Raw genomic sequence first — 72,089 nt, 5'->3', positions numbered from 1 at the left:
AACACCAAAGGTTACGGAGTGGGATTGAGGAGGGGAAAGAGGATTGGCCATGATTGAATGGCAGAGCAGACAGGATAGGTCAAATAGCCTAGTTCTGCTCCTATTTCTTATGGTCTTATCGTCTATGGCTAATGACAATAAACTTGACCTATTGCCAAAATGGCAATAAGTAGAAAATCAGGGGAAAAAATTGAAAAAAAAGTATAGAAATGCAAGGAATAAAGAAATGATGAAACATGGCCATGTATTCTTAGAACAGGGTGAAGGACTTGGGTGGAGATCATGGTGGGGCAAGAGATGGCAAGGAACAGATGAACCTGCAGACAGAATATATCTTGTAATCTGTGCTGTTAAAGTGACAGGTGACAAGTGACGTGTGTGTGTGTGTGTGTGTGTGTGTGTGTGTGTGTGTATGTGTAATGCACACAGATGCACAGACACCTTGGAGCCCTGTGGTTGTCTGGCAAGGCAGTGGTAAAATGGTAACAAATGACGAAACAATGGTTTTTTTCCCACCCAAGGCATTGTGCCTTTAGAGCAGGAATTCCAAGCTATTCTTAATGCAATGTACTCCTACCATTAACCGAGGGATCTGTGGGCCCCTGGTTGGGAACCCCAGCAGAGGTTGGAAATGGTAAAAAGACTAGAAGATGTGTTTGAGGGCTGAATGATAATTAGCTGAAAATGCTAAAAGATAATCTGCTGAACATGGATTAGTAAAATGGGAAATAATAGAAACAAATCCTTTCATAATTATGATAAATGGCTGGGTTTAATATAAAAATGTTGCTTTTGGGGCACTCTGATTGCTGTACCTTTACTCTATTAACACTAATGAAAAAAGCAATTTAAAAAACACCCAGGTTATACTCGTAATACTGGTTTAGTGCTCAAAAGCTACCAGATTTCATGGACCCCTTTAAGTAGCTCAGTCATTTCTGATGGATCCTCTTCATTTCTCTTCCTTTTGCACTCCTAGCTGCAAGTCCTTTGGTTTTGTAATTTCTTGGCTGCACTCCCAATGATTATTTTTTGTATAAATTCACAAGAAACACATCTTCCTGTCTCTTCCCTTTCTAAACTCTGGAGGGCATGCTTCCTTACTGGCCCTTCACATCTTATTACCTCTGGTGGGGGAACATGTCGCGTCCTTTTCAAGGCGGTTAGTCCACCTTTGGTCCCCACCTGGCATTCAGCTCTCACCTCTGGCTCCCCATAGCTGTTTGCATGCGACAGCGGCCACACCCTGCTGGCTAAACCAGATGAGGGTAGCCAATGGGTCTCAAACCCTCGGTGAGATAGGGAGTTGTCTATCCCAGCATGTGAAGACAGACTCCGGCAGATTGAGTGGACAAGACCAATGGAAGGTCCGACAGTCAAGAAGGCGGTCTCTGCAAGCGTTATGGAACGTGTAGAGCACGACAAGACACAGAAGACGTCCTGGTCATCCACTGCGCCTAGTCTCATCTCCAGTTGTCTCGACTCTTGTCTTGCCACTGGATCCAGATGGGAATTGGGAAGAGAGAGTGAGGCTGACACTGAGCAACTCTCCCTCACTTAAATCCAAATCAAGTGCTAGTCTCGACACCATCATGGTGTCGAGGTCTTCATCGACGACGATGATGGGCGAACAACAACATTACCACAATACATAGACCCCTGCTTTTTGTTTTTTTTTACTGTGCTTTAACCAATTGTCACAACAAGCTTTCAAATTAACTACATAAATACCCATGGATGCCACAATAAGAGCAGGAGACAAAGTATCCAATAAAATTATTCAAATGATTGTGCCATTATAGTTCAGTTCTAAGATATCATTATTCCGTAAGTTAAACCTATGTTTACTCAACATGGCTCGTAAAGTGGTAGTAGAGAAGTGCTTCTCTGAGTGGAGGCCTGTGACTAGTGGTGTGCCACAGGGATCAGTGCTGGGTCTATTGTTATTTGTCATCTATATCAATGACCTGGATGATAATGTGGTAAATTAGATCAGCAAATTTGCTGATGATACAAAGATTGGAGGTGTAGTAGACAGTGAGGAAGGTTTTCAGAGCCTGCAGAGGGACTTGGACCAGCTGGAAAAATGGGCTGAAAAATGGCAGATGGAGTTTAATACAGATAAGTGTGAGGTATTGCACGTTGGAAGGACAAATCAAGGTAGAACATACAGGGTTAATGGTAAGGCACTGAGGAGTGCAGTGGAACAGAGGGATCTGGGAATACAGATACAAAATTCCCTAAAAGTGGCGTCACAGGTAGATAGGGTCGTAAAGAGAGCTTTTGGTACATTGGCCTTTATTAATCAAAGTATTGAGTATAAGAGCTGGAATGTTATGATGAGGTTGTATAAGGCATTGGTGAGGCCGAATCTGGAGTATTGTGTTCAGTTTTGGTCACCAAATTACAGGAAGGATATAAATAAGGTTGAAAGAGTGCAGGGAAGGTTTACAAGGATGTTGCCGGGACTTGAGAAACTCAGTTACAGAGAAAGGTTAAATAGGTTAAGACTTTATTCCCTGGAGCGTAGAAGAATGAGGGGAGATTTGATAGAAGTATATAAAATTATGATGGGTATAGATAGAGTGAATGCAAGCAGGCTTTTTCCACTGAGGCAAGGGGAGAAAGAAACCAGAGGACATGGGTTAAGGGTGAGGGGGGAAAAGTTTAAACGGAACATTAGTGGGGGGCTTCTTCACACAGAGAGTGGTGGGAGTATGGAATGAGCTGCCACACGAGGTGGTAAATGCAGGTTCTTTTTTAACATTTAAGAATAAATTGGACAGATACATGGATGGGAGGTGTATGGAGGGATATGGTCCATGTGCAGGTCAGTGGAACTAGGCAGAAAATGGTTCAGCACAGCCAAGAAGGGCCAAAAGGCCTGTTTCTGTGCTGCAGTTTCTATGGTAAGTCTAGTAAGTCAGTTTCTTTGTTTTGATTAATTATGCCAGTTTACATGTCAAACAAGGGATGGAAAATCTTAATACAATTTGGTCAAAATTGTCACAATTTAAATCCTATTTCTTAGATGGCAAGGAGGACAGAGATATCTAAGATGTGTGCTTGCAGTGTCTGTCCATACGGAATAGATATTGAAAATGTTTTGATCTGGGAGCAGAATCAATAAAGCTGATGAGATATAGAAGGAACAGAGTTCTTCTAGGAAGCTCTGTCAGAAGTACCATTGAGTTAGCTGTGAAAATCAATGTGCTTGAAATTATATAGTTGCAAGCTCAACTCTGAAAATAGGAAAAGGGAATATTCAAAGATGGAAATTTAACCTATAATGAGAGAACTTTTTCTTAAGATAAATGTACTGATTTAACCTATAGACATTGAGTTCTTAACCAAAGATTAAAATAATTCAGAAACACAAGAGACTGCAGATGCTGAAAACCTGGAGCAATTTTGTGTGAGGTTAAAATAATTTATCCATTTTAATGCTTTTTTTCCTGAGGTTTATTTCATTTAAGAAAATAAACATCACAAGGTCCATATACCAATTTGTGAACTGTTGAAATGAAAACTAATATCTATCAGATAGAAAATATTTTCCATTCTTCCCAGAACAAGGTGTTCTTGGAGGGAATAGTTCACTTTGACAACCAACGTGAATTAGACCTGTAGTGTACATTTAGTTCTATCTCTCTTCAATTTAATTGCCTCCATTAGTTTGCAAGAACGTCACTGTGAGTTGGAAATGAAAAGATTAATGTCCTTCAATTAATGTCAATGGATTTCATTTGTAAAGCATTTCTTCTTTAAAGTTCAGTGAAAACAAAATCTGTAAAGACAAAACTAAGCATTAGTTAGCTTAACTCTTTGTTAATTCCCAAAAAATGGACTGCTCAATTTTAGGTAGAGCATAGTACTGCTGTACTGCAGTGTATTAGTACCGGGATATAATAATTATTCCTCTGCACTTCCTGTCAGATTTGTAACAGGATTGCCATAAACATCTGGATTTACATTTTTAAAGTAATATTGTTAACATACAGGTCTGTGTCTAGTTAGCATTTAGGTATATGAATGAAAATCATTTCCTGAATCCCTAAATATACCATGAAAATAGTATCTGGCTAGTGAAGCTGGGGTCTTGGACAGTGAGCTACCAGGAAGTTTTCGCTCAGATCCGTAAAAAGCTGGATTCCGCCAGAGGACTGCTGAGCATAGTTCCAGCAGACCTTTCGGCATCTTGAATCATCTCACTAAAATACATCTAAACATTCATTTAAATATTACGATGTGTTGAAATGAACATAATACAATTTTGTATTCCTGTGGGCTTCTGATTCCCCCTTTCTTCATCTGGTCTGAATGATGCTTGCACAACACTTACAAACTATCCTTCTTTCTTTTACAAAGTCAGAGTTGTATGGTGTCTTTAGTTTGGGATTCTAATATTAACTCCTGCATACAATTTTAAGAGAAAAGATTTGTTTTTCTCCTGAATACAATGCATTATTTATGCAAAGCCTAAAATGGCCTAACTTTCTTTAATTCCCCAGAAACCTGGCTGCCTCTTACTGGGTGTGAAAGACATTGTCATAATAAGATCATTGACATAACAGTTTGATGGGAAGTGCAAACTTTATTTTCAAGTTTGGTTAATGTCATTTCCAGTACACAAATGCAAAGGACAGCAAAATAATTGTTACTCCGGATCCGATGCAGCACAGAGGGAGGGAACATCGACTCAGACCATGAAGGCCTGCGTTGGGCTTTTTCATGCCTTACAAGGCGCAGATTGGAAGTCTATGTGGGGCGCCAGAACTCACACAGACTAGCGCAATGTGTGATTAAATGCCTTGCTCAAGGGCACAAAAATGCTGCCACAGCTGAGGCTCGAACTAGCAACCTTGAGATAACTAGACGAACGCCTTAACCACTTGGCCACGTGCCCAACACGTGCCCACATGCAGCACAGAGAAAAAACAATAATATAAAGAACACAATAATTAAAAAACACAATGAATATAAATACATAAGATAACTTGTTTACATTGATTGTATGTCCATAAAGTGATGCTAAGTGCTGAACTGACACTGAATGACACTCTCACCTGTGTTTCCCTCCTCCTTCTATGTTGTAAGACTCAGATAAAGAAATTTATGGAAAATGATTAGTTCAGAAGATGGTACCAGAAATTCTAGAAGGTAAAATTATTTATATGTGTTGAGTTCTGTTTCACTCTATAGTCTTAAATATTTTAATTCATGCATTTTTCAGTGGAGTACAGAAGTTGTTATTGACTCAGGGATGGTGGGGCCAGGGATAATAAGTGGCTACTGTTTTAAAAGTCTCATTTATTTATCATTAATAGCTTTGCCAAGAAATCTACTCATCTTAACATCAAACTTTCCATCAACTACAAAACAATGAGTTTTTAACCGAATGTATTTCTTAGTGCAAATGAGCACTTCAACCATTTATGAACATAAGACTCTTAACAGTGAGCCACTAACAGGTTTTGCTGCCAATTTACCAGCTACATGACTTTTTAAATGCAACTCCCTCACCGAGCTCGCATGCAAACTAGGGTCATTAGTTGGCTCTGCTAACAGCCACGGGACTCGGCGGAAAGAAGGCCACCTTTCTTAAACAACATATGTCTAAGGTCAGTATGATCTGGGTTCAACCAAACAGGAAAGTTGGGATGTTTCAATTAACAGAACCCTGATTTGAGTGAATGCTGTGTAAACACTGCTCGTATACAATTATCGGTTGGCAAGAAATAACAGATTGTACGCCACATACAATTACAAAGAAAGTGTACTTACTAATTTCAGCTTTATCAAACAGTGATTAAGAGGGAAAAAAGAAAGAAAATAAAAGGTCCTATTTCAAATAAACCGGTCTAAATGTGCACTTACGTTGCAGCTCATATCACCCATAAGATGGGCGTGACTGTTACTCTCATCACTGAATTCCCATTGCTGATGACTGGTAGAACTTCCCATCTTGGACTCCATCATTTTGCGGAGAACTCCTCGCAATCACGTCTTCCTTTTGGATCGAATCCTATGGCAGTCTCTCCCGATCTTCTCTTCTCCGCATCTCCCCCCAAAGACCATGAACACCACCAGTGTCTATCACAAATCTCTCTCCGCCCAGCTCTATCTAGAACCTTCTCCTAATTCCACCATCCTGATTGGCTGACACAACATTCCTAAGTTGAACATTATCAGCCCCCATCTTTAGCTGAAACCAAAACATTTTACTAGCAGGATATACTGCTTTTACAGAAAGCTGCAAAATGAAGTACCCTACAGCATTAGCAGTGAAAATCTTAACCAGAGCATTACATTCTCCCTCCATTTAGAGGACTCATGACTTTGAAATTTATCAAGCCATTATTAATAACATATTATTCAAATGAATGTTGTGATTTCTGGAATCCCAATTCATTTGTAAATGGCAGTAATATAATCTCACTATGGGAATAGACACAGCACTCTGCTTCCCCAATGTGTCATTTGCCAGCCTTTCTGGGGGCCTCCTGACTCTATGAGACCTCCTTATCTCATCTTCAGCTTCTTCAGCATCAGGCACTCCTTGAGACCTTTCCTGTCTACGTGGGGGTGCCAGCCCCTGTCCATTGCTCATGCCTTCAGGCATCTTGGGTCCCCCTGTCACCTGACTGAGCTCAGCTTCATCCCCAGTTACATTGGAGCCCAGCCTGTCTTCACTGTCCAGCATCATGTCTGCCCATCCACTCCCCGCTACTTCTGAGTCAAGGCTGGGAGGTTCAGGAATCTTTTCATCAATTATTGGGGAGTCTGCATAAGGTAATGTATACCACATCCCCATTTCCTCATCCTTTCAGTCTATGCAGCATTCAGTGGTTGGGTCCTTTTTGGGTCTTTCCATTGATTGCCTTTCTGTTCTCTTCCTCCTATGCAGAGTAATCCAACTAGGTGTAGGTTCCGTGTCAGTCTCTGGGTCAACACGTACCTCCTGCCCTATGGGTAAAAGGTGGTTCTGATGAGGAATTTTGACAGGGCCATACCCATCTTCTGGGTTCACCTGGAAAACTGACACACTTGGCATCTGGCTCTCCACCACAAAAGGTGTAGACACTCAACAGTCAGCCAACATATGCTCCCCCTGGTAGCCCCAAATTTCTTTAATGGCTCCAGGCATCAGTTGAGAGGACCTAATCTTTTGATCATATCTCCTGTTTTCTTGATTTTGCTTGGTGCAGAGACCACTGCTAGCTCACAAGCCTCCTGCAATTCTTTCTTCATGACAGACACATACTTAAGATGCGTCTTCTGCAGCAAATCTTCACCGCTGGCTCTGAAACAGAGATCTACAGACAACCTTGCTTTGCGCCTGAACATCAGATAGAATGGCATGTATCTGGTAGCTTCATTCTGTGTGCAGTTGTAGCAGTGGACCAAATCCCAATATGCTGACTCAGTTTGTTCTTTCTGCTGATATCCAGGGTTCCAAGCATGTGCAGTTGAACCATTCAGGCTGGAGATCACCCTGAGGATGTTAGGACATGGTCCTCGACTTCTCGACTCTGAGCATGCTCAATAAATCATGTATGAGCCGACTCTCAAAACCCTTCCCTAATTATTGTATATTCTTCTTGGGAGGCTATAATGAACAAAATACTTCTCCCATAACACTTTGGCAACTGTGGATGCCATTGAACTTGGCATCATATGGATAGTCACTTACTTTGTCCATCACAGTCCATTTTAATGCCAGAAGCTCCAGTTTGTGCATAGAGTAGTTTCGTTCAGAGGATGACAGAGTCCAGCTGATGAAAGCAACAGGTCTCAAACCCTTACCCTGGTCCTGATATAGAATACCCCTTAAACCTTCACAGCTGGTGTTAGTATGTAGTACATATGGCAACTGGGGTTTGCAAAGGCCAACACAGGTGCTTTAGTCAGAAACTCTTTATGCAGCCGAAAGGCCTCTTGACATTTTGCATCACATCTTTCCCCAAAAGGCTCTGAAGAGCTAAGATAAATTTTACCTTCTCCTTATGTTCTCTTCCTTTTCCTCCCCAAGGGAGGGTAACCACACAGAAGCTGATTTAAAGGGTAGCTTACTTTGTAGTAGTCCTTCACGAATCTCTGGTAGTACACACAGAATCCTAGGAATGAGCATAAAGCACTCACATTCGTGGACCTTGCCCATGTGGTCACAGCCTCTATCTTGGACGGATCTGTAGCTACTCCATCTTGCAAGACTATCTGGTGACTGATGTCTTGTCCAGTGACAGCTTCAACCTTTCAGCTTTCAGGTGGTCTAGCACCTTCAGTACCCTTGTCTCGTACTCCTCCAGTGTAGACCTGAACATTATGAGATCATGCAAGTACACCAGTACCTCAAGCAAGTTCATGTCTCCAAAAGTCTTCTCAATGACACGTTGGAAAGTAGCCGATGCCCGTTATACCCTGGGGCATTCTTTCAATTTGAAAGAATTCAAGTGGACATATAAATGCTGCCTTCTCTATGCCAGCTTCACTCATGAGTATCTGATAATACCCACTCCTTAAGTGCAACACACTGAACCATTTTGCTCCACTCAGGCAGGCGAGAGCATTCTCCATCAGTGGAATAGTATATTGGTCAGGGACTGAACGTCTTGAACATCTTCCCAGCAGAAGTGCTGGTGCTAATGACCAAGACCTTTCTTTGAAAGAGGCGTTCTCTGTCACTCAGATAGTGTGGTGAGTATTCTTGGAGCAACCCACATCAATCTTGTTAGTAGAAAAGACATCTTCAAACTTCAGCTTCTTCTCCATTAGTCTCCTTTTCCACCCCTCAGGTACTGGGGAGTTAACAAAGTTGAATGTTTTTGCTGTTAACTTTCCTGGTCCAGGAGATTATCTCCCTTCTAGTTTTCTCACTGAGGAAACTAGATATTACGGTCACTGGGAAAAGATGTGCCATCGGCATTCCATGTCTGAGGGTGACCCCTCTCTTCATGGTGTTCCTGAAAATCATTGTCATCCTATTTACGTGTACAACTGAAGGTTTCTGCAGTTCAGGTCTCACCAGAACCCCAGCAGGTAAGCGTGGCTCTTCTTTGTGATCCTCTGGAGCATCCACTAGAAGGGCCTTGGCATCAGGCATTCCCAGGAATTTGGGATTTCCTGTCACTTTCCCAGGACGTAACACGATGGGTCCGGGCTGTACTACATAGTTCCTCATTTATGCTTGTCATCCTGCTGAGGAGGAACTTGCTCCTTCTCAAAAACAGCTTTGAACACTGGGCGAATGGACAAGTTTTTCAAAAAATTCTCTCCATTTATCTCCTTGCAGGTTCCCATGAGCCTTCTCACAATGGGAAGCTTCACCTTTTTCAACCCTGTCTGGACAAACCAACATCAATGTTTCAAGGGCCTCAGCTACTCCAGCGTCTGCTTCCGAAAACTCCAGCGTCAATGTCAAGTAACTGTCATATGGATAATTGTCAGTACTAAGGCCCCAAATTTCTAGGACACTGAGAGGTGTCAATGCTAAATGCATCAAATACCAGTTGTAAAAGGACCTGCAGAGTAGAGTAACCTGAGAACCTGTGTCAAGTATGGCTCTAGCATGAATATCATCAATCCATATGGATACACCTGAGCTTGGCCCCACTAAAGCTTCAGGAATAGAGTTTTGCACTTCAGTGTTTTCCTTGATATATTGATTGGAATGTGCTCCCCCCCCCCCAAGACGCCAGGTTGTTCCCTTACTGGGTGTCTCCGAAGTTTAACTTCCTTTTCTGTTTAAGTAACCATTGGGTTACTTTCCGAAGGTTTTTCTGTCCTTCACGCTCACATTTGAAACGTCCATTCTCACCACAATTGTAACAGAAAATACCGGTTGCTTCCCTTGTCAAGAGACCCCTGTCAGTAGCAGCCCTCTGCTTAGTACACCGTACTGGTGGGTCCGGTTTCCTATTGGGCTTGGCAGGCTTTGTTATAGCACTAGCTGATATCAACTGAGATACCTCGGCTTGCAGGTTTTTCCACTACATCCTACAAAATCCACAATTGTGTGGCATCAGGGGTCGCTTTCGCAACAGGGCCTACTACTGAGGACTTGGCCCTGCTGATGGAAGCATCCCACTCCTCCATTGTGTTTTCCTCCTCTCTTACTTCTCTGATCAGCCCATCAAATGAGGATGGGGGGGTTGCATTTTATGAGACATTTATATGCTTAAAGCAATCACGTCATGTGACTACACACCCTTCACAACTTGACCCATCCTTAACTGATTTATCTTAGCCAGTTGAATATCCTTTTATGGCACAAGCAAAAAAAAAGCAGCTGTCTCTTTAGCCTGACAATTTAGGCAGAAATTTCTCCCTTTCCTCCTGGAATGTGTGCCTGAACCTCATAAGCTCTGCTGGGCTGTCTGTCGGACCAAAAATGTTTTCTCACACTTGCATGTAGCCTGCAGATGTGGCCCACAGATTTTCTGCCTTCAACTCAGCAGATGGACCTTTTTAGATTCTTTACCAGTTGCTGCCTTTTCATATCATCTGAGCACGGCCACTCATCCAGTATCTGAGATGTCTCCCCTGCCCCAGCCTCATATTCCTCTTCCCCATCAGGGGTGGGCTTGACTCCCAAGGATGTTCTCAGCCTACAATAACTTTGACTCTCCACCGGACCCTTTGACATTTATCTACCGGTGATGTAATTGCTGAAACCAACTCAGAATTTTCACAACTCACTGAAGGACCAATTAGAACTTTCACATCAAATAACTCCATCCCCACACTTTGCAGAAAGGAGAACAACTTGTCCTCAACATCTTCACCCTCAGCTATGTAAAATTTGTCCTTAATATCTTCACCCTCAATCATGTATCCTGCTTCTCCAAAAATAAGGGCTCTCCAGGCGGGACCCCACCTCTCCAGGTGTCTCTACCGTATCAGAGAGCGCATCTTCAGTTACATCACTGCCAGTCTGGACTAACACGACAATCCTTGATTGATCAAACTGCAGTTCAATCAGTGTAACTTTCCCCAAAACTTCCACAGAATTTAGCACTCTAATTAGCAATTCATCAGGGTTGCGAGTATCCACCCCACTCAGAACACAAGGATTATTTGTGGGTAATCTCTTTGAATTGCACCAAAACTTAATCCCTGCGATGTCCGTAATAAAGTACTTTAATCACTTTCCCTGACACTAGTTTAAGCACACAAACTGCTTACTGAATTCCTAACAGCAATTACACAGCATGCAGCAAATCCTGGACAAGCCCCCACAATGGTAACCCCCTCACTGAGCTCATTTGCAAGCTTGGCTTGTTAGCTGGCTCTGCTACAGCTACAGGACTCAGTCGTGAGAAGGCCACCTTTCTTAAACAATATACGTCTAGGATCAGTATGATTTGGGTTCGACCAAACAGGAAGGTTGGGACGTTTCAATAAATGGACCTCCAATTTGAGCAAACACTTTTTAAAACTGCCCATACACAAATATCAGTTGGCAAGAAATAACAGATTGTACACCATGAACAATTATAAAGAAAGTGTATTTAGTAATTTTAGCCTTAATAAACAGTTATCAAGAGGGAAAAAGAGAAAAAGGCCCATTACAATTAAACCAGTCTAAATGCACACATCCATTGAAGCTCGTATCGCCCAGAAGCTGGGTATGACTGTTACTCACAGCACTGAATTCCCATCACTGATAGAACTCCTTGGACTCCTTCATCTTGCAAAGGACTCCTTGCGATTGTGTCTTCCCATCAGATCAGATCCTATGGCCATCTCTCCCAGTCTTCCCTTCTCCACATTTCTTGCCAAAAGACCATGAATCCCATGAGTGTCAGTTACAAATCTCTCTCCACCCAGCTCTCTCTAGAACCTTCTCCCAATTCCACCATCCTGATTGGCTGACACACATTCTTAAATTGAACTTAATAGCCCCTTATCTTTAGCCGAAACTGAAGGCAATGACATGAAGAAAAATCGCTATCATTCATTTAAATTAATAGTTTTCCAATTTTCTAATTCTGAGAGTTCTGAATGTGAGAACAAATATTAAGTTGATTCTGATTATATGCCGGATATTGTTTATAAAACAAAGCTAGAAGAGTATTTTTATTAATTCCAAATTGTGATTTATCATAATTACTTCTCAGTGAATGGAAATGATATTGTTGGTGGGCACCTATTTAGGGATTTATTCACTGCAAATCAGTTGAGGACACAATAGTCAGAAGGTTCAAATTCAATGGAATGATTATTGGCACTTGTTAGGGAGATGACAGCCATTCACCATTATCAAAGTTGCTGGTGAATGCAGCAGGCCAGGCAGCATCTCTAGGAAGAGGTACAGTCGACGTTTCAGGTCGAGACCCTTTGAAAAGTCTCGGCCTGAAACGTCGACTGTACCTCTTCCTAGAGATGCTGCCTGGCCTGCTGCTTTCACCAGCAACTTTGATGTGTGTTGCTTGAATTTCCAGCATCTGCAGTATTCCTGTTATTCACCATTATGTTTGTTTTACCTATTTACAGGAAGAATCCAAAACCTATCCCAGTAAATCACTTCATTGCTATTAACCTATTTTTTCTTAAAATGTTTAGAGAATTTTTCCTGAAAATTCTAATTGTTTCTAAATCAATGCTGTCAAAGTAAGGAATAATTAATATAACTTGTCAAAATTTGTCAGCATTATCATGACAAGCCCCTTGCTATTAAATGATTTTGTAGTAACTATCACAACTTTCCCAGTCAGCTAAGTACAGATGAATACATACTGGTCCTTAGTGGTCCTTAGTGGAAGCATGTTCTGTTTTACTTTTTACTTGCAGTATCTGTAGTATTTTCCTGTTGATATGCCTTTAAAAGTTTTTATATAATTGTTATTTCTAAATCAAATTGGCTGATATTCCTGTCGTTCACCCCTGCTGTCTGTCCATTTAGTGGATGGTGCCTGTTGAAAAATAAACAGCCACTCTCAGCATGAAGACGTGAGCCAAATCTAGCCTGTGACACTTAGTGTAACTGCATAATATTTCTGAGAGCATGAAAGAGTCGACATGACAGGCAGCTGTGCTGTGCCCTCTTGCCAAGATCAGGATGTCATGAAAAAATGATGGCAATACTGATTATTCAAACTGAGCTGCAGTCCTCTCCTTTATGCTTGTAGTCTAATTAGTTGACTCGGCTACCAGAGCACCTGTTCTTTGCCTACCTCTGAAATAATTGAACAGAATTATGCTGATTGCATTCATCTCCAAATCATTTAACTTATAATTTTATAATATTTTGTTTTTTATCCCCACTGGCTCTAGTATGGGAACAAGCCCTTTGGACACAATGTCTGTGCAGACAACGATGCCAAGCTAAGCTAATCCTACCAGCCTGCATAGTCTGTGTCCCCCTTTGACCTGTCTGTTCATGTGCCTGTCTAAACTATACCAATGTGTGAGCTTCCACTAACTCCCTTGGCAGCATGTTACGGGCACTTGCTACTCTCTGTGCATAAATATCAACTTGTGTAGTAAATCTCCTTTAAACTTTTCCATCTATCTGGAAAAACACTATCTATCCAGTCTATGCCTCTCATACTTTTTATATACTGCACTCAGGTTATTCATTGGCCTCTGATGCTCTGAAGAAAACAATCCAAGTCTGCCCAACCTTGCCCTATAGTTAATGTTCTCTATTCACAAACAACATCCTGACAAAACCTCTCCTACAGTCTCCAAAGCTTCCACATTCCTCCAGTAATGTGGAGCCTAGGACTGTTCACAATACTCCGAAATATGATCTAACCAAAGGTTTAGACAGCAGCAGCATGACTTGCCAACTTATGCTCAATGTTCCAATGAAGGCAAGGTTTACCATCTTTACCATCCTATCCACCTTATTACCAAGGAAAAATCTACATCTTTATCTCCACCATTCTACTGGGAAGTCTATTCTACATATAGATTACCCTATGAGCAAAAAATGCAGACCCTTTCTCCATTTTGAATGTGTGCCACTTCGTTGATATTGTTGGCTCGCTTTTGAAGTAATGTTCTGGATTAAGCTTCTGTCTGTTTTATTGCTTCAAGTGGCTCAGAAGTGACTTGGAGATATACACCATTTTAATGCAGTAGGATGTCCCAAGAGAGTTTTAAGAAATGTAATCATTTATACATAGCATTAGCCATTAAAGGATAAGCACATGACTATGTATTTGGTCAGAGAGCCAGACAGATGGATGATTTGGTAGGTTCACACCTTGCAAATACTACTTAAGTTCAAAAAAAATTTATTCATTTCATACTTTAAAAAGACGGGAAAGGATTTTCTCTAATCCAGCTTTAAGGCAAAGGTTTCTCCAGTCTTTCTGCTTTCACTTCGACTGCTTATTCATTTCCTGACCTGCTGAGTTCCACCAGCATTTTGTGAGTGTTGATTTGGAATACTGTGTTCAATTGCCATGGTGTTGGAAAGAGATTTACAAGAATGTTGCCAGGGCTCCAGGGTGAGTTAGGGAGAAAGGTTGAACAGGCTGGGACTTTTTTTAATTGGAGTATAGGTAAAGGAGGTAAACATCTTATAGAGATATGTAAAATTAAGTGGCATAGATAAGGTCAATGTGCAAAAGTACTTTTTTCCAGGATTTGGGGAATGAAGAGCAAGAGGGTCCAGGTTTAAGTAAAAGGGGAAAGATTTAATAGCAACCCTTTGGGAAACTTTTACACCCAGACGGCAAATACCAAATGGAATGAGCTGCCAGAGAAAGTGGATGAGGTATGTAGATTAACAGCATTTTAAAGGGCCAAATGTGGGGAAATGGGAACCTTGGCTGACATGTTTCGGTTGAGCTAAAGGGCCTTGGCTATGCTGCAAGGCTTTGAAACATTATCATGCCAGAGAATTAAAGTGACCAGCCCTTTGCCTCTTAAGTGAAAGGAAATCAGTCCTTAAATTGTAATGGAAGCTTGGTTTCAGCTCTTGTAATATACAGTATAGTAACTACATTTAGTTGAGTCTACATTTAAACATTTAAAATCTTTTTAGTCATGGCTTCGGCAGATATATTGTTTATGAATTGGTAAATGATTAGGTTAAAGGTTTGCCATTTCCTGTGCCAGTTGCTTATATTTGAGAGCAAGTCACCTGTTCTACTGTTCAGAAAAAATTAAAGGAATAGTATTTAAACCAGGTTCGACCTGCAACCAACAAAGCAAGTTTGTAAAGTGAGCCTGTCTTAATATGGAACTGGGAGAAGTCAAAAGATCACATTCAAATCTAATCTTTTTCCCTGGCTTAATTCCTTCCTCCTTGATCCCGAGACCACTTTTAGCAGTTGTTCTTGAAAATCTTGTTTTTGATGCCCTTTATCCTAATTCTGGAGGTTGTTGCCCATAATACTGTTTACATTTAGAGATTTTCTGTATTTTCTGTTTTATGGATATCTGTAAAATGGACTCTATTTGTAACCTGGGGACAGCCTGTGAGAACATTTAAAAGTGCTACGCATTTGAGGGCAGTTAGGTACTCAAAATAAGGAGCACAGCACTCTGTTTCCAACACACCTTGCTACAAAGGGATCCAACAAGAGTGGCTAAATTACCGAAGCTCAATGTAGCTTACCTACACTAGATCCAAAGAAAACCATTGCTTTCTTAATGATGAAGGATTAAGACTCTTGAAGGAATTAAAAAATCAATCTGAAGGTGTATATACGCAAACATGAGGAAATCTGCAGATGCTGGAAATTCAAGCAACACACATTAAAAAATGCTGGTGAACGCAGCAGGCCAGGCAGCATCTATAGGAAGAGGTACAGTCGATGTTTCGGGCCAAGACCCTTCGTCAGGACTAACTGAAAGAAGCGATCCTGACAAAGGGTCTCAGCCCGAAACGTCAGCTGTACCTCTTCCTATAGATGCTGCCTGGCCTGCTGCGTTCACCAGCATTTTTTATGTGTGTTGCTTAGAAGTGTATATATGCAGGTTGCTAAAAGTTCAAGGATAGGTTGGGTCGGTTGTAAGGAAGGCAAAGCAATGTTAGTATTCATTTTGAGAGGACTAGAATATAAAAGTAATGATGTAATGCTTGGACTTTATAAGCCATTGGTCAGACTGCACGAGAGTATTGTGAGTAGTTTTGGACCCCTTATATAAGAAAAGATATGCTAGCATTAGCACTTGGCCAGGTATTCCATAGTGTTGCTTTCCATGGGTTCACCCTCCTAAACTATGCTCGCACCTCAGCCTCAAAGTCTGAAATCAGAGGATCATCAAAACTTTGGGAGTTTCCTCTATGTTTTGATGGTCAAAGTGAGCATAGAAGCCATTGAGCTCATCTGAAAGCAAAGCCTGGTTGTTGCCTATGTCACTCTATTTTACTTTATAAGACGTGATAGCATTCAAGCCTTGCCACAACTGTCAAGCACCCTTCATTGATTCAAGTTTAGTCTGGAATTGCCACTCATGAGATGGCTTTCTGGAGACTGTACCTGGACCTCTTGTAACTTTCTTGGTCGCCAGACCTGAAAGCCCCTGATCTGGCCATCAGCAGATTGTGCATCTTATGGTTCATCCACGACTTCTGGTTGGGGAAGACTATAAATTATTTTGTGGGGGGACAATAATCCACAACTGACATATAAAGTCCATGACAACTGTGGTGTATTTGTTCAGGTTCTCTGAGTCCTTGAACACAGCCCAGTCCACCAACTCGAATGAAGTTCCATAGCTGCTCCTCTGCCACCCATGACCACCTCTTTATTGTCCTAATCTCTGGAACCTTGCTCTTTAGCCTCAGCCTCTACACAGGTAGAAGGACGAACAAATGATCAGAGTTCCCAAAATGTGGTCTGGGTATGGAACGGTAGGCATTCCTCATCTTAGTACAACAGTGCTCTAGTGTGTTGGGACCTCTGGTGCTACAGGTTATATACTGATGGTAATTGGGCAAGGATTTCTTCAAGCAAGCCTGATTGAAATCCCTGACTACAATTATAGTTGGCTGCTGGTGGTATGTAAACTGTGGTCAGGATTATGGAGAATTTCCTTGGTAAATAGAATGGATGGCATTTGATAATTGGGTATTCAAGTTCGGGAGAAAACAATTTCAAAAAAACCTGTCACATTGGAGTACCACAGACAGTTTATCATGAAACACCCAACTCCACCTTTCTCCTTTCCTGAATCAGCAGTTTGGTCCATCCTGTATATCAAGAAGCCATTGGGTCTGATTGCATATGGTGTGCTGGGTGGAAGCCATGTCTTGGTAAAACATAGAACCCAACGATTTCTAATTTCCCTTCGAGACCACAATCTTGCCCTAAAGTCATTAATTTTGTTCTCCAGTTTATCTTCATTGTAATCAGAATTAGACGATACGCTCTAGATATCTGACAAAATGCCTGTAAATGAAGATTCTGATCCTCATTTTTGTGTTTATAGACATAAGAATTAGGGTATTTGGCCCATCAAATCCTCTCTGCCATTCCATCATGGCTGATTTATCATCCTCTCCACCCTATTCTCATGCCTTCTCCCCTTAACCTTTGATGCCCTGGCTAATCAAGAACCTATCAACTTCGACTTTAAATATACTGTGACTTGCCTTCCACAACCATCTGTGGCAAAGAATTCCACAGAAAAGCAGGCTTCAATTATACCAGGGCCTAAGAAGAATATGGTAACTTGCCTCAATGACTTGCATCCACAGTGATGAAATATTTTGAGAGGTTGGTTGTGATACATATCAACTTTTGCGTAAGAAGTGACTTGGATCCACTCCACTTTGCCTATTGACACAACAGGTCCATCAATAGATGCCATCTCATTGGCTCTTCACACAACCCTGGAGCATCTGGACAGCAAAGATGCATACATCAGGCTGCTGTTTATTGACTACAGCTTGGCATTCCCTCAAAACCAACCAATAAAGCTTCAAGACCTTGGCCTCAATACCTCTTTGAGCAATTGGATCCTCGATTTCCTAACTTGAAGGTCCCACTCTGTTCAGATTGGCAACATATCCCCACAATCTCCATCAGCAATGGTATACCACAGTCTCTGTGCTTAGTCCCCTGCTCTACTCGATTTACACTCATGACTGTGTGGCTAAGCACAACTCCATAGGCTGTAGGCCAAATAAAGGTGATGGAGATTTGAAATCTGGCTGCGTGGTGCTACAACAGCCTGTTTGTTATTCAGTCGTTAAGTCAAGTCCAACTCTTCGTGCCCTCATGGACAATAGGGTCCATAAGGTTTTCATGGCAAAATATGGAAGTAGATTGTCAAGCCTTTCTTCTGCGGAGGTGCTGCTGCTGCCCAGGTTGAGACCCGGCTGGGTTTGAACTCAGGACCATCTGCCTTGAAGTCCAGTGCAGATGCCACTACACCACCAGCCAGCCCTCTACACTACAACCTGTTACTCAGTGGACCAAGGAGCTGATTATTGACTTCAGGAGGAGGAAACCAGAGGTCCATGAGCCAATCCCCATTGGGGGATCAGAGATAGAGAAGGCAGCAACTTTAAATTCCTCAGCGTTAATATTTCAGAGGGCCCAGCACATTAAGTACAATTGCAAAGAAAGCATGACAATGCCTCTATTTCTTTAGGAGTCTGTGAAGATTTGGCATGACATCTAAAACTTTGACAAACTTCTATAGATGTGTGAAGGAAAGTATATTGACTGGCTGTATCGTTGCTTGATATGGAAACACCAATGCCATTGAATGTAAAATCCTACAAAAGTGGTGGATAAACCCAGTTCATCCCAGATAAAGTTCTCCTCACCATTAAGCATATCCACATGGAGCACTGTCGCAAGAAAGCAATAGCCATCATCAGAGACCACCACCAAGGTCATGCTCTCGTTTCGCTGCTGCAATCAGGAAGAAGCTACAAAATCCTCAGGACTCACACCAACAGGTTCAGGAACAGTTATTACCCCTCAGACATCAGGCTCTTGAACCAACAGGAATAACTTCACTCAACCCATCACTGAAATGTTCCCACTACTCATGGTCTCACTTTCAAAGACTCGTCATCTCTTGTTCTCAATATTAATTGCTTAGTTATTCATTATTTATTTTTGTATTTGCACAGTTTGTTGTCTTTTGCACAATCGTATGCCCTGTTGGTGCGGTCTTTCATTGATTCTATTATGGTTATCGAATTTATTGAGTATGCCCATAAGAAAATGAATCTCCAGGTTGTATATGGTGACATATGTACTTTGATATTAAATTTACTTTGAACTTTGAATAAAATTATCATTTAAGAGGCTTCACCACAGTGCACAATTTGGAGTGCTTTGTTATATATTAAGGTGTTATTTAAATATAATTTGTTGGTGTCAGTTTATCGGAACTTGATGAAGTCCAATTTGTAACTTATACATTATTAACTACAGGCATATATGAATCTCCAATGAAACAAAGCATCACAGAACAAAATAAATACAGCAAGACAAAAACAGCAAAATTATCAAGAGCAAAAAGTGTTTATATTGTGAGATTTGCATACTAATTATATCCCAAACCCGTTTTGTATAAAAGTGAATTGCTTAGATTTACATTCAGTTAACAAGTCAAGATGAAAGTGTTAAAACTAAAAGCAGGTTAATTATAGTGTTAATCCACATTGTGCATTGTAGGATGAAGCAATTTTACAAAATCAATGATTACAAAGAAATAGAGCTGAGTTTTCTTTACATAAAGAAACCAGACTTTGTTATAAACTCACCGATTTCCAAAACCATGGACTGCGGACTACAACAGCAACTCATCGGCTGCTAGTAGGATCAACAAATGTTTTTCAGAAATAAATGCTTCATTTCTTCTAGTGCAAAGATGAACAGTTGCAATATACAGAAACTTTTCACATGTTCAAACAATATTGTAAACTTTAAGTTCTTGTACACCTAATTTTCCATAGTGAATAAGCTTCCATTTACAAGCTTATTCCATTTCTAAACTAATAATCATTTCAAATTGATAAGTGAATTCCATGAAGATAAAATATTAAGTAGCTAAAAGTACTGAACTGTCACAGAAATTCCAGCTATCAAATGTTATTTTCAGTGCAACAGAAAGAATCCAAGATTAATTAGTTTAAAATTTCCAATTTTTAACGCCTATTTACAAATCTATTAGCTTCTTTTCTTAAAGTATCAATATCTTCATTTGTATCTGAACTTGGTTCCCAATCAGAATCTTCATCAGTAGGATCCAATTCATCATCTTCATCATCAATAAAACTATCATCCAGATCACTCTCACGATCCAGCAGACCTGGGTAAAGGAAAATATTTCCAAACCAGTATTTATTAACAGACAACCATTTTAACATTACAATATTTGCCTTATCGCAGGCAAATCTAAGTGCATTTATTTGTGTCTAATTTTCATGTTGATATGTACCATTCAGAAGGATTTAAAACTTAGATTATAAATAGATGCGGGGGTGAGAAATGGACAGGCAGATGACAATTACACAGTCAATGGAAGCAAACTTAAAATTTACTTTGAATAAAGCTAATAAATATTTTCAGTTGATTACAACTCTTGTATAGCTTTTCCATTATGAATGCCTGCACTGTAATGCTCTATATATCAATGTTCAATAAATCTGCCTAGAAAAAAGCTACAAGGTTTCAGCTCAAAACATCAACTGTACTTGTTTCCATAGATGTTCCTCCAGCATTACTAAGAAAAAAAAGCCATCAATTTTAGACTTAAATTCTAATTGACTGAACATTCTCAGCTTTATGAGAAAAGTAATTCTTGTTTGTGAATTTACTCCTACATGGTTTATAATTTAGAGGTTGTTTCCCTTGTTCCAAATTTCTCCCACCTCAAAGAGCTTCTTGGCATCCACAGTGAGAATCCTTTTATTATTTTATAGGCCCCAATTAAATCAAATAAATACACTGAAACTTCAAATGCAAAAGAGATCGAATTTACTTACACTGGTATCTTAATAATTCAATCCTTTACAATATAGCATAACTTTTATGAATTAAAAAGTAACACAATCCAAGAACAACACATCTTTCTTACAATTCTACATTTAAATCTGATTTTAGTAGTCCAAATGTGTGACTGCATAAAGCCCAGTACGATTCATGTTACAGTTCCTCTGTGCCAAATCCCTGAAGATAAAAGGCAGCATTCTTTTTACCATTTCTATTACATTTTGTTTATCTGTGTATTTACTTTTATTGATGAGGAAGTAATGTCAAATATCTCTACCTATTACAGTTTGTAATCTCCACATTTAAAAAGTATTTTGATTTGTCATTCTGGGATGCAAAGTAGACAATCTAACAATGTCCACATTGAGCTCCACATTTTTTACCCAATCTATTTATTCTCCTCTGAACTTGTTCTCATCTGTACAACTCATTCCATATTATAGTTCAGCATCAGCTGCAAACCAGGGCATTTATCTCTTCATTCCTTAATCAATTATCAATAAGACAGAGGAAAAAAAATTCAAGGTTTCAATGCAGATCCCCCTGGATCCCTGTTGCCACACTCAATTTCCTCTGTCAATCATTGCTAATGTTAGTTTTGAAAATGTTCAGCTTCATTGCTTTTTCAATACTTGTGCTATTGCCAAATTGGCCTATCATTTGTTTTGATATACAGTTTCATGTAAAAAAAGACAGAAATAAGGGCCCCTAGTATTCAATAGTCTCGCCCAATGGCATTACATGTCTTAGGAATATCCTGATTTTTTGTTTACAGTTATTGTCCACATATAAACCTAATATTAAAGAATACAATTCATTCCTCTTGGAGGCTCATACTATTTAAAGTGTACAGCTGACTTAGCATCTTACACCTAACATGGGAAACTGTTTCATTTGAAAATTCTTTAAAAAAAATATATATATAGAACTGGATGCAGTTTTCCGCAATTTGCAGTTTCAGAAAAAAAAATAACTGAAAGAAAATGAACATACAATTTTCACTTACACTTACTTGAAAATAGACATAATAGCTCCTTTGCAAATTTGGTAAATTATTAAGCAGGTACCTTGCACTCTGTTGGAAAGTGCAGAAGCATATCTGTATGACTTGTACAGAGGTATTTGTATGACTTTACAAAGAGGTTAAGTAAGGATAACCAAAAAAGTTGTGTTTGCATGCTTTTTTTTTACATGCTCAGGATGTTACAAATTGCTCCAAATCCAACAAATTACTTGTGAAATGTAGCAATGTAATAGAAAAAATGACAGCCAAATTGTACACAGCAAGATACCAGATACTTGGAATAAGTTGTGTTGGTGGGAGAAGCAAATTGCAGAGGGGCTTAAATAAGTTAAGTAAATGAGAAAGGGTCGAGCAGCTAGTTTCTTGGTGCGGAAAATTTAAGAAAATTAATCTTGGAATACTGAAAAATGATTCCATACCTTTCTGAGCAACTTTCCTTCTTGATCTTCTTTCTTTGCTTTCTAAAATTAAAATATTACCACATAAGCCTAAACAAGTCTATTGAGAACAAGAATTATGGCTATCAGAATCACAGGACAAAATACCATGAAACAATACTGCTGTAGTCTACAAATAGCTACTTAAACAATACAGTGGGTTAAGACCAATGATAATCATCTTTCTCTGTTTATTTTAATCTTTCATTGTCTATGTTTGAATCTGTCATTAATGATAATAATCTTCCCTTTGCTGGCTTAAAGTATCTATATCAAGTAGGCTTAAGCAGTCTCAGCTCAATTCCTGTTGGCCCTGGGCATAAAGAACAAAACTGGCCCCAATTTAGCTGTTACTGGCAGTCTCCCTAAGGGAAGCTGCAAGGATGGAAAACATCAAGAAATGGAAAAATACTCTGACTGATGTAGCACAGACTACTTGTCTGAAGATGGGTTAAATTACCTTGTTGGAGAATTACTCTACATCTGGCTGTAATATACTTTTCCTAGAAGTGCATTATTCTGAGATCAAGTACTCAAATCCTACTCCTCCATTCTGTCATTCCTTTCTCTTTTCATCATTGTCCAATAAACCTTTACAACATCCCAGGTCACAAAATATATTTACTTAGCAGTTTTTTTCAAGTGTACACTATTATTTTCCACCTTTTGGTCTCATTAATTTTAATTTGCATGCTAAAATCCTAAATATTAGTTATTTTCCCTTAAAATAGAGTACACTGCACATGACAATTATAAAACATGCAGTTTACATAAACTGTTGCAATAATTGAAGCAAATGAAATTTGAGATGCTACACTATTCATAAAAATAGCAAATCATTTGTAAGTTGATAAAAATAGCTGCAAATATTGAAAATTTTAGCATTCATATTTTGCCAGTTTCTATCAAATCTATACTGTAATTTTGTTTCTTTAAAGAAAATCAACTGGGGTTTAATTTCATGAAAAAATGTTTCTGGACTTCCAGTACAATATTTGCTTGCAGTAGCAATAAATCAAAAATGTTATATTTGAGCAGAGAAACTTTTGGTAAATGTTCACTAACATAACATTTTATCTGCTACTAGAAATCTAAAATTTCTAGCACAAGTCTTTAAAATATAACATAAAATGAGAAAAAGGAAGTTCCAATATCTAACATAATTAATAGTGAACAGTCTAATGCAATATGCTTAGGATCAGGGTGCTTCTGGACTGGTGGGTTTTCTGAACATTGTTTCTATTAATACATCAATACTCTGAATACACACTTTTAAGATGCTACACACAATTATGATTTTCCAGTGAAGCAGGTGAGTGGAAAGGGAGCTTGGGCCCTGGGCCAGGTGAGCTAAATGCAGGATATCCAGATAGTTAATACATCAGTTTTACTGACTTTTGAAAAATTAGCACAAAAGATATGAAAGGAAAGCACTTTTGCAGTCTGTGTGTTATGTGATAATGCACACAATATATACTGACTACTGCAGTGTAAAGAACTTCACACCAAAGCCAACATGTCTATAAACTGTGTAAATAAATTAGATCAATTCAGTTTATATGATACAATACACAAGTCAATATTACCTGGAGGCTGAGTGTGCTTGTATTCTTTCTTGTGCTGTGGGTTTTTCCTTCAAAATGACAAAACATATTTTAATCTGCCAGTTATTCCTGGGTAATACATGTCATAAAATGGTGATGTGCTTTTCAGAATGACAGTGGATTAAAAAGTTCATGAATACATTTACTTTTACTTTATAAATCTTCATAATTTTCTCCCTTCTTCTACCCTGAAGAGATTTTACTTTGAGTTATAGTCCTACCCAAAAAGGACATAACTCCAGCAACCAGTGTTCATGTGATGTGTATTTGAGTTTGCACGACTCCCACTGACTGCGCCCATTTCCCCAAGAGTACCGGTTTCATCTCACACTCCAAAGTCGTGTGGCTAATTAATTAATTATTCAATCACTGTAAATTAACCAGTGTGTAGATTAATACTAGAAATGTGACTGGATCGGAATGTGCTGCACGACTCTTACAAGTCCAGTCCAGAGATTGCAGTGCTAAGCTATGTGAAATTAGTGGATCACAACAAAGATATTTTCTATTTCTAGGTGAAAATTGGGGTGCAAAACGATGAATAAAATGGTGTAGCTATCAATATTTCTTTGCAAAGGTAGATATTAAGTTATAATATATTTATAATAGTTTCGCATTTCTTTGTCTATACTTGTTTTGCTGCCTTATCTGAATTTGAAAATTCAGCAGCTGCAATATTTAGCTTTTGATTGAACACATGATTTCAGTAATCATGAGGGAGTATTGGAGGTACTCAATTTAAGCAAAATGATTGAAAGGAAAACAGCTTTAAGTTGGAGCAGATAATTAAGGACATAGGCATTGTTGCAGAAAGAACCAACCTGTAACAAGCAGTGCCAAAAGGACACTCTGGTCTGTCATCATCAACCTCTCCTCCTCCTAACGGGTCCTCATAATCTGGATCTCCAGGATGACTAAACTCTTGAAAGTGAAGTGGATTCTTCCTACACAGGAATTTAAAGATACTAAATCATTTTTAAAGAAGTTGCATTTAATGGAAACACTTAAAGCACACACAAAATGTTGGAGGTACTCAGCAAGTCAGGCAGGGTCTCAGTGTGGCTGGCAGCATCTATGGAAGGAACTAAAACAGTCGACGTTTTGAGATGTCAGTATTCCAGTATTTTGTATGTGCTTCTGAAGGCTTCCAGCATCTGCAGAATCCCTTGTGTGATAAAACATTAGTGTTGTACTTTGAAAATGCTTGAATATCTTGAAATATGTTCACAATCGTGTTTAAAATCTAGTTGAGTACACGAGATGATGAGATCTAATGCAAATTAGCAAGCAGTTAGATCAATAAGAATATTTTGAAAGGCACATGGAAATTTCTTTTCACCAGATTTACTAATTTTTGATATTTCGGTTATTCTCACCATCTAATGGAATACATCTGTTTATGGTTCATTGTAAAAGCCTTGATCAAAATCATAAATAGAAGAACGATTTTGAAGCCTCATTGTGGATTATTTAACCTTTATTTCTGTACCTTTCTTCCTCCAGATTCTATACAATTTATTTATTTTCTCTCACCTTCACATCTGGGTCCATCATTCCAACCAAACAACTTCACATCTCAGCTATCTAATTTTGATTCCAAATTGATACTACATTTTTAGTGTTGTTCTTTAGATGCTCCCCTTCCTGGTTTAGTTTGCTACTCATTGGCCAATTTAGAAAATGTTATCTCCCTTTTTATAATTCTTCATTTACAGACAGCACAGATTTAAAAGATTGCATTCACACATTGAGTGATTTCTGCCATAAACTTGCATTTAATTTTTGAGAGAACACTCTTTTGATTTAGTGTATTTGGTTCTCACCAAATCCTGATGTATATAACTTTGCAGTCTTACTTTTATTGTTATAATTACTTAGGGATAAATGTCTTAAAGAAAACAAGCTGCAAATATAATTTAAATACTATAATATGCAAAAATCAATGAGAAGTACATTCTGTGCAGGTGCAGTTGCAAGAAAAAGTTTGTGAACCTTTTCCATTTACAGGTGTCCCCCGCTTTTCGAATGTTCGCTTTATGAAACCTCACTGTTACGAAAGACCTACATCAGTTCCCTGTTTTTGCTAACAGAAGGTGTTTTCACTGTTACGAAAAAAATCAGCGCGCGATAAAAGGTAGCGCGCCCCCCGAGCAGCCGCTCTCCCCCGGATTCGGAACAGCATTGCTTTAACACGTGCCTGTGAGCAGCCATTTGCAAGATGAGTTCTAAGGTATTGGAAAAGCCTGAAAGAGCTCGTAAGGGTGTTACACTTAGCGTAAAACTAGACATAATTAAGCGCTTTGATCGTGGTGAACGAAGTAAGGACAACATGAGTTTGGCTTGTGGAAGCTGACGAAGGTGATGTTGAAGAGGTTTTGGCATCCCATGACCAAGAACTGATAGATGAAGAGCTGATACAATTGGAAGAGGCAAGGATAACAATCGAAACCGAATGCAGTAGCGAAATGAACGTGAAGCAATTGTGTGAGATTTTCGCTGCAATGATAAAGTACTACTTTAATTTTGAAAGGGTACGTAGGTTTAGGGGATATTTGCAGGATGTTTTGAGTGCTTACAAAGAACTGTATGATAGAAAAATGCGCGAGGCTAAGCAGTCAAGCAAGCCGTCTACATCAGATGCAGCAGATGACGAACCTCGACTTTCAACATCGAGGCAGGCAGTTATAGGAGAAGATGAGCTGCCTGCTCTAATGGAAACAGACGCCGACGAGATGACACCCCAGTGTCCCACCACCCCAACCCCCAGGCCGCAGACCGATACCGATTCGCAGAGAATGCATCGGTAGCCAGGAGGCACACAGCACATCTTTAAGTAAAAAGTCGAAATAAACATGCTAATTAATTAGGTGCTGCCCGACACATAATTGTCGGTCCAGATCAGAGGTGATGCAATCGGCAATCACCTCTGATCTGGGCCAACAAATACGTGTCGGGCGGCACCTAATTAATTAGCATGTTTATTTCAGCTTTTTTCTTAAAGATGTGCTGTGTGCCTCCTGGCTACCGCTGTACCCCTGCATGCTTCGCGGATCGGAATCGGTTCGCTGCCCGGAGGGTGGGGGCCACTGCACCACCCAAACTCCGGTGACTCAGCCTAACACACCATCAGTGTGCTTGGCGCTGTCTTCCCAATTCCCATAAGTGATACTACACTGTACATACATTATTTCTACTTTATATAGGCTGTGTATTTTTACGTGTTTTTTGGTCTGATTTGGCAGCTTCATAGCTTAAAGGTTACTGGAGAGAGTGTTTTTGCCGAGAGCGCTTGCATGAGATTTTCACTTCGGAGAACAGTGCTGGCAATGATTGTGGAAAAGTATTTCTACTTTATATTGGCTGTGTATTTATCATATCATTCCTGCTTTTACTAGATGTTACTGTTATTTTAGGTTTTATGTGTTATTTGCATGATTTGGTAGTTATTTTTGGGTCTGCGAACATTCACAAAATTTTCCCATATAAATAAATGGTAATTGCTTCTTCTCTTTACGACATTCCGGCTTACAAACCATTTCATAGGAACGCTCTACCTTCAGATGGCGGGGGAAACCTGTACTAGTTTTCTACATTAATTACTCATAAAATGTGCTCTGATCTTCATCTAAGTCATAATAATAGACAAACACAATTTGCCTAAACTAATAACACACAAACAATTGTAATTGTCATATTTTTATTGAAAACTTTATGTAATCATTCATAGTCCAGGCTGGAAAAGTATGTGAACCCTTGTATTTAATAACTGGTAGAACCTCCTTTAGCAGTAATTACCTCCACCAAACATTTCCTGTAGCTGCTGACTGGACTTGCATAACAGTGAGGAGGAACTTTAGCCCATTGCTCCATTCAAAACTGTTTCAGTTTATTAATATTTCTGGGATACCTTGCATGAACAGCCCACTTTACATCATGTCCCAAAATTTCAATTGGTTTAAGGTCAGGACCCTGACTTGGCCATTCCAAAACACAAAATTTTCTTCTTTTTAAACCATTCTGATGATTCACTCGTCTTTCGGATCATTGTCTTGTTGCATTGTCCAACTTCTATAAAGCTTCCCTGACATTCTCCTGTAAAATGTCTTGATACAATTTTGAATTAATTGTTCCCATAACGATTGCAAGCTGTCCAGGCCCTGAGGCAGAAATGTAGCCGCAACCATGATGTTCCTTCCACCATGCTTCACAGCTGGGATGAGATTTTGGTATTAATGTGCAGTGTCCATTTTCCTCCAAACATAGCAGTGTGCATTTCTGCCAAAAAGCTCAACTTCTGCCTCATCTGTCCATAGAACATTGTCTAAGAAGCATTGTGGAACATTCAGGTGATCTTTTGCAAACTTGAGATGTGCAGCAATGTTTTTTTTTGGAGAGCACCATTCTTATTCAGTTTTTCTTATAGTGGGCACATGAACAGAGACTTTAGCAAGTTCTAGAGATTTCTGCAGGTGTTTTGCTGTTACCCATTCGTTCTTTTTCACCTCCTTCAGCATTGAACATCCTGCTCTCGGTGTGATCTTTGCAGGACACCCACTCTCAGGGAGAGTAGCAACAGTACTGAGTTTCCTCCATTTGTAGACAATTTCTCTTACCGTGGACTGATGAACACTCAGGTCTTTAGAAATGCTTTTGTAGCCTTTTCCAGCTTCATGCACCTCTGCAATTCTTCCTCCAAGGTCCTCTGAAAGTTGTTTTGATCATGGCATGGTGCACATAAACAGATCTTTCTTGAGAAGAGCAGGCCCTGTCAGTAACCTGACAGTGTGTCTTTTTTATAGAGCAGGGCACCTCTACAACCCACACCTCCAATCTTATCTCATGATTGGAACACCAGACTCCAAATAGCTTCTGTAGAAGGCATTATCCCAGAGGTTCACATACCTTTTTAAACCTAGACTGTGTTTAAATGGTGTACTCAGTAATGACGAAAAGTACAATTGCTTGTGTGTTATTCATTTAGGCAGATTGTATTTGTCTATTATTGTGACTTAGATGAAGATCAGACCACATTTTATGAGTAATTTATGCAGAAAACCAGGTAATTGCAATGGGTTCATAAACTTTTTCTTGCATCTGTATTAACCACAGTGTTAATTGTACAAATAACTAAAACTACTTGAAGATTAATGTCTCAATAAAGAGCATTTTGGAAGCACTGAAACCAAATCCTGTTATTACTACTTTAATGAGATCCAACTGGGCATTTCTTTATTCCATTAATGAAGGTGGATGTTGAAACTATTAATAATTAAATTTAACGTTTTAAACATTTCAATGAACCCTGTGCAAATGTGAATTGGTTTAAAGGCTAATGTAGTATAGTACTAATCCCAAAATTGTTTGATTATTTCATAGCAGTGGACAAATTCCTTGTCATTAAATTTTTACATGTAATAGAAATTTTTTAGTACTTTCTTAGGCTACATGAGGTTGGCAATTATTACTCATCTCCGGACTTTACAGCATTAAAAATTAATCCTTTTTCTTCTCTTCCTATTTGCCATCCGTATCAACCAATTCCCTGGTGCAATTACAAACTTCTTTCTCCTTTGCATACTATTGTCCTCAATTCATTTTATGATATTCCTTCTCATTTGAGTCATGTATAATTTGTTCCATGCTCTATTACATTCCATAGTTCAAGAACAATCTCAGATTGTTTGCTGAATATATATTTTAGCACTTTTAACTGCCAACCTTGCCACATGCCCCATCCTATTACTGCAAACAAAAATGAAAACTCCAAAACTCCCCTACCAGTCACCTACTCCATTCAGGTTGCCCATTTCTTCATTGGAAACTAACAATCTAGTTTTAATCTACTACAGACAATTGCCAACTCTAACTGAAAGTCTTGATGCCACTTTTATTAATTCTCGAAATGGGATGCCCATGTGTAGTATGGAAGCTATAACTCACCAGCTTAAGGCCCTTCTGCAAACATTTTTGGATCTGGAAGGCTGCTTGGACTACAAGCTCTTTTGTCTCTTAGAAATGAATCTTCATTCCTTAAGGCACTTCCTTACCAAGCTTAATGATTTTCTTGTGAACAGTGGGGTTTCTTTATCATGTTACAGATTGGATTTCCAGTTAATACACAATACAGAGAAGCCAGCTAAATTTTCAAAAAAAAAAATTGATCTGCTTCTCAAGTCCTTTCAAATTGTAAATTTTGCCATCTGCTCATATTTGTTTACACATCTCAGCAGATTTTGGAAGGCTGATGTATTTTATACATGATAGAAATAAAAAATAAAACTACTCATGTGCATATATGATATATTTCTATGTAGATGATAGATACCTGTAGCAATTAATTCCATATACACATGCTCTCTTCTTTTGCTCTTTAGCTTGAGAACAACTTGTGCTTCCGGCTGACTCCGTTTCTTCAAGTCCTGGGCTTCTATTTTTACAATGGGGATCTTGCATATGTGTGTGCCGCAGCTGCTCCTGTTCAACTGCTCCCACTTCCTCCTCCTCCTCCTCCTCCTCCTCCTCCTTATCGCTCACTGGCCAGTTGCTTGCTTCATGTAATTTCTGTGGGCCACAATGTTCTTGGCTGCTACCTTCAACATCGTCAAGCTTGGTCCGAGAAGGCATACTGAATTGGTTCCTTATTTCTTCTTTCCTTTTCACATAAGTGGAATTTGTTCCAAAATTATTCTCCTTAGTATTGCTCTGGGAAACAAAAAAAATTGCAACCATCTGTTAGAGAGGTTATTTACTCATTTTACATGAAAGAGCAACATAAAAATTTTCACGTAAGAAAATATTCCAAAACATTATCCAAGACTGACATTAAATTTTGTATGGCAATTCTTGGTGTGTTGAACTGGTTTCAAAATGTCTTTAAAGAAGAAATGAAGTAAAGAAACAAAGATTTAAGAAGAAAATCCAGGAACTTGCCAAAAGGTACAATTATAAGAAGGCCACAGTAGGAGGACATCTCACAGGTGTAAAGGGCTGGAGAAGACAACAGAGAGGAACGGAAGTAAAAAGTCCAAAAGGTAATTTCTATGCAACAATGAGAATGTTAAAATTACACTTGCTTAAGCCAGAGCCACAGTGATCAGAAAGGTTGGGGACAATGAATGAACATTATGTGGAAGTTTTAATTTTCCTTCATTGAGATTACGAGTTATGTCTGCCTTCATTGAGAGAAGCAGTCCTATTTGCAGTATATTTACAATGCTTACAGAAGTGATCCAGGACAACCAAATCCAAGGGAGTAATCCAAAAAGATCCACAATACGAAAACACAGGTCAGAACACAAAGACTACATGTTTGTTAATACGGAAACTAGCACAATTCTTTAAAGGTCGATTCTTCCCAGTGGTCCTCTCTCTTGCCTACTCCCCCCAACCCGGATGCCGGCTTTATTAAATTGCACCCTCCAAATCTCAAGTGGAGCAGTCCTGACAAGGGGGCAGGTCTAGCTGAGCTCTACATTGAGACTGACAGTGCCTCAGCACACCTGGAACATGGAAAGGTGGGTGGAGAGAGAACAGATACAAAAACACGGATGCACACAGGAGTGGTTACCTAACATATCTGCATTTTACAGTATTGCATCCTGGACCTTAGTTGTTAAAGCATATAGTTGTTACTTTGGTGTGGATTACTAGAGGACTCAAGTTTTGAAAATGGGGGTAAATCAAAGTTATATTCTTTCAAAAACTTTGTGACAACAATGACTTTGAGCTGAGTCTTTGAAAATGCATGCATGCAAATACCACCTGCATACTGCAGCTCAATGACTAAAGTTGAGGTTACCTCAGTTCTGGAGTGGAGGAGATGTGGGATGAACAGTGTCCCATTTGAGCTGGAAGTTAAGATCATGGTTTGTATGCAAAGACAAGACTTTCTGTAGGAAACCAACTTTAGAAAAGCATTTCAATCTTTTGAACGGTCATAAGGGTCTTATATAATAATTAATGTTTCTGATTAATTTGAAGTTGATATCCAGTGAAGATCATGTCTTAGAATAGATTCCACAACTGGGTTTGTCTCCTTTCTTGAAGGTTATCATTGTGAAATGTCTTCCTCCTTCTAGATGTGGAATATGAGAGTGTGAATGTGTGACTTTAGCTGAGAAGAACTTATTTTTTATCATTTCAATAGGGATACAATCTATGCCCAAGATCTTGCAGTTTCTAATTTCACATATGGACTTTTTGATAACTAATTAATCAGGAGATTGCAAGGTGGATGGGTGCAGAAAGGTTGCTGTGGAATGGAGTTAATACATTCAAATCAAGGACAGACAAGTTTAAGAAATACTTTGAGCAGATGTTAAGTGCTGTTTTCTCCTAGATGAATTCACCTCTTGGCACATACTGAGCCTTTGGGTTACACTTGGCCTTGTAGTACTGAAGAATTCATGCATGTCACCATAATCAGCAAATTACTGGACTTCCTGTACTATCGCCACTCACCATCTGTCCTTTAGGTTACAGGCTTTACATTGTATCTCAGCCTTGAGGTGCCTGAAGAACCGTTTCTGAATAGAAAAATACTCTGTATTTGCAATTAGTTAAATCCAGGATTTCCTGATCATTCTCATCAAATTATTACTGGGATTTTCTCATGTCCAGTTATCTTTGGTAGGTCCCAATATTAATTTCCTTGTGCCAATATTTCTGTTGCTGCCTTTGTTTTGGAGGTAACAAAGGATAAAGAAATGGTCAATTTAAAACTCCTCTGCATTGAAATGACAAGGGTGATATAATCTAACATGGGTGATGTAATCGTCCTGGATCCATGTATTGTCACGACATCTTGCACTTGCCTCATTGCTATTTTTTTTAAACTGCCCATTACGCTGCTGGTGTTTAGCGCAGCAATGAAGGACCTCTATCTCTGGTTGTGTTCAGGGCTTCCTTCAGCATGTCAGTAACTTGCTCTTGGTTGTCACTACTGTCAAGCAAGTAAGTCCTGGGTGGAGGGTCAGGAATACCATCACACTCAGATGTAGAAAAATTCTTCACTGCTGTTTCTGTAACAATTTTGTTTTACTAGTCAGGGTTGTTAGCCCTGAGTTAAACCCCTGAACCTGGCGGATCAGCGAACCACTCTTAATATGGTCTCTACCCTTTGACATTTTAGGCATGGGTGACCCTATCAAGAGCCAAAGCATAAAGCCCTGACTCCAGCCAACATAGCTCTCCAGATCATTGAGGCACACAAGCCTCCAAACCCTGACAAGGCTTTGGTCCTCTCGGAGGTCATTGCCAACAGTGTGCAGGTTATGGCAAGACTTCCTCCAAACATTTTATGAGGCAGGGAGCTTTCCCTGCTGCTTTCTTGCCAAATTCGCCTTGCCAGAGGACATCCCTCCCTGGAATTGAAGCTGAACCTGTTTTAACATGTCTACAGTAGTTATTGGACACTAGTCATCTTAGACTTACTTGTCACTGAAGCCTGTGTGGTAATCAGGATGAAAGACCATCTCACATTCTGAAAAATTAAACTATACGAAAACAACCACTTCTCCTTAAGAAAAAGCTCAGGATCTAGAATGGTAGAACCCTCATGGATCTTGTTGTTGAAGAGATAAAACTGTACATCTGGGGGAAAAAAAGTCCTAAAATTGGATTTGAGATCAGTGTTTGCTTGCTGATACCGATATTAATGATCAGAAAGACAGCAGATTAGTACTAATATTGAACAAACCACAAATCATTTCTTACCTTGCTGAGAGTAGGCTTCTCATTTTCACTTGCCTCAGTTTTTTTCCTTCTGCCCTTTTTCTCTAGTGGTTGATCTGAAGCTTCATTTTCTTTGATATTCTCAAATGATTCATTTCTTTTTCTTCCTGGTTGATTTACCTCAGTTTTGGTTTCCTCTGCACCACTTCTTCCTCTTCCTCGTCCCCTTCCTTTACCTGAAGCAAATAAAATGAACAAAGAAAAAAAAACTGATAAGCACAAAAAATAGCAATTTTTTTTAAATCAATAGTGATCATCTTAACAAGTTGACCACCAATTACTCAATAGATGGACAAGCGAATTAAAAATAAAAATAGATTAATCAAATGATGAAAGGAATAGACTTGCTTGTTAGATGGTATGATGACAGCCAGAATGACCTGTAGCTCAGTACAAACGCACATTTGGTCAGATAGCATTTTATGGACAGCAAGTTTATTTTTCACGTCAACAATCCTTCATCGGAAAGGCCTGAAATGTTATCATAAATGCTGTTTCTCTTTACACCTGTTGCCTATTTCCAGCACTTTCTACTTTTATTTGCTTTCCGATGTTCACTATCATCACTATGCTCGGCTGGTAGCAACAACTGGATTTCCTGGCATTTAAGGTTGGATACAGAAAACCAGAAGCCGCAGTCACTGATTCTGTGAAAATACAGGCTATACTTTTAAGTTGAATTCAACACTGCTTAACAAGAGAGCACAAAAACATAAAAGTAATTTTTTATTACAGGCAAATAACTTGCACCAGTATTCTGAAGGGGCACAGAGTACCTGCATATTTATAATAAATGAGAAAAGCTGCATGGGACTCTGGTAAAATGTTACTAATAAGACTTTCCCAAGATTTATTAATTTAAAAACTTTATTTCTAAAACTTTGTACAGAAATGTAAATTAATAAGCCATTAAAGTGTTTAAATGCTGAATATAACGTTGAAGTTTTCAAACATAAACATTCAATGTTTTTAAAAGATCTGCTTAGCTAAATGTCAGATCTCTTTTGATGTTATGGACTGGAGTAGCTTTGACTGACCTGTGTTGTACCACTGCTATGTCTGCAGAAGAGAACAACGTTCAAAGACATGCAACAAAACTCTGTTTTTCAAAGTTTGCAGATATGTACAGTATACATTTTGTTTTTACTGAGGTCAATTGCAAGTACAGGCTTTTGACAACAAAATCCAGGTCATTGTATCCAGCATGTGATAGTTGTAATATTATTAGGAATTAAATATTATAATCATTTTTATAACTGAACAAAATTATCCATGGTGCAATTGCTCAAATGCTGCTAATCTTGGTGATTATAAATTCTTTGTATACATGTAACAGTAACATCCTGGAATATTTTTATGCTGCCTAATAATCTCAAAGATAAAAATACAAATTGTATTTCAATACTTTTTACAAGCTGAGCGCTCTTAAAGGGAGAAATATGTAAAGATTGCTGATTTCCCCCTCTGTGGATCTTTTGCAACTGTAATGTTCACTTATCTTCTTACAGCAAAGATCATTTTCTGCAGATCCATTGGCAGCAATCTATTCCTACCAGGATCCAAAAAGTACTTCACTATTGCTCTAGAAGTTGAAAATAAGTTTGTCTCAGTAGCATAACTAAACAAATGTTGAACAGTGCCAAGGAAAACGTATTTATGAAGGAAAAAAATTCTCCTTGTTTTTATATATCACCAATTTGCATACCGGAGCATTCATAACATAAACAATTTGTACGATTCAAATCAAAATGTTAGAAATACTCACATAAAATAATAGTCAGTGTAATCTAGATTCAAAACAAAACTTTTAAAAACGGTAGTTGTTATATCTATTCTGCAGCTGGTAATTTAGTATATGCTGTTTAATTACTAGTAAGTATTGTAGTTCTTTTCCAGGCAACTGATTTATTTTACATTAAAATAAAAGGCTTATTTTACATAAGCCATATATCCCAACATACAACTCTGCTGCTGTTTATATCCAGTTAAGGTCTCTTGTAATTTTATGTGCCTCATTATTCCATGTCTTTTTATCTAGTTTCTTCTGAAATTATAAGGTAATAATTTAACTCACTCTACTGGTTTGATAAAAGCATAAAGCAAATAATAGATAGCTGAAACCAGGTGAGGGTAAAGGGAGGTGGGGGGGGCAGTGGGAATGAAGTAAGAAGCTAGAGCGTGGTAGGTGGAAAACGTAAAAGGCTGAAGAAGAGCAATCTGATAGGAGAGGTGAGTGAACAGTGGAAGAAAAGGAAGGAATAAAGGTACCAGAGGGAGGTGGGGCAGGTGTGTCAGAGAGGAAAGGGGGAGCCAGAATGGGGAATGGGAAAAGGGAGAAAGGGTGGAGGAGAAATTACAGGAAATCAGAAAAATCGATGTTCATGCCATCAGGTTGGAGTTACAGATGTAAGCTGGGGAAGGACCCTGAGGGGAGAATGGATGGAGTCAATACAGAAAGAAAGAAGACAAGAGCAAGCTGAAATAATACACCTGCCTAGACAGACCACCTTCTGGATATTGCCAGAAAAGGAAAGCTTTTAGGGGCTACAGTAATACAAGGTTAGAAACTGGAGTCTTCAGTTTCAAATTTTCTCCTTATAATCATTAAAGATTGCTGCTATGGTATTGTTTTGTAGATACCTGCAGCCCCCTAGTGGTACATTGCTGTATTCAGGTATGAATTTCAAAAAGCTGCTCTGCTGGTGATTCAGATCCACAAATAGGATCATTTCAGTATTATATACATGTATAAATTCTGTACAAATCGATCACTTTCTACTAACTCATAAAAGGCATTTTATTATCAGGAACTGCTGGACTGTTGTAAAAAGCCATGTAGTGTACTAATGTCCTTTCACAAAGACAATTTACGATATCTGCTGGCCTATCTCTGACACCAAATTTATGTAAAAGGACAGGCAGTGATGAATAATAAATGCTAGGTTGCAGGGGCCATCCAGATCCAGAAACAATTAAGCTAAAAAGCTACTGTCAAGGACAATATAATTTTTTTTTATTATTTACAGCCTTCTACTTCTCCTGCATCTTCTGCCAGGATCAGGATTCAGTGGACCTATTTTTCCCTCAAGTTCACAACATATCCGAAGAGGCCGTTGTTGCTAGAACTGTGCTACTGACAGATCTATGTTCTCCATTTCCTTCTACACCCTTACTTTCACAAATCAAACCTAATGCCATTGCAGTTTCTACAGGCACTATTGCGTTTCTTCTTGTGTAAGTATCACAGACATCCCACCTCTCCCGGAAGTTCCGGGCATCTCCCGCTTACTGATATCGGCTCCCTGATGCCCGCAAATTATATACAATATCAGAATGGGGCGGGGGGGGAGAGGGTGGGAGAGAGACCATGATTAGTCTCTCTTTAAGCTAAGTCGACCTATCAGTTTTCTCTGTGGGCGGGCTTTACAGTCAATCTCTCTCTCTCTCTTTCATTGTCCATCAGTTCGGTTTAGTGTCCTGCAGCGCCATGGCAGATTGTTCCAAAACAAGAAAATATAAAACATACTTCACTCCAGACTACACTAAAGTGTACCCCTGCCTAACAGGGGTCAAAAATAATGACAGTGTTGCTCGCTGCACTGTTTGCAACAGTGACTCTTCTATTGCCCATGGTTGGTTAAATGACTGTAAAAGACATGTTGAGGTGAGCCCTGGATTATGTCTCAACTAACCTGGAAGGACTGGCGCCAAACTACAAAAGTTTGCCAGTTGAGTTCTGGGGGAAGCTGTCCAAAGTAAAATCTGTGAGCACAGGGCAGTTGAGATTCAAGGAGTTCTGCCAGTTGATGAAGGTGCTGTCAAATTCTAATTGTGATGTAGAAAGGGCATTCAGCATGGTGCATCACATTAAGACAGAATTCAGAAGTCAGCTGTCTCACAAAACACTTGTGAATCTGATGTCTTGCAAAATTAACAAATTCATTGACACAGACTGCTATGAGGTTGAGACTTCTGGTTGAGACCTCCCTGAAATGAGGTTGAGACCTCCCTGAAATGAGTTTCTGCAGGGTGGGATGCCTGGTATCAGTTATTCTGGAGACATTGAATCCAGTCCAGCCATGCAGTCATCCTGACCCATACTAATCTTTTGTGGACAGACAGTTCCCAATGACAAGGCCTGGCTATCACAGTCATTCCATGAAACTGAATGGCTGTAAGCCATAACTAGACCATTAAACCTTCAAAAAAAAACACAAATTTATGAAATTATTAACAAATGCAATTAATTTAAAAATAACGGTAATTTCATTAAAGCTACAACATCAATTAAAATAAGGTAAAAAAAAACTAAGATGCATACTTTCTCATGTGAATGGGGCTATTTTAGACATTTTACAGCTGCCATAAGTTGAGGGCCCAAACGCAAAGTGTATCCAGTCTCTCATCTTGTGCAGTTATTCAAAATCAATAGTGAGTCCAGTGACATATTGAGAGATGAGATGCACTGTCTCTACTGCTTTCCATATTCCCATAATGCTTAAGGCAATTACCTTCAAATATTAATAATATGACAAAGAAGGTTAATACCCTTTGTGAGAATCAGTAATTTCAGAACTCAAGGCAAGTCTTGAGTTCCAGGGAAGTACACAGCTAATGACCCAAAATAATTTACTCTCCTTTGTCTATACACCCCGGTTTGAAGAAACGTTGTCTCATTTCTATATACATTATATAGTTATATGTGTTATACATATGTTTATGTATACTGAGGAGAAGGTGCTTGGGAAACTGAAATAACAATAAATAACGATAAACCTGACTTGATTATCCTGCCTTTTATTTCTTCAAAGAATTCCAACAGATTTGTCAGCAAGATTTCCCCTTACAGAAATCATGCTGACTCTCGCCTACTTTATCATGTGCCTCCAAATACACCAAAACCTCATCCTTAATAATAGACTCTAACATCTTGCCAACCGATGTCAGGCTAACTTTGCCTGTGCTTTGCCTCCCTCCCTTCTCAAACAGTGGAGTGACATTTAGGATTTTGCAGTCCTCTGGAATGATTCTAGAATCTAGTGATTCTTGAAAGATCATTTCTAATACCTCCATAATCTCTTCAGCTACCTCTTTCAAAAACCCTCGGGTGTAGTCCATCTGGTGCAGGTGACTTATTTTCAGACCTTTCAGATTCCCAAGCACCTTCTCCTCAGTAACAGCAACTACACTTACTTCTGCCCTTTGACACTCTCAAATTTCTGGCATGTTGGTGGTGTCTTCAACAGTGAAGACTAATGGAAAATACTTATTCAGTTTATTCGCCATATCTTTGTCACCCATTATTTCCTCTCCGGCATCATTTCCTAGACATCCAATGTCCACTGCTGCCTCTCTTTTAAACTCTTTATATTCCTGCTTATATTATTGGCTAGCTTACCTTCATATTTCATATTATGTCTCCATTTTACATTTCTTACTTTCTCTCCTTACTAATTATCTTGACTGATATGAAAATATCAGAAGTGAAATTCCAATACCCCCTCTATCCACCCTCCCTGCATGTTTCTCTTTCACTCATCAACACTCCTGTGCTGTTAGATAGCATATCTGATATCTGGTCCTGAATCATCACGCATCCTGTAGATAACAAAATTAAACCTTACTCCTGATTTCTGATATCATTTAACGCTTATTCACTTTCCAGAAGAACGAAGCAACCTGTAATACTACTTTTACCAGCTACCTATTCCAACAGTTAAATCTACATGAGAACTGCTTTTTTAAAAAAATAAGGCAACATGACATTTCAGCAAGAAAGTGACATCCTTAGCTGTTCATGTATTGATAAAAATAATGCTTATCAGTTTGCAGAAATAAGGGAGTAGAAACATTTTTTTCAAAATTCATATTATTGCATAGTCATTTTTATTTACTGATATCTCCCTTTCCAATAATTACATGAGCAGGCAAAATAAACTCCATATTTGCATTTATGACAATAAAAATATAAAATATAGACAATAAAAGTAGCAATTCCAAGTTCTGTACTAGCAGAACTTAGAAGCACCATTCTTGTCTAGAGTGAATATCTTCCAATGACAAGATTTATGGTCTAACATTTATTAATTTAATTACAACTATATCTTTACTCCTAATGGATCAAGAAAAATAATGTTCTAAATCTTCTTCAAATACCTTCACTACAGAGCAGAAATTTGCAATCTCACATTAGTTGATCAAAAGAGGTTACCTAATTGGCCTTTCCAAAGTTCTGTAAAGACTTTCATACATTATCCAACACCCCTCTAGGAAATTGGCCTTATGTGCAATTTTAATAAGTACTTGGTACTTGTGTAATGCCCTGGTTAAGAGTTCTACTGTTAATCCTGTAGGGCATTTCATTTAGTAGCTTTCTGTAAAAGCAGTGTGTCCTGTTGATGGAATGTTTGAGTTTCAGCTAAAGATAAGGGGCTATGATGTTCAACTTAGAATGTTGTGTCAGCCAATCAGGATGGTGGAATTGGGAGAAGGTTTTAGAGCTGGTGGACACTGGTGGGGTTCATGGTCTTTTTGGTAGAAGCTGCTGGGAGGACAGGAGGGAAGGTAGCTGAGAATGCCATGGGAAGGAACATCCCTATTGAACAAAGTGCTTTGTGCAAATGAATGGCTCCAAGGAGGAAGGGTCAATACACCCAAGAGAGCTCATTGGTTTGAGATGGATCTCAAGCAAAGTTTGGAATGTGGAGTATACCTTCCAGCTACACAGAACTCTTTCCAGTTGGCCTACCACTCAAACCAGTCTACTGATGATGATATAGCCTCAGCCCTCTACTAGATCCTGTCCCACCTAGAAAAAGATGCCTCATACACCAGGATGTTGTTCATCAACTTCAGCTTGGTGTTTAACAAAATTATCCCTCAGGATGATGGGCAATATGCCCTCACTGGGACTCAAAGCCCCTCTCTGCATCTGATACTGGACTTTTTGGCAAAATCCCTCAGCCAGTCCAAGTTGGTAGCAACATATCAAGCTCCAACACAGTGAGCACTGGTGCCCCCCCCCCCACCCCAGGGCTGTGTGCTCAGCCCACTGCTGCTCACGCTAACTCATGACTGCACTTCCAGATTCAGCTCAAACCACATCAAGCTCCCTGATGGTACTACGGTGGCTGGCCTCATCAGCAACAATGATAAGTCAGCATAGAGAGGGGAGGGAGAGACACTAATCAAATGGTGCAAGAACAACATGTGTCTCAGCGTGAGACAAGACAAAAGAGATGATTGTGGATTTCAGGAAGACACAAGTCGACCACTCTCCATTGCATAGCAATGGTTCTGCTGTGGAGAGCACAAAATTCCATGGTGTGCACATGACAGAATCGAACCTAGGACCCACAACACCTCACTAGTCAAGAAGGCACAGCAGCATCTACGCTTTCTGTAGGTGCACCGTGGTCTGGAGGAACATTGTTTCATTTGGTTGTATACATGTACAGTAAAACAGCAAGATGGCAATAAAGTTGAATCTGTATAGCAAATGAGAACCAGCAATCATAGGGAAAAGCAGCCTTCGATCAATTTCTGTTATACACCAAAGCTCAGTCTTCTGTTATTGAAAGCAATTTGATAATCAAATTCATCAGGACATGAAAGGGATAGATAAGATAGAAGTAGGAAAGTTGGTTCCATTGGTAGGTGAGACTAGATCTAGGGGACATTGCCTCAAGATTCAGGGAAGAAGATTTAGGACGGAGATGAGGAGAAACTGTTTTTCCCAGAGAGCGGTGAATCTGTAGAATTCTCTGCCCAGGGAAGCAGATGAGGCTTCTTCACTAAATATATTTAAGAAACAGTTAGATAGGTTTTTACATAGTAAGGGAATTAAGGGTTATGGAGAAAAGGCAGGTAGATGGAGCCAAGTTTACGGACAGATCAGCCATGATCTTATTGAATGGCGGGGCAGGCTCAATGGGCTGGATGGCCTACTCCTGCTCCTATTTCTTATATTCTTATTATGTTCTTATACCAGCGTCAACAACTGCTGTCAATTAGAATGGCAAGCTAATGACACACACAACATACTGAAATTACTTAGTTCTGAAAACCATAATATCCATACAGTATTTAATGGTGCTCGGATATGTTAAAGATACAGATGTATACATCAGAAAACACAGCAAATGTGTAATGACTAAAAGGCATTCTGGCAAACTTGACCAAATGTCATAATTAAGACAGGTAAGACCAATATCAGTTTTAACCAGAATCCACTAAACATCCTGGAGAGAAATACATCCAAAAGGTATCTGGCAATGTTGCAACTTGGAAATAACACAAAGGGCCATACGCCTCAAATTTAAGTATATGGTGATGGGAGACTCTGGATAGTTCCCTGACCAACAGCCACATCAAAAATGCTTGGTTATATCTGATGGGCTAGTAATCAAATATTATTTTTATTTCACAAATATATAAAATCGCTCTGCATAAATGATAACTTGAATTGATAAGTGTCTAGAAGAGAATGCCACAGACGACACCTGCAGGATATAAAATTTCAATCTTGGAATCTTCACCACAGATATAGAATCTATTTCTCAATGAAGATTGTCTAAAAGTTAGAACCTGAATGTTTGTTAAAACAAAAATTAAGAAACACATTCCTAAAATCCACCACATCCACATATAGATGCTGTCATACACTCATTTTTATGTCATTAATAGTGTTTGTTACTCAAACATATTTAGAGAAACGCAAAGATGTGTATCTGGAGTTATGATCTTAATAAACTATATTCTATTTGAATGATGTCACAGGCTCAAGGACCAGTAGGACTCAATTTTGTGCAAATGTCCCGAATAAGAATGCCAGAGCAGCTAATGAGTAAAGTATTCTGGCTTAAGCACTATAAGCTTAAAATCAATTCCAAACATAAAAGCCGTAAAAATCTTCAGGTTTTTGGGTCAATGCATTATTTTTATTGGCTCCATTTAATGCACTTAAAAGTAACTGCAATTTTTTCAGCAGATCATTTAAAGTTATGACGTGGATCTTGCTATGAGCATCAACCATGGATAAAGTTACACCAAAACTATGTAAAATAGATAGGAAATACTTGAATCACTTGCATACACTGTTTAAGCCTTTTTACTGGGATGCTTTCAGAAATCTAATTGAAGAGATTAAAAAACTAAAATAAAAATAAAGCACAATAGCCAGCCAAAATCAGCAGCCTAAGAATACTTCAATAGGCCAAAATTGGAATAAGACAAAATGAAAACAGATTACAATCCAAATATTGCTTACATATAATGAAATACAGATTTTTCACATCAGGACATTAAATCTATGATCCCGAGTACTCAAAATGCATCTAACTAGTTGAAATCCAGAATGTATATACCTTAGAATATTGAAAGGCCTGGATGTAGAGAATGCTTCCTATAGTGAGTGAGTTGAGTCCAGGACCAGAGGCCATAGCCTCAGAATATAGGGACGTCCATTTAGAACGGAGATGAGGAGGAATTTCTTTAGCCAGAGGGTGGTGAATCTGTGGAATCCATTGTCAACACCAGCTGTTGAGGCCAAGTCATTAGGTATACTTAAAGCAGAGGTTTATAGAGTCTTGTTTGCAAAGGCATTAAAAATTACAGAGAGAAAGCAGGAGTATGGGATTGAGATGGAAAAATAAATCAGCCATGATCGAAAGCAGAAAAGACAAGATGGGCCTAATTCTACATTTATGTCTAATTGTCTGAATACTTCCATAGACAAATCATATTATTGTGTCAGTCTAAATGATTGAGATTCATGCATTTTACTCAAAGCACACAATCACAGAATATGACTAATACCAATGAGATTGTGGAAAAGAATGACTTGATGATCACAGAGAAGCATGGGTGCATATGAAATGATTCATAGGTTAGATTTAACTACCAAACAACTCACACAAAATGCTGGAGGAACTCAGCATCAGTGGAAGGGAATAAACTGTTGATGTTTGAAGCCAAGGTCTCTCATCAGGACTCAGCTTCAGTCATCCATTGGGATGTCATTGGAGCTATCAATTCAGCCCTTTAAAATTGTTAGGACTCCAATGGACAGAAGCAGGACAGGTACAGAAAAAAAAAAAATGCTATTTTGAGAATAATAGGTGCTGCAATGGAAAACTTTGCATAATAAAAAGTCAGCCACTCAGCTTTCCTTAAATCCATAATCATTTATAATTCAACCGGTCTGACAAGTAGGAAATCGAGATCACATTTATTAGATTTAAAAGTTCAAAGTAGTCATTATGAACATGTTAAATATGGTTAAGGACATCCTACAAAATGATAAATGAATGTGATAGCTGATTAAACATACACAGGCAACTGTGTCCCATTGGCCTCACATCCACAATGATTAATTAACATTTGGGGTAAATAGATATTATGTGGTGATACAAACATTAAATAACTTATAGCTAGAGATTCAGAATGGGATAGTTGCAACCAGTTCAATTATGATAAACGTGTGAGCCTTGTTTCTCTTCTCACATATGCTGAATGATCAACAATTTCTGTTAGTTTTTAAGAGTTATCTTGGATAAGAAATCAGCTAAAAAATAAAGTAAAACAAAAAAAAGTCTTGCACTGAAAGAGAAAACCTAACTGAAATTTTACATTCAATACCAGGAAGCACTGGGACAGGTTTGATGAGAAAGACCAACAGATCTAAGAGCTAATTAATCATAAGCAGCAACATGTTCCAGGACTGCAAGCTCCAGTGTGCTCTAAAAGGGGAAAAAATAGCTCTAGTTGCCTGAAGGCAAGGTTCAGTGATCCCTAAAAAACTGGATGAGAAAAGGGGGGGGGGGTCAACAACTCATTGCTAATCATGATATGCATGAAATCTGTTGCACTATCAAGGCCATCTATCATCCAGACACCCAAAGAGAGCAGCCCTTCTAGAGTTCTAAACTTTAAAGGAATTTCAGTCACAAATTCATCTTTAATCGCCAAATCTGGAAACTATACTTCGGATCTTCAAATTATTACCATCTTCAAGAAAGGAGGTAAATTTCATTGATGCAACTATTTATGAGTCTACTTGCCATCTGCCACGAGGAATCACATCATCCTCCTCAATCATCTTCTTTCTATGTACTGAGAACCACATTCCATTGGCAAAGGCACAAGAAACCCAAAGCAGATATTGGAAATAACAAAACATCTTCCAAAGTATCTGCCCTATCAAGTAACTCCTCCTGCCTTGTAAGTGCCAGAGTCAGCAGGTTCCATATTGGCCTCATCACCAATTCAGAGCCCGCAACAGTGACCCCAGGAATTGCCTAGAAGAAGAGGAGTAAGATTACCCGCCCAACTCAGAAAGCAGCACTACTGGTTGTCGTGAGAGTTCTCAATGGCAGGCACACTTCAGAAAAGTGACATCCAAATTCTAACTGAGAGAGCTTCATGAGAAATTCGGTCATTCCACATGACCTAAGCTATTAATGCATGCATTTCATAACACAAAATCTCCAGAAAAACTTCAAGAAATGGAGCAATTCGAGCTGGAAATGGCCAGAATTGTATTCTGTCCAGGAAACAAACAACTCTCATACATGTAGAGCTGAGAAAAACATCAAGCAGTATGAGTTTCTATGGTAGTAACATGTCACTCCTTTTCGCACTGTTAAGAAAAGCCAAGTTTGCAGAGAGAAGCACACCATCCCTTCCTGCCATTGTGGAACCCAAAACCACAGCGTGAACAAGGTCTTCACATCAGTAAATTATTTTGTAGGAAATTTTCATCTGCCAAAAGAAAGACATTATTCAATTATGACAAAAAATGTTTATATTTACCACAATGCTCACCTTGCTCATTGGCAATCAAACTTACAAGTTCTCCTCTGATCCTTGCATTTGCAACCACTGCTGCTGTTTTCTATCTTGCTGATATGTGGGCAGCCAAAACATCTGAATGATAACTACCACTCCTGACGTGGACTTACTGATTTTATTTTGACATAACTCGTCTTTTTCTGTTGAGCCATTTCCATTGTTAAATTTGCAAACTTAATTTGAAACTTGTTAGTGAGCAATTTTGAATGATCTCAGTATTAGTCAACAGCTGACAGGAATATAGAAATGGGCAATATTCTATCTGGCAGCTTCAGCTTTTATTTTTACTATTCAATCCAGCTGATTAAATCTGCAAATCGTTTAAGAATAACAAAGGCAAGGTGACATGTAGCAGCTAAATTGAAGCAAATACTGGACCCTGATTGGGGCCTATTAGTGATAGAGAAGCAAGTAAACAGCTGACAGAAACATGCTCCATATCCTCCTGCCTGTGACCCTTTCAGCCCCATGCCAAACATCCATACTGATTTGAAATCCTGCAGAATACCTTTGGTAGGAGTCGGAGTCCAAACCTATCTGGAGAAACATCTGCTAGTTGAAGAACAACGTCAAAGCATAGAGCACTACTTTTAAATCCAGGACTACCAACTTCACAAGACAACTAAGGATATACAGTAAATATAGACCCAATAGTACTTAGGTCACTTAATTCATAAATGTAGGACATACAGTAGAGTCTATGATTCGAGATCTCATCCTACACCTGTTATAGACATTCTGAACGGAAGAAGTTCCAAGTAGATAAAAGCAGTGTATTAACCTACTTTTAACCTAAATACATCTATGTTATTTGCAGAATTTGAAATAAATTACATGACTATTTAGAAACAAATCACCTCTCATGTACTCTGGATGCCTCAAAATGATTCAATTAAATGCATAGAAGTATTACACATTTTAATAATGAAGGAAATGCTGCAGCTAACTTTCATACAAATCTCTCACAGAACAATAAAGTTGGTTAATGAGATAGATCAGAAGTCAATTATTAGCATAAAGTAAACAATTTGGTAGTGCTTCTTCGCTTTTTATGGAATAGAGCAAGGAGATGTTTCACACCTACCTGAGAATGACAGAGGAGGGCATTGAATGTCAGTAGGTTTGTTAACCTGTGACCTTTAAAAGTAGCTATCATAACGTTTGAACAAAATGCTATTGCAGAAACTACACTAAGTTCATACCCTGTTGCTTTTCTTCAAGCCTGCCATAATACACTCAGTGGCCATTTTATTAGACACAAGAGTGGAATCCGGTGTAGTCTTCTGCTCTGCAGCCCATCTACTCCAAGGTTCAATGTATTGTGCATTCAGCGATACTCTTCTGCATATTACTGTTGTAATGTGAATTTATTTGAGTTACTGTTGCCTTCCTGTCAGCTTGAACCAATCTGATCATTCTCCTCTGACCTCACTCATTAACAAGGCATTTTCACCCATAGACCTGCTGCTCACTGGATTTTTCTTTTCTGTTTCTCGCACCATCCTCTGTAAACTCTGGAAACTATTGTGCATGAAAATCCCAGGAGATTAGCAGTTTCTGACATGCTCAAACCACCCTGTCTGACACCAACAATCATTCCATGGTCAAAGTTACTTATATCACTTTTTTCCCCCCATTCTGACGTTTGGTATGAACAATTGAATCTTTTAACCATATCTGCATGTTTTTATGCACTGAGCTGCTGCCACATGATTGGCTGAGCTGGTGTACAAGTGTACCTAATAAAGTGGCCACTGGGTGTATGTACAAATTTAGATCAGAGAAGGTTCTCTGTTGCACAGAAACACTGGACAATTCCAGTGGGAAATCTATTAAGTAAAAAGAAAATTCAATAAAAACTGTTAGCCTGTAGTCCTACCTTGTTTATTGACAGAAGGTGAAGTACTTTGTATTTCATTTGGAACTTGCAGCATCCAAGCTGGCAAGATCCTTTTCCTCTGCACAGGATTCAGTGATGCATTACTATTCTTCTGTTGCTCATTCTTTGACTGCAAGATAATTCGACCATCTTACAATGCATGTAATATTTTGCCATGTGGAAGTATAATACGTGGACATTAAAACTGCTCAATCCCATCCTCGCCAGATGTTTACCACAGACAGAAAAGTACATAGCAAATGTGAGCTGAAGTTGTGACAGACTTCTTCCCTACCTCAAAGAACTGATACTGAAGCTACTTCAGAGCAGTTTCCACCAGCTAATTTTTCAAAGGGACTGGTAACAGATGTTCCCTCATCAGATCCAGCCTTCTTGTTGCTGCTTAGTGTATAATTTTCTCATTTCTGATGATTCATCAACAGAACCAGGAATGCTTCAATTTCAAAATCCATTAGAAAGGATGATTTGAATATATGACAATAAAAATTTTGAAGTAAAAGTGGAGGGAGTGTTGGTTCATTTAAAGAGCATTAAGGTGGACAAGTCCTCTGGGCCTAATGGGATGTACCCCAGGTTATTGAGAGCCACAAATGAAGAGATTGCTGGGGCCTTGACCAATATCTTTGTGTCCTCTCGAGCATGGGTGAGGTCCTGGAGTACGGGCGAGTAGCTAATGCTAGTCCATTGTTCAAGAAAGGAACAAGGAACAGTTCTGAAAACTATAGACCGTTGAGTCTCACCTCAGTGGTAGGGAAGTTACTGGAGAGAAATCTTAGTGATAGGATTTATGATCACTTGGAAAACCATAGTCTAATTAAGGAAAGCCAGCATGGATTTGTACAGGGCAAGGCGTGTCTCACTAACTTGACAAGGGTGACTCACGAGAGTTGTAGATGTTGTCTACATGAATTTTGGTAAGGCATTCTTCATGGGAGATTCATCCAGATTAATAGACATCCCACCCTGCAAAAACTCATTTCAGGGAGATAGCACCATCAATTTGCGGGAGACTCCCGGGAGAGGTGGGATGTCTGCAATAGAGTAGCTCCTTAGCAGCTGGCCAGCTAGTTTAAATAACGTTAGCTATGCTAATGAATGAATGACACCTGTTAAACTCACCTCAACATGTCTTTTACAGTCTTAACCCACCATGGGCAATAGAAGTCACTGTTGCAAACAGTGCAATGAGCAACACTGTCATTATTTTGACACCTATTAGGCAGGGGTACACTTTAGTGTAGTCTGGGGTGACGTACGCTTTATATTTTTTTTGGAACACTCTGCCATGGCGCGTTCTCGCTTGCTTTCTCGCTGGCACGCTTTCACTTGCTTTATCGCTCACTCTCTCTCGCTTGCTTTTGCTCGCTCGCACACTCTCACTGTCTCTTGCTCGCTCTCTCTCGTGGTCGCTCTCGCACTCTCTCTTGCTTTTCTCTCGCTCGCTCTCAAAAAAATTGATTTCCGTGATATTGTATATAATTTGCGGGCATCAGGGAGCCACTATTAATATGCGGGAGACTCCCGGAAGTTCCGGGAGAGGTGGGATGTCTGGATTAAGATGCATGGGATTAATGGTGAATTGGCTGTTTGGATTCAGAACTGGCTTGCCCATAGAATACAGAAGGTAGTGGTTGAAGGGACTTAGACCAGAAGACCATAAGACATAGGAGCAGAATTAGGCCATCTGGCCCATCAAGTCTGCCCCACCATTCAATCATGGCTGATCCTTTTTTCCCGCTCCTCCTCAACCCCAGTTCCCAGCCTTCTGTAACCTTTGATGCCATGTCCAATCAAGAACCTATCAATCTCGATGAAAATGTAGATGGGTGAGTTAGTACGTTTGACAATAATATAAAGACTGAAGGTGTTGAGGATCTAATGACAGGCAAAGAATACAGTGGAATATAGAACAGTTGCAGATATGGGCAGAAACAGGGCAGACTGAATTTAACCTTGCTAAATGTGAAGTGTTGCACCTTGGTAGGTCAAATGTAAAGAGGCAGGTCACTGCTAGAGGCAAGATCTTTAACAGCGTTGATGAGCTGAGCGATCTTGGGGTCCAAGTTTGTAACTCCCTGAAAGTGGCTACACAGGTTGATAGGGTGGTTAAGAGGGCATATGATATGCTTGTCTTTATTAGTCCAGGCATTGAGTTCAAAAGTCAGGAAATTATGTTGCAGCTATATAAAACTCTAGTTTTATAACTAGAGTATTGCATACAGTTCTGGTCATCCCATTATAGGAAGGACGACGAGGCTTTGGAGAGGATGCAAAAGAGGTTTACTAAGATGCTGCCTGGATTAGAGGACATGTACTATAATGACTGGTTGGACAAACTTATGTTGTTTTCTCTTGAGTTGTGGAGGTTGAGAGGAGATATGATAGAGGTTTGTAAGTTTATGAGAAATACAGACAGAATAAACAGACGGTATCTTTCCCCCCCAAGGCTGAAATGTCTGATACCAGAGGGCATGTACTTCAGGTGAGACGGGGTAATTCAAAAGGAGATGTGAGGGGCAAGTTTACTTTTTTTTAAAAACACGAGAGTGGTGGCCTAGAATGCGTTGCCTGGGGCAGTGGTAGAGGCAGAAACATTGGGAATTTTAAGGGACATTTAGATAGCCACATGAATGTGAGGAAAATGGCGGACTACCGATATTGAGTAGACAGAAGAGATTAGTTCAATTAGCCATTTGATTGCTAATCTAATTGTTTCGGCACAACATTGTGGGCCAAAGGCCTGTTCCTATGTTGTACTGTTCCATGTTCTATGTAAAATGAAAGTTAAGTCTACAATCAGAAGGAGAAGAATAAAATTTGACTTCGTTCTATAAGCACTTCCTTCAATTTCAAGGTCATCAAATCTAAATTCACAAAGAAAATTTAAATACTTTCAGCAAGTTCACTTGAAATTGGAGAGAGGATCCAATCCGTATACAATTTCACAGTATTTTACACCTTTTATCCAAATCAGCAAATTTGATTTCAGGAATAACACAGATCTCCATTTTGGTGACATTATGGTATAGCATCATCTGTGGTTCTAAAGTAGCAAAAAAAGCTGACCAAAGCAAAAAATGGCTTCAATTCATAGGGCAATCAGCATCAAGGATATTGTAGAATGCTTCCAGATTTTTGCTAAGCATCCTTGAGAATTAGTAGACAAAAAAAAAGAAGCAGCAAGATTTTCAAACTCGGAAGGCATAAGAGCCTACAGATGCTGGAATGTGGAACAAGAAAGAAAGTGCTGGAGGAACTCAAGAGGGATAAGCATCATCTATGAGAGGATCTAAACTGTGAATGTTTTGGGTTGAAATCCTGCAAGACTGACAGCAGCAAGACAAGATTGCCAGTATCAAGAGCAGAACGGAAGTGGTATGAATCCAAAGTGTCTTACCATTATCTTACTAAGATTTTCCAACTCCTCATAGCTGCTGCATGGTTCAATAAGATCATGGTTAACCTTTTACCTCAGCAGTACTAACCTCAATTCCCTTAACATGCAAAAATCTACAAATTTCTTTCGAATCTACTCAGTGACTGAGCATCCACAGGTCTCTTCGGTAAAGAAATCGACAGATTCACAAGCCTAAGTGAAAAGTTTTTCTCACCCATTCTCGATGGCCAACCTCTTGCTATGTGATTCCGATTCCTGATAGGGAAACAATTTTTCTCTCTATTTCCACCACTCCCATGTCCTCTAATTTTGACCTTATCCAAAGCCTGAATGTTTTGAATCATCCAAATGCTCAAATGCACTACATCCACTCATTTCCTAATCTATTCTACTGAATCCAATCTCAAAATTCTTCATACACAAGTCAATTATGATTTTCCTATAATTAATCCACCTAATCCTAGTATTTTTTCTAAATACTGTATCTACTTGATTAATAATCAGGTACAATTGATGTCAGATAAAAAGTTTTCCATTTTTTAATCTCCCTTCTTTTTTTAATTAGTGGGATTACGTTTGCTACCTGCCAATCTACTGAAATCTTTTTAGAATCAACAGACTTTTGCTAGGTGACATCCAATGCACTTAAAATTTCAGATTAAAATACTGAACAACTGAAAGGGATTAAAAATATCAACAAACCACAGGATTAATTTAAAACTTTAATTATAGATTATAAACAAGTATTGTAGTGCTACTACACCCAGCAATCAACTACACGTTGTCTTACCATTCATTTAATGGTCTTTGTTAATATGCAAAACTTGCATCAAAACAAATCAAAATATTTTGATCATTTAACGTGAGCTGTTAGAGGCGTAGAAATTTATTAATAAAGATCACAAATGAACTGACGATAGTTGCCAAAATTTGTTGGTGCTCTGCAGATTAAAATAAATTACATAATAATGGGATACTTTAGAAACAATACATGCTGCTGTTGCTGTCTGAAAGTCTGAAGAATTATTAGAGTATGAGGAAATACTCATCTAAAAATCTGAATGACAGCTTCCAACTCTGCAGCATCTGCTATTGCTTTGGCTCAGCTAACTTTATAACATCAAAAACAGCTACTCCAGTCCTGATGAAGAGTCTCAGCCCAAAGAGCCGACTGTTTACTCTTTTCCATGGATGCTGCCTGGCCTGTTGAGTTCCTCCAGCATTTTGTCTGTGTTGCTTGGATTTCCAGCAACTGCATATTTTCTTGTGTTTGTAATCCAGTAAATTACTTTACTGACTTCCCGTTCTCAACTTCTGTGAATTTCAGATCATCCCGAACTTTGCTGGCAAATACTTAAGTCTCTTCACTTACTACATTGGATCTCATTATGTAATGTTAGCTCCCAATCTCTCAATGAAATATTATATTTTCATCCTCATGGTTCAAAACAATCAAGACCTTATCACATTTTCTCTCTGCCACCAGTCTCAACTCTCAGCCCCCACCCAGAGTTTCTTAGCGCTTTCTTCCTTCTCCTCATAGCTGTGCTTTCAGCTGACAAAGTTATACACATTATATACTGTATAATTATATATCAAAAACCTTTGTGTTTTCTTCTTTATAATTGCAATTTTATTCAGCATGCTGTTTTGATATTAAAACCCTGATGAGCCATGGGATATTATGTTCAAGGCGCTAATTAAATGCAAACAGCTGGCTCTGCAAAACTTCAGTATATTGATTGAAGGTACACAATTTTATCATCTTAAAACAAATTTAGAAAGTTGCTGAATGGTTATTTCACAAGACTATTAGGATAATTTAAATTCAAGTAATTAAATAAACCTGGTATTCAAATCCAGAAGGAGTGATGATGCTGTCGGACTGTCATGGAAACCCAACTGCTTCATGGATGTTTTTACTGACACCTAACTTTTTAAAGATAATTAATAAATTAATAAATTAATAAATCCTGGGCTTGGAAACATGGCACATATGCTTAGAAATAATAGATAATTCAAGATTTCAGAGCTCCAAACCTGCTCTCACTCAGCTGGCATAGTATTAGCATGGTTAAAATGTATGAACTGGTTTCTAATTAACAAAACATTGATTAATTATATAAGTATACCGTATTCTCCAAAATGTTCTTTGGTTCAAATGTGCTGGATTTGGCTTTTGGATCACTTGTCTTTGGCTTGAAAGATTCAGTCGGTTGTTCTGTGTAATCCTCCGATTTCTCAGAGCCATTTGTAAACTTCTTTTGACCTATTTGCAAACTTTCTGAGTTAGATTGATCATCTTCAAAACTGGACAGGTCACTGTTTCTGTAATTATAGAAATGACAGAAATATTTTATTGCCTTATCACTGCAGGCTCAATTTACATTCAAGACAAAACCTGTTGGTACAGCACATGAAATTAATTTTCATTTCACAATCGTTTTCTAATTGGCATAACAATTTAAATATCTCAGTAAAATGGTCCCATCACAAAATATTGTGGACTCGTAAAACATTTGAAAATAATATCCATAAATAATCCACATTTAACAAATGCACTAATTCATCATTTGAGGCAAACAGAGGTATTTTATTCAGCAACTTAATCATGACTGCTATTCTGCAAAAACATGACTGTTCTTAACACTTTAGTCATTTCTGTGTTTCAATTTTTAAGTTTCTTTCGAATTTGTTGTTATTTAATACATACCATAATGTTTACATTTAAAGTACCCTTATGATAATGTATTTTATATATTTTATCAATTCATAGAACCATTAGCTTAGAAATTATAATACACCAAAACTGGTACAATAAATTTTGGATATGGGTAAATATTATATGATATCACCCTGAGCATAAGGCAATTTGAAATTTTCAGGAGCAACAATGTGTGTCTGGGATTTGGGTTACAAACTGAATACATAGTGAGGAGGTTGGGTGGGATAAATTTTACTGGTGGCCATTTACCTGACACTGCTGAGTTGAGGGTCAAAGAGATGGAAGTAATGAGGGGAGAGAATAGAGCTTATGACTTTGATCAAGATTGGGGAACAAAGAGCGATCGGAGTCCATGCTTTGGATTAGGATAGAAAGGGACCAGAGGTATTACAATTGATGAGACAGAGGTAACACTGAGGCAGGTTATGGACATGAGTGTAGTTGGAGACTGAAGCACTCTGTGGAACTCTTGGGCAATCAGGGGATGAGTGATTGAAGCATTTGCATTAAGTTCAGATCTCCAGTCACCATACATGAATACAGCCAAACGAAACAGAATTCCTCGAGGGCCAAGGTGCAAAAGGCATTACCAACAGCACACACCACATGGCACAAATAGCACATATGGTTATGATTTCAGAAAAACATACAATCATAAAGAAATAAAATAATGTAGACAAGTCCCTGAGTCACGTGACTGTAGAATGATGACAAGTTGTTCTGCTCCAGCTTATTCTACCACTGAGCAAACACCAGAGGGCAGCACTACCAGCAGAGGCCAGCCACCAACGCAGTATAGTTCCCAGCAAGTCCACAGAGTGCTCTGCTCTCTCCCACACCGCCTCTCGCGTCTCCTCTCGTGGGCGACTACAACAGGCCACCCCACGGCAAAGACCTCGTCTTCGCCACAACCGAGGTAACATAGCCACTCCACCATCAGACTCACCAATGAACCAGACCGTTACCAATATCCAACAGAGTCTTGCAATCACAATAAAAACATCCAAGACAATCAATTGCAAATTGCACTGTGCACAACAGTACACAATAAGTCCAGCTCCATCTCTATCAAGCAAACGCTGATGGGATAGTCCTGCAGTACTTGATGTCCTTAGCATTCAGCAGTTACTTGCGATCATTAAGAAAGGATAAAAAATAAAAATATCATCAGGTTATTGGAAAAAATAGGGCATAATGGTGGATGATGCCAGGAAAAGGAAAGCTCATTAAAAGACTTCCCTGTGAGGGATTTCAATACAAGATTACTTTAAGAAAACTAATTATCTCAGGATCTCCCAATTTAACTTAACCAAATTTTCCCCACAAGGCACCAAAACGGATGTTTCAGAGGGAATAAATTTCAACTCATGCGTCACTTGGCTTAACTGATTATTTCATTCCTGGAAAGTATAGAGACAAAAGTAAAGCAGTGTTATTTTCTAGGCAACTAGCTGTTAATTGAGCAAAGATGGAAAAAGAAAGATGTGGAAGGCAAGGAAATGTTCCTAGAGAGAATTTTTTAAATGTAGTTATCTTTTGCATTGCATTTTACATTCACTTTTAGAAAACAGTAATTATCTTACTCTATTGTCCTGATGCACAACACAAAAGAATACAATTAATTTAGAATGAGAAAGCATCTTTATTTTTATTAGCTGCATATCTTCCGATTGCCACACAGCTTGTTGCAAATGTAAAGTAATTCTCCACATATTAATCAAGAATCACTGCCACTTAGCAAGTTCTGGAAATAAAATTAGAAACTGCAAGGCAAATAGGGTCAACCATATCTAATGTAAATATATTAAGATATATATAATTCAAGACAATTAAAAACAACTCCATTGATGAAGTTAGATGTGTATAATCTTAAAAACTGTCTCAAAACCCATTGAACAAAAGAGATCTTTCAGACCAGTGTGTACATAAGACTTAACTGCTGATAGTCCTATGACAGCACCTTTATCAAAATATTATAATATTTTGTACAAACATTCAAAAGTAAAAAAAAGTGACCAGGTTAAATAATCTATAAAAAATCACCCTATTAACCTTGAGTAAATCTGCCACACATTGATCAAATGAAAGGTCATTGACTTGAAACGTTAACTTTATTTCTCCCTGCACTGACTGAGATTTTCAGCAGTTACTGTTTTATTGCACAATGCATGTGTTTGTCATTTATTAAAATTAATCAGTCACCTTAACGTCTGGTCAGAACTAGAAGAAATAACTTTATATATGTATTTGTCTGGCAGCAAAGAAAAGCGGTCTCCTAGGTCCAGCCAGTGCCATTTATCTTTCTCCAAGGGCAGAAGCTGGTCTCCACTGGAGGACTGATGGAAGCATGGATTAACATGTATCTGGAATGTACAAAGGAAATGATCAACAAATTAGATTGCTTACTCATTTTGCTTTATATGCAAAATAACATCATAGTAGAAACTGGCTAAATATGACAAGCAGTGTGAATTACATCAACAAAGTTTCACAACAGCACTTAAATCACTACTCTTCATTACAGAATATTGGATTTTTGACAGATAAGCAGAACATGAATTAGAATAACACACACACACACAAAGTGTGGGAGAGACTCAGCAAGTCAGGCAACATCAATGGAGAGGAGTTGACATTTCTGGCTGAGATCCTTCATCAGGACTGGAAAGGAAGGGGCAGAATTCAGAATAAGAGGTGACGGTGGGGGAAGGAGTACTAACTGGCAGGTAATAGTTGAGACCAGGTGAGGGGAAAGGAGGGATGAAGTAAGAACTTGGAAGGTGTTATGCGGAAGAGGTAAAGGACTGGGTAAAAAGAAGAGAGGAATCAGAGGGAGGTGATGAGCAGGTGAGGAGAAAAGAATGAATAAGAGTATAACCAGACTGGGGAGTGGAAAAGAAGGTGGGGGGGAGGGAGGGTGTAATTACTGGAAGTTAGAGAAATTGAAGTTCATGCCATCAGGTTGGAGGCTACCCAGACAAAATATAAGGTATTGCTCCTCCAACTTGAGTTTGACCTCATCATGGAAATAGAGGAGGTTATTGACTGACATGGCAGAATAGAAACAGAAAGTCAAACTGAAATGGGTAGCCACCAGGATTGTTTTGCAGCAGATAAAGCAAAGGTCCTCGATGAAGCCTTTCCATAAACATTGCCTGACCTGCTGAGAGCTTCCAGCAAACAACAGGAATTCTGCAGATGCTGGAAATTCAAGCAGCACACATCAAAGTTGCTGGTGAACGCAGCAGGCCAGGCAGCATCTGTAGGAAGAGGTGCAGTCGACGTTTCAGGCCGAGACCTTTCGTCCTGACAAAGGGTCTCGGCCTGAAACGTCGACTGCACCTCTTCCTACAGATGCTACCTGGCCTGCTGCGTTCACCAGCAACTTTGATGAGAGCTTCCAGCATGTTTGATTCATGTTTTAGATTTACAGCACTTGTAGGGTTGCTTCTCTCAATATAAGGTGTCAGCAATTTAGGACGAAGATGAGAAGAAAGTTGTGATTCTTTGAAATTGACTACCAGGTGACTGTAGATGCACAGAAAATTCAAGATTGAAATTCATTGGTTATTTTAGTGGTGCTGGCAGAGAAGATTAGACACAATATCATGAGATGGAAGAGAAAGCCTTCTGATTACTACTAAAGTTCTTCTTTTCTGAAAGCTCTACAGATTCAACTTTAAAGAACATGAAGAATTGAAAATCTCACCAAGAATTTTAAATAGTTCTATCACAAGATCCCATCTACAGACGTCCTTTTTACAGACCAACCAGAATAATAGTGAATTATCTCAATGTCAATAATTTGGAAAACAGCTCAGCTAAGGCTTCACACCAGGAAATCTGCAGATGCTGGAAATCCAAGTAACACGCACAAAAAATGCTGGTGAACGCAGCAGGCCAGGCAGCATCTATAGGAAGAGGTACAGTCGACGTTTTGGGCCGAGACCCTTCGTCAGGACTAACTGAAAGAAGAGATAGTAAGAGATTTGACAGTGGGAGGGGGAGGGGGAGATCTAAGGCCTCCTTGGATAGATTATGGTTTGAAGATAATTTTTTTAAATCAACTAGATAACGTATATTTACCTACTCATCATAGCCCATAAAACACTTAATGCCCTAGAACTCCCATGTAGATTCCCATCCATGTATCAGCTCTGTATCTGGGTAGTTTTAAACCAATTTGCTTCCAGAGATTAATATTTGGGATTATTCATACTTTATCCTTTGAACCATCATCAAAACATGACATTTGTAGAATATTAAAAAATATTACTGAGCCATAAATTTCCTCACCGGTTTAATGCGCAGCTTCTCATCTAATACTTCCAGCAGGCCATGGTTTCGGGACACTCGTTTATCAGAAACCTAAAGGATTCATCCAAATAATATACAGTTAAACCACTGGCAAGAATTTTTGGATTAGAAAAATCCAAAATAGATAAATATCCCAAATTCAAATTGTTGGGAACTGGAATGGAATCAAGCAAAAAAGAAGTGAGTCACAGCAAGGATGTAATGTTGAGACTTTATAAAGCAGCAGTGAGGCTTCACTCGGAGTACTGAGGGCAGTTTTGGGCCCTTTATCTTAGAGAGAATGTGCCAAAACTGGAGAGGGTTCAAAGAGGTTCACAAAAATGATTCCAGGTTTGAACATCTTGTCATGTGAAGAGCATATGATGGTTTTGGCCTGTATTCACTGGAATTCAGAAGAATGAGGAGTAACCTCATTGAAATCTATCAAATGGTGTAAGGCCTCGATGGAGTGAATGTGAAGAGGATATTTCCTATGGTGGGAGAGTCTAAGATCAAAGGATACAGCCTCAGAATAGAGGGATGTCCTTTTAGAACAGAGATGAGGAGGAATTTCTTTAGACAAAAAGTGGTGAATCTGAGGAATTCTTTGCCACAGACAGGTGCATAGGTCAAGTCTGTATGTATATTTAAGACAGAGGTTGATAGATTCTTGATTGGTCAGGGCATGAAGGCAAGAGATTGGAGCTGAGAGGAAAAATAGAATAGCCATGATGAAATGGTGGAAGAGTCAATGGGCCAAATGGCCTAATTCTGCTCCTATGCCTTATGATATTATATAAAGACATCAGAATAGTGCAGGATAAGTGTAAACAGGTGCTTTATGGTTGGTACAACCAGAATGGACCAAGAGGTCTGTTTTCATTTTGTATGACATTATAAATCTGAAGAAATCAGAAGGGATCAGAAGTGGAGAGAGTGAGCAGCTTCAAGTTCCTGGGTGTCAAGATCTCTGAAGATCTAACCTGGTCTCAACATATCGATGCAGTTATAAAGAAGGCAAGACAGCGGCTATACTTCATTAGGAGTCTGAAGAGATTTGGCATGTCAACAAATACACTCAAAAACTTCTATAGATGTACAGTGGAGAGCATCCTGACAGGCTGCATCACTGTTTGGTATGGAGGGGCTACTGCACGGAACCTAAAAAAGCTGCAGCGGGTCATAAATTTAGTCAGCTCCATCTTGGGCACTAGCTTACAAAGTACCCAGGACATCTTCAAGGAGCGGTGTCTCAGAAAGGCAGTGTCCATTATTAAAGACTTCCAGCACCCAGGGCATGACCTTTCCTCACTGTTACCATCAGGAAGGAGGTACAGAAGCCTGAAGGCACACACTCAGTGATTCAGGAACAGCTTCTTCCCCTCTGCCATCCAATTCCTAAATGAACATTGAACCCTTGGACACTACCTCACTTTTTCAATATATATTTCTGATTTTTTGCACAATTTTTGATCTATTCAATATACATATACTGTAATTGATTTACTTATTTAATATTGTTTTATTTTGTTTTTATTTCTTCTATATTATGTATTGCATTGAACTACCGCTGCTAAGTTAACAAATTTCACATTGCATGCCAGTGTTAATAAACCTGACTCTGATTCTGAAAATTCAGCAAAGCCATGAGTAAAGAGAAAATTGAGAGATTGTGCTGTGTTAACAAGGGATTTAACAGGATGTGCTGGACAAGACAACAATGCAGAGAGAACTAAACACAGGATCTTAATTTGGTGTACAGAGGTTTGTGAACTTCCGCATACATATTATTGCAGACAGCTTGATAGGATATGTGGGTTAAAGATAGCGTTTTAAGGTGTCCGGGCCATTGAATAAAACAACCAAGTTATATTAATTTTCCTACTGCAGTGAATGATCCTACCAAAGGAGAACAAGAACAAGACATCTCAATATTGCCTGGACAGATCTGGTGATTAGATATGCATAGACCAGGGGGAAAAAATAAAACTTCATCAGTAGGAATGATCACAATAAAAAAAGTTTAATGCATCAACTACTAGAGTTTAAAACGGCTATGCAATTCAATAACAGAAGTGGCATTCTGATTGCAATTGGAAGATAGGACTGCTGAAAGCTCAAAAGTGTACGGCAAGAATTCAGCAAAGGATGAGCTGGACTCCAGACGGAATACAGGCAACAATACGGAGATGGAGGTAAGCAATACTTGTGATTGGTAGCTGGCTCCATCAATCTGAAATGTTGTTATTCTTCTCCCTTCCGGTTCTACAGAGTATTTAAAGCATTTACTATATTTTTAATATTGCTATATGTGGCTCATTCGTTTTGTCAATCACAGAAATAAATGTTTGCTACATTAAAGGGCACTATACTTTGAAGTTATTGGAGACCAACTGTTTAAATTGAAGAGATTCCAGGGAAAGGCTGTTTAAGGGATTAAGAGATAAAAACAGATTTAACAGAGGGTCATTGACCTACGAAGTTAACTCGTTTTTCCTTCCACTATTACCTCCTCCCATCTGACCATTTCCAGCATTTTTTAACAAAAAACAAACGCAGATCAATAAATTAGTGAGCAATAAAGTCAGGAGAAGCTTTATTTTAAAGCGAAAGGATGTTAAATTTGCAGGACTTCCTGTTACAGATATCAGTCCAGCCAAGCATAATCTGTGTTTCGATGGGAACTGTATAGGAACATTAAAGACCAAGGATCACGTTGATAGGACACGAAAATTTGAAAGTAAATCATAAACATCGGCCTGGATCACGTAGAAGTGGAATGACCTGCCTCAGTACGGGTTGCTCGATGTAATTGGAAAATGTTCGGTGAATCCTGCGGAAATTTCTTTCGCCTCCACCGTTAAAAATACAATTATACTTTAACCATCCGGAGACGTTACCAGCAGCTACTATAGCACTTACCCCAAGGAGAGGCCCTCGCCCGATGGTGGTGAGGCCGGGAGGCAAGTCGATGGTCCCTGACCCGTCCACACACTCCAACATCATCTTAGAATATATCCTTTGGGCATCAAACACAAGCCAGACTATAACCAAAACGCAGCCGACTCCCAAAACCACTGCCTTTGAGAGAGGAAAAAAATAACAGGCAAACCAACGAAAACTTGTCACGATGCACACAAATAAACTACAGCTCCCGGTATGCTCAGCGGCAAAGCGCCTGAACATGATTTCCTGGTCCTGCGCCCGTCTGCGCATGCGTACTTCCATGCAAACAAACGTCAACAGTCCGACATTTAAAACCCGAGTGAAGAGCAGCAGAGCAGGTGACGGGGTTGTTTATTGAATGGTAGAATAGATGTGAGGGGCTGAGTGATGTATTTTTGCCTTTTATGAGTTGGGCAGTATGCTGTGCGTGTGTTAGTCTCAAATAAAAGGGTGAATGTGGTTGAAGGCAGTATGGGAGGAGTTAGAGTTAAAGGGATGTAGGTGAAGGAGGCAGGAGTTGGGGAGGGGTTAAATCAGCAGGAACCGGGTTGAAGGATGGAGCTGTTGACTGAGGTAGGGAAAGTCCCAATCCTATCTTAGTGTCAGGTTACGGCCACTAGAATAATTATTTGTTTTCTGTTTACTGTTTTTTTTAACTGGGAACTCCTCTTTCCGCCTCGCTCCACTTTACTTTTGTCCACGCCTTCCTTATCCCTGTCCAGTTCTAATTCGCGTTTATTTGGGGTCCAGGTTTTATTGTTTATATTATTTTTATTAGGGAGACCTAAGCACTGCGTTGTGTGCAGGGAACATTATTCAGTCAGAGAAGAGCTCTTACGATCAGTGGAGTGAGTGTGCCGTCTATTTTTTTTATATAGGTGGTCTGTGGGCATTATCTTAATTGTTGTTTTGATTGTGGGCATTGGTTTAATATTATGGGTTAGGGTTACGATTAGGTTTGGTGCTAATGTGGTTATACGCATAAACAATGAAGTCCTTGCTTGAACTACAGTGGACAACTTAAAATGTATATATTATGCGTATGTTTGTACAAGCTCTGAGCCATTGTCAGTTTCTTCGCTGAAGCATTTGAAAAGGTTGCTCTTGCACTGGACACCCTTAAGGCTAAGGTACAATAACAACCCGCGTTTGATGGGCCATGCTGCCCGTTAACAATAAAAGTTCATGATGAGAAATCGCTTCTCTTATTTCGGATTCAAATCTGCATTAAAATTTTTGAATGAACAGATCATTTGCTTTTTTTGTGGCACTGAATGAGGGATAGTGATACTGTTTAAAATTCTCAATACTGTATAGGAAAAGTGCCATGAAATCAATTAAAGACAAGCATGGTACAGAACTGAATTTGTCTTGTATAGTTAAAGGCCAGATTTTGGAAATGTGAAAGAATAAACCTTCTGGAAACACTGTAGTGCTATTAGCATTAAATGGTAAGGACTTAACAGTATGGAGTTAACTGAGAAATACCAGAAGTAAACAGATAAAATAAACCATACAGTTTCAATAAATAAGGTCACAGTATAACATGCAAGATGCATGAGTGGTGATATGTTTGTCCTGGAAGAATAGCTTGGGCTAAATTTACAAGTTCAGTAGTTTTGGAAACATTACAGTTAAATTACTGAAATAATGGTAAGACTCTTGGCAGTGTGGAGGATCAGAGGGATCTTGGGGTCCAAGTTCATAGGACACTCAAAGCAGCTGTGCAGGTTGACTCTGGGGTTAAGAAGGCATACGGTGTATTGGCCTTCATCAATCATGGAATTGAATTTAGGAGCCAAGAGGTAATGTTGCAGCTATTATAGGACCATGGTCAGACCACACTTGGCGTGCTGTGCTCAGTTCTGGTCGCTTCACTACAGAAATGATGTGGAAGCCGTGGAAAGGGTGCAGAGGAGATTTACGAGGATGTTGCCTGGATTAGGAGTATGCCTTATGAGAATAGGTTGAATGAACTCGGCCTTTCCTCCTTGGAGTGACAGAGGATGAGAGGTGAGCTGATAAGAGGTGTATAAGATGATGAGAGCCATTGATTGTGTGAATAGTCAGAGGCTTTTTCCTGGGGCTGAAATGGTTTCCACTAGAAGACAAAGGTTTAAGGTGCTGGGGAGTAGGTACAGAGGAGATGTCAGGGGTAAGTTTTTTACTCAGAGAGTGGTGAGTGTGTGGAATGGGCTGCTGGCAATGGTGGTGGAGGTGGATACGTCAGGGTCTTTAAGAGAATTTTAGATAGGTACATGGAGCTTAGAAAAATAGAGGGCTTTAGGTAAGACTAGTAATTTCTAAGGTAGGGACGTGTTTGGCACAACTCTGTGAGCTGAAGGGCCTGTATTGTGCTGCAGGTTTTCTATGTTTAGTAGCTTGATGTGTTTTTAAAATCCAGAGGCAGAATTTGGGGAATTTTAATTCATTTACATCAAACCTAGTTATAGCAGTGATGATAGTTGCAGCAACTCATATGTTTTAGTAATGTCTTTCAAGGAAGCAAATCTGCCATCCTTCTAATTTTACAGAAGGGTATCTTGCATCTATACCAGTTTTAGCTTCTGTTTGATCTCAAACACACAGCAACATCATTGACTGTTATTTACCCTGAAAAATGATTTCCTAAACTGTTCCATCGGGAGTTGAGGGCAGATACAGATGATCAAGAGTAGTACAGGTCAACCTTCACTAATCCGACTACCTGTAATCTCGTTTCTTTTGATAATCCAGCATTGATTATGCTTAATGTGATCCTTCTGTAATTCGGCATTTTCACTAATCCAGCACTCCTCAGGTCCCAATAGTGCCGGATTAGTGAAGGTCGACCTGTAGTACCAATGACCCATAATTTTTTTAAAATTACATTTACAGATTGGGGGCACAATTTGGAGGTAAACATAACGCAAAGGATTTTATGCTATAGGGGATATTTCCGCTTAAAATTTTGCTTTATGCCTATATTTTTACAAAAAGGAATGATAAATAAGACAAAAACAAACAATGGAACCACTCAAAGTTGGGAAGTTCAGGGGAGAGAGAAAAGCAGAGTTAACTGTTTACTGTGATGATTGTTCAACAGAACCTTTTCAGAGACTCGTAAAGTAGAATGTAGAATATATTGAGAAATTAGAAATTGGTGTAAGTAAAGCATTCCCGCCCCCCAAAAATGGCAGCTGAGATAATGAAGTAGAATACACAAGTAGTGCAGAAAGAAATAGTGGAAGATGAACAAAAACAGCAACACTGACATTTAGGTGGGGCCATGTACTTTAATCTACAAGACAGAAATGGTGGAAAAACAATAAGATAGTAAAATTCTGTTTCATAGGTTTTCAAAATACCTCTGCAGTTGTGGAGCAACCAACAATGGAAAGACTTTGCAAAAGAAACAAACATATTACTGTTGCTAAAGGTAAAATAAATATCCCAACCAAGCTGAAAGAATTACAAAACTCTCCCAATTTTGCTCAGTTTTTACCTCAAGAGCTAACTCTGAAAATTTTCAGTGAATTGGACATCCAAAGCCTGTCTAGTGCAGCAATGACATGTAAAGCTTGGAATTATTTGATCGAAAACAGTGACTTTCTGTGGCGTAATCACTGCTTGACAACATTGGCTGTCTGCAAAAGAGAACTACAATGTGATAGAGCAAGCGGATTTTCATGGAAGGTAAATAATCTGTGACAGTTTGAGGAATTTAAAAAATAAAGCACTTTTTACACTAACTTTCAATCCATCTTTCCTTTGTATCTCAGTTTCAATTATTCCTATATTTCTTTTGCTTTTCTTCCCTCTTCCCATCCCCCATCCCCCATCCCCCATCCCCCATCCCCCATCCCCCATCCCCCATCCCCCATCCCCCATCCCCCATCCCCCATCCCCCATCATTCTTTGGCCTGACACTGCAGCCTTCTCTAAATAATTGTTTCATTTGAGTTTGCTTTCAAGATTCTATTCCATTAATTACCTTTCAGTGATTGGTAAATGATAATTATTGGATTTTAATTTAATTTATTTTAACTAGGGAACCAGGTGGCTGAAATTTTAGGGCATTGTTAGTCACCTGTCACCAATCCAGCCCAGATAAAACATTTTACTGGGTGGAAAGTTATGCATGGAATTATAGAGTAATGCCCCATGGAAACAGGTTCCATGCTAGCTAAGATCACCATCTGAACTGGTCACATTTGCAGACATCCCACCATGCAAAAACTCATTTCAGGGAGGTAGCACCATCAATTTGTGAGAGACTCCCGGGAGAGGTGGGATGTCTGCAATAGAGTAGCTCCTTAGCAGCTGGCCAGCTAGTTTAAATAATGTTAGCTATGCTAATGAATGAATGACACCTGTTAAACTCACCTCAACATGTCTTTTACAGTCTTAACCCACCATGGGCAATAGAAAAGTCACTGTTGCAAACAGTGCAGTGAGCAACACTGTCATTATTTTGACACCTATTAGGCAGGGGTACACTTTAGTGTAGTCTGGGGTGATGTACGTTTTATATTTTTTTTGGAACACTCTGCCATGGCGCGTTCTCGCTTGCTTTTGCTCGCTCGCACGCTCTCACTATCTTTTGCTCGCTCTCTCTCGTGGTCGCTCTCACACTCTCTCTTGCTTTTCTCTCGCTCGCTCTCAAAAAAATTGATTTCCGTGGTATTGTATATAATTTGCGGGCATCAGGGAGCCACTATTAATATGCGGGAGACTCCCAGAACATCCAGGAGAGGTGGGATGTCTGCATTTGCCCAGGTTCCTCTAAACTTTACTCGTACATATCCTGTCTAAGAGCTCTTTAAATGTTGATCATGAAAGAAGATTGGACAATTTCAATCCAGTTCTTAGGCATTTCAGATTTATTAAATACACAACTATGCTACTGGTAATGGAGGCTTACCTCTGTAACCCGCTTGTGACACACACCTGAAAATTCCACTGATGGAGGTGGTTGTAACATAGCCACTAAAACAAGATGGTACCACAGGTATATTTTTTTTAGTTTAAGATGGTAATCACACCTCTCTGAGAAAATCTTATAAAGATGTAACAGTACATGAAAATATGTTTTCAATTACTATAGTACTTGCTGTAAAAAGATCCTCATTCCCTGAGTTGTGTAGGTTCTGTGGTTCAAGAGATCCCAAAACTACATTATTGGTACCAAGTTCACAGTTGGTTCCTCACCACTGTAAACAAGAGTGGATCTGTAATATTAATCTTTGATAATCTATTTTAAAAAATAAAATAATTTGTCACATATATTAGAGAGCAATTATACCATTTATTATTATGCAGTAAAAGTTATAGCTTCCAAATTATGAGCAGTTATAATCAATGCATGCCATCCAATGTAAGAGGAATATTAAAAATGTTTAAACAGTTTTTGCATTGTTAATTTTTAGGTTACCCTGGTGAGAAATTACAAGAAAAGCAACATAAAACAAGCATGGTTGAATGGTCATTATAGTTACATTCGTTCTGCAAATGAACTTCTGCATAAAAGTATGTGCGAAATGGATGCCGATGCATGGGGAGAGATATTAGAGGCTGAATTGGAAAGATGAAAGCTTGGGAATTTAATTGTGTGGAGCAGCATTCTTGTACTCTGCAATTCAGATTTAAAGTGTGGAAAAAAATCATGAAGGAAATTTTGGGGCTTGCTTTGAGTTTCATTTTGGATTCACCATGCTTCTGACGCACTAGTACACAGAGGAGGTCAGATGTGTGGTATGATATCCAGAGGCATGTAACATATTCCTGCACAAAATATCTGTTAATTTACACCACAAATGAATAACTTATGGGTGATGCAGGCTATTTCCAACAGCTTGAATAGTCTATTTTACCGTTAGTTAAATATGTGAAGTCCACTGCTAGGAGCTCATCTCCAATTGTTCGTCTTCAGGTAAAACACTTGTCTGTTTTTGCTGTTCTGAACATTTCCCCCTGCCCTTACTCCAGTGCCCACCAACCTGCTCCATTGGCCAGTGATGATCATGAACACAACCCCCACCTCAGCCATATTAACCCTCAACACTGATTTCCAATAAGATACCCACTACCCACCCCTCTCACTCTTCACTCACCGCCATTTCCCAGCCTCAGTCAATCCCTGCCCCCAGTCTCCAGCTTTCCACCTTGCTTAGTAGGAGTCCCCTTGAACCTACTCCACACTTCAATATAATGTCTTGTCCAATTGTAATTGCAATATATCCACAGTAACCTTTCACCCCTTGCTTCTCAACAGCCCCTGCTGTAAATATATTCAGATTCAGTTTCTGCTATCTTTTGAGGAAGGGAAGTTTCAAAGGACTCAAGTGCCTCTGAGAGAAGAAAACTAGCCTCATTTCCTTCTTAAAAGAGTGGCACTTTACTTTTAAATAGTGACCCATAGTTCCAGATTCTTTTGTGAGTAAAGTTCCACTCCACATTCCCTCAGGTCTTGTATATTTCAGTCAAGTCTAAACTCCAGCAGATAGGTGCTTAGCTTCTCCAATGTTTTCTCGTAAGGCAACTATCCTAAACCAAATAAAACTTTCATGAATTGCTTTCAAGGCATTATCACCGTTCTTTAAGTTAAGAGATCAATATTGTGTACAACAGCAAGATGTGGTCTCACCAATACTCTTATGTAAGTGAAGCATAATCTCCCAATATGTTTATTCATTTGCCCTTGCAATAAACAGTAATATTCTGTTAACTTCCTTACTCTCTTGCCATATCTGTAAACTGGCCTATTATGAATCATCCACATTATCTTTGGAACTCTTCAAATTCTCCCTATTAATTAATATGTTGCCTTGTTTATTTTTCCTGCCAAAATGGACAATTTCATATTTGCCCAACATTATTGATCAGATACTTGCCCACCCACTTAACATATTTATATTATTTTTGTAGCTTCATAATATCATCTTCACAACTTCTTTGCCTATTTTTGTGACCTATACTTTCTCCATGTGTGACATCCACCCCTACCTCAACCAACCTGATATATTTTCCACTTTATTGTGCTGCCACCACCTCCCAACACCCTCTAACAATCTTCCATTTACCCTTTTACTGATACAGTATCTCCTGACTACCATCAGTGTCCAATCACTCCTGCTTTCTCCCCGCAGTTGTTTTGACCCTCCAATCACTCAGCTTCTCCCCTGCACACTCCATGACTCATATTTGGAATTATGACTTACGTATTTCCTGTGTGCATTCATAATGGTCGACTTCAGAAATGAAAGGCCTTTGAGTGTGTAAGTGTTCTATAGCAAGGAACAACCTGGCCCTTGTGCACTATAAAATTTTATGGCCACCTGCCCTCATTGGTTCAATTGGCAGCACCTATTCAATGCACTTTTCCAGACTTACAATTTCTAAGTTAAAAAAAGATTAAGTTTAGTTATTTTTGTAGCATTGTGCACTTAAAAAGATGTAATTGTTTTTATTTGTTTAATAGTTTGTGTTTTGATGTTAAAAATTATATTGAATTTGAAAACCATCTTTCTATTGTTAGGTTACAAATATTTAATACAATGATATTGAAAGGTCCTTACAGTTCAGTATCTTTAAAAATGTTTTACACACTCTTTTAAGCACCTTTGTTTTACTTTTGAAAAAGCATTATCATGAAAATCGAATAGTATTGTAGTTTTTGAATTCTTTGTTTTTTACCCATTAAAAATAAACGTTGAACTTGGAACGCACTCTCAAATGCCTTGTTTAATTAATCTTTATGTAGCATTTCCAATTTAACTGATTTTATAATGCAGCAGAAATCAGCAAGAGTCTTACATTTAGTTTAGTTTATGAAGGTGAAAGGTGAATTGATGGTGTATTATTTTCACAGATAGCAAAGTGCAGTGGAAAAGATGGCGTTCATGCAGATCAATTTGTTGCATTAGTGCTTTGAGGAAGTACAAGGGAAAACAATAATAGGTTTCAGAAGAATGTTACCGAGAATGTGCAGTGCAGTTTGACAGTGGTGTGGAAGGTATTATTGGGGTGGGTTGTGAAATCAAGTGTCCATTTTATTATACCAGGGAACAGTTCAATAGTTTTGTAACAGTGGGGATAGAAGCTCTCCATGAGCCTGGCGCTACCTAATTTCAGGCTTTTGTATCTTCTGCTCAATGGGAGAAGGGAGAAGAGAGAATCTATTGAATAAATATATGGCTAGTGTTGATAAGCTTTACTAATTGTTTTAGTTCTACAAAAAGGCCGTGATTTGTTAATTTTCAGATACTGGAAACCAAATTACATGTAAGGGGGTTGGAATATAAAAGTCGCTTCAATTGTAGAGGGCTTTAGTAAAACTATATTTAGAGTAGTGCCAAATATAGTCTTAATATTGCTGTCCATGAAATGATATATTTTCTTGGGAGTCGACATTGACTGTTCACTAAATAGATTCCTGAGATGAGAATGTTCTCCCAAAAGGAAAGATCAAGTAGAGTGATTTGATTTTCAATATATTTTAAAGGATGATGGATGATTTAGTTGAAGCATATAATGCTTGGGTTAGATATAACAAAGCTCTTTCTCATGGCTGTATAATTTCAGAATCAGAATCAGGTTTAATACACTGGCATATGTCATGAAGTTTGTTGTTTTGTGAGATCAATACAGTGCAATACATAATAAAAAAACTACAAATTACAATAAAAGAATATATACATTTAAAATACATTAAATAAGTAGTGCTAAAAGAAATCAAAAAATGAGGTAGCGTACGTGGGTACATTGTCCACTCAGAAATCTGATGGCAAAAGGGAAGAAGCAGTTCCTAAACATTGAGTGTGCGTCTGCAGGTTCCTGTATGTCCTTCTTGATGGTAGCAATGAAAAGATGGAACATCCAGGGTATTGGGAGTCCTGAATGATGGATGTACTGTGTTTGAGGCATTGCCTTTTGAAGATGTCCTCAATACTAGGGAGGCTAGTGCCCATGATGGAGTTGGGTGAGTTCAGAATTTTCTGTAGCTTTTTCAGATCCTATGTAGTGGCCCCTCTGTACCAGATGATGATGCAACCAGTTTGGATGTTCTCCACGGTACATCTATAGAAAATTTGCTGGAGCCTTTGGTGACATACCAAATTTCTTCAAACTGCTCATGAAGTATAACCATGGGCGTACCTTCTTTAGAACTGCATCACTATGTTGGACTCAGGATAGATCTTTAGAAATGATGACACCCAGGAACTTCAAGCTTCTCTCCTTCTCCACTGCTGATCCTTTCATGAGGACTGGTGTGTATTCCCCCAACTCCCCCATCCTGAAGTCCACAAGCAATTACTTGGTCTTAATGACATTGAGTGCAAGGTTGTTACTGTGACACCACTCAACCACTTGATCTGTCACCCTCCTGTCTGCCTCCTCATCACCAACTGAAATTCTGTTAATAATAGTTGTGTCATCTGCAAACTTATTTTTGGCATTTGAGCTGTGCCTAGCCACACAGTCATGGGTGTAGAAAGAGTAGAGTAGTGTTGATTGTCAACAAGGAGGACATTTTTTTTCTGATCCGCAGTGACTGTGGTCTCCTGGTGAGGAAGTCAAGGATTCAGTTGCAGAGGAAGGTACAGAAGCCCATATTTTGAAGCTTGTTGATTAGTACTGAAGGTATCAAGGTGTTGATCACTGAGCTGTAATCAATAAATAGCAGCCAGACGTAGGTATTGCTATTGTCCGGGTGATCCAAGGCCAGTGAGAAGGCATCCACTGTAGACCCATTGTGGCGATAGGCAAATTGCAGCAGGTCCATATCCTTGCTTAGGTAGGAGTTAATTCTAGCCTTGACCAACCTCTCAAATCACTTCTTCACAGTAGGTGTGAGTGAAATTTGGTGATAGTCATTAAGGCAGCTCACACTGCTCTTCTTGGGCACTGGTATGACTGCAGCATTGAGAGATTGAAGATGTCCATGAAAGCTCCCAGCAAGTGGCACAGGTTTTCAGTGTCCGACCTGGCACACTAATAGGGCCTTATGAGGGTTCACCTTCTTGAAAGGTGTCCTGACATAGGCCCCTGAAACACAGATGACAGGGTCACCTAATGCTGCAGGGGTTCGCACATGTATAGCTTTATTCTCCCTTTCAAAATGTGCATAAAAGCCACTGAGCTCATCTGGGAGTAAAGTATCACAGCCATTCATGAGGTTTCACCTTGTAGGAAGTAATGGCCTGCAAACCCTGCCAGAACTGAAATGCATCCAATTGTCTCTAACCTCAATCGGCATTGATTTTTTGCCCTTACTATAGCATTCCGTAGGTTGTCCCTGGACTTCTTGTATCATTCTGGATCACCAGTCTTGAATGGCATAGATATGACCGCAGCAGGCTACAAATTTCCTAGTTCATCCACAGCTTTTGGTTTGGGTTTGTCCATCTCAAAGGCACACACTCATCCATAAAATTCTCAATGAAGTCGATGACAACTGTAGCGTTTACATTCAGATTCGAAGGTGAATCACAGAATACTGTCTAGTTGACCAAATCAAAGCAGTCCTATCAGTGCTCCTCCACCTCCCTTGGCAATATCTTCTTTGTCCTCACCACTGGTGCTGCAGTCTTTAGTCTCTGTAGAAGTACAGCCGGGTGATTGGGTTTCTAAAGTGCGGGCATGGGATGGCATGGTAAGTGTTCTTGGTGGTGGTGTAGTAGTGGTCAAGTATATTAGCTCCTCTGGTCCTACAAGTGATAGGATGGTGGTAGATGCCTAGAGACTTCTTCATGTTGGCCTGGTTCAAATCCCCTGCAACAATATTGTTTTATGACTGCTGATCATGGTGCTCAGCTCCTCCACTGCCTGTCTGACATTGGCCAGAGATGGAATGTACACCATAACCAGGATGATGATGGAAAACTCCCTCGGCAGAGCAACTTATGCTTGAGCCTCCTCGGGGAAAGCTATCTTAGGTTGGGTTTTGTGTAATAACCCAGATCATATTAGGGAGCTTAATGTAAAGGAAACCTTAGGAGGCAGTGATCATAATATAATTGAATTCATACTGCAAATTGAGAGGGAAAAGCATGTCACATGTATCAGTATCGCAATGGAATAAAGGGAATTACAGAGGCATGAGAGAGGACCTTCCCAGGTGGATTGGAGAAGGATACTGGCGAGGATAACGACAGGTGGCTGAAGTTTATGGGAATACCTCACAAGGTGCAGGATAGATATGTCCCACAGAAAAAGTTGTTCTCAAATGGCAGGGATAGGCAACCTTGGCTGACAAGAGAAGTTAAGGACTGCATAA

General features: G+C 39.1%; 2 protein-coding genes across 3 annotated transcripts; one reads left to right on the top strand and one right to left on the bottom strand.

Annotated features, from left to right (window-relative positions):
* Positions 1 to 19,067: 19,067 nt before the first annotated feature.
* Positions 19,068 to 61,008, bottom strand: aplf (aprataxin and PNKP like factor). The gene is made up of 11 exons (XM_063056125.1): positions 60,809 to 61,008; positions 57,887 to 57,958; positions 55,793 to 55,953; positions 52,998 to 53,193; positions 47,448 to 47,577; positions 33,701 to 33,894; positions 30,312 to 30,688; positions 24,808 to 24,930; positions 23,969 to 24,015; positions 22,365 to 22,406; positions 19,068 to 20,238 (listed from the first exon to the last, which is right to left on the bottom strand). Exons 1-11 carry the CDS (start codon positions 60,890 to 60,892, stop codon positions 20,075 to 20,077), a joined length of 1,590 nt encoding a protein of 529 aa, XP_062912195.1. The 5' UTR covers positions 60,893 to 61,008; the 3' UTR covers positions 19,068 to 20,074.
* LOC134350641 (F-box only protein 48) lies at positions 61,008 to 68,532 on the top strand. Of its 2 annotated transcripts, none has more exons than XM_063056127.1 (3): positions 61,008 to 61,170; positions 64,167 to 64,507; positions 66,241 to 68,532. In XM_063056127.1, the coding sequence occupies exons 1-3, from the start codon at positions 61,017 to 61,019 to the stop codon at positions 66,400 to 66,402; spliced, it is 657 nt and encodes a 218-aa protein (XP_062912197.1). In that variant the 5' UTR covers positions 61,008 to 61,016; the 3' UTR covers positions 66,403 to 68,532. The 2 variants fall into 2 exon arrangements, with proteins under 2 accessions (XP_062912197.1, XP_062912198.1); XM_063056128.1 differs by lacking the exon at positions 61,008 to 61,170 and adding an exon at positions 62,087 to 62,845.
* The last annotated feature ends 3,557 nt before the right edge of the window (positions 68,533 to 72,089 follow it).

Source organism: Mobula hypostoma, chromosome 8 (assembly GCF_963921235.1).
Source record: "Mobula hypostoma chromosome 8, sMobHyp1.1, whole genome shotgun sequence".
NCBI lineage: Eukaryota > Metazoa > Chordata > Chondrichthyes > Myliobatiformes > Myliobatidae > Mobula > Mobula hypostoma.
Note: the sequence above shows the minus strand (reverse complement) of the source record. Positions and strands in the feature narration are given on the sequence as shown.

Bases quoted from the DNA above. Each gene is read 5' to 3' on its own strand.
- LOC134350641 (XM_063056127.1), top strand. From the start codon at position 61,017: ATGCACACAAATAAACTACAGCTCCCGGTATGCTCAGCGGCAAAGCGC. The intron at 61,171-64,166 runs GTGACGGGGTTG...TCTGTTTCATAG, and splicing joins AGTGAAGAGCAGCAGAGCAG to GTTTTCAAAATACCTCTGCA. The intron at 64,508-66,240 runs GTAAATAATCTG...GTTAATTTTTAG, and splicing joins CAAGCGGATTTTCATGGAAG to GTTACCCTGGTGAGAAATTA.
- aplf (XM_063056125.1), bottom strand. From the start codon at position 60,892: ATGATGTTGGAGTGTGTGGACGGGTCAGGGACCATCGACTTGCCTCCC. The intron at 55,954-57,886 runs GTGAGGAAATTT...TGTACATTCCAG, and splicing joins AGAAGCTGCGCATTAAACCG to ATACATGTTAATCCATGCTT. The intron at 24,016-24,807 runs GTTGGTTCTTTC...GTCATTTTGAAG, and splicing joins TTTGGCACTGCTTGTTACAG to GAAAAACCCACAGCACAAGA.